Genomic DNA, 72,089 nt, shown 5'->3' on the forward strand with positions numbered 1-72,089 from the left:
GCCTATTTTGACAAAGGAAAAGCACCCGAAAATTCTCAAAGAAAAATCGTAGGCCTCAAGAAATGCTTCCAATGTCAAGGGTATGGTCATTTCATGAAAGATTGTCCAACCAAGAGGGCTCTTAGCACCCTAGAAGTAGTCCATTGGGGAGAGGATAAGATTCTTGTTTGTGAAAATGATGAGAATGATGAGGAACAAAAGGAGGCAGCCGAGGTAGTCTTGCCGGATTCGGGACTTAGTTTGGTTACTTGGAGGGTGATGCACACACAACCACAACCATTAGAACTAGACAAAAGACAACAAATCTTTAGGACTAGGTGTACCATCAAGGGAAGAGTGTGTAATTTGATAATTGATGGGGGGAGTTTTACTAATGTAGCATCGAGTACTTTGATTGAAAAACTCTCATTACCCACAATAAATCATCCTTGTCCATACAAACTAAGGTGGCTCAACAAAGGAGCCGAGGTTAGAGTCGATAAACAATGTTTGGTCTCTTTTTCTATTGGAAAGAATTATGTTGATGAGGTCCTTTGTGATGTCTTACCCATGGATGCTTGTCATTTGTTACTTGGGAGACCTTGGGAATTTGAGAGGGATTCGATTCACCATGGGAAAGAGAACACCTATTCCTTCAAATTTGCTTCAAAAAGAGTCATATTGTCACCATTACCACCCACCATCAAACCTACAACACCACCTTCAATGGTTGAACCTTCTAAGCAAAAACTTTTAATCAATGGGGCTAAAATGTTGCAAGAGTTAGAAGGGGAGGGGGACGTGTATGCTTTAGTGGTTACGGGGTTGGCTAAGGGAGTAGGAGGTGGCGGAGAGGGTCACGGCCAGCAGGCCACGGCCAAGGAGGGAGTGTCGAGGGAGGTTCAAGAGTTACTTGATTCTTATGGGGATGTCTTTCCTAATGAACTTCCGAGTGGGTTACCACCTCTTAGGGGCATTGAGCACCAAATTGATCTCATTCCGGGAGCCTCTTTACCAAACAAAGCAGCCTATAGAAGTGATCCAATAGCCACCAAAGAGTTGCAAAAACAGATTGAGGAGTTAGTGAGTAAAGGATTTGTGAGGGAGTCACTTAGTCCTTGTGCGGTTCCGGCACTACTTGTTCCAAAAAAGGATGGGTCATGGAGAATGTGCACCGATAGCCGAGCCATCAACAACATCACCGTTAAGTATAGGTTCCCCATACCTAGACTTGACGATATCTTGGATGAGCTTAGTGGAGCTCAAGTGTTCTCAAAGATCGATTTAAGGCAAGGTTACCATCAAGTTAGAATCAAAGAAGGGGATGAGTGGAAAACAGCCTTCAAAACCAAACAAGGCTTATATGAGTGGCTTGTCATGCCATTCGGTCTCTCTAATGCTCCGAGTACTTTCATGAGGTTGATGACCGAGGTCCTTAGACCTTATTTGGGCCGATTTGTGGTGGTATACTTTGATGATATTCTGATTTTTAGTCCATCCAAAGAAGAGCATCTCAAGCATCTACAAGTATTGTTTGAAACACTTCGGGAGCACAAGCTTTATGGAAAATTGGAGAAATGTTCATTCATGCAAAAGGAAGTCCAATTCTTGGGTTTCATCATTAGTGATCAAGGGATTCTAGTGGACCAAGAGAAGGTCAAGGCTATTCAATCTTGGCCAAGACCGAGCACCATCACCGAAGTAAGGAGTTTCCATGGCTTAGCTTCCTTTTATAGGAGGTTTATCAAAGATTTTAGCACCATTATGGCTCCTATTACCGAGTGTATGAAGAAAGGGGAGTTCTCTTGGAATGATAGGGCCGAATCAGCCTTCAACAAAGTCAAGGCCTTAATGTGTGAGTCTCCTATTCTTGCATTACCCAATTTCCACAAGTTATTTGAAGTCGAGTGTGATGCTAGCGGAGTTGGAGTTGGGGCCGTGCTACTTCAAGACCACAAACCAGTAGCATAATTTAGTGAGAAGCTCAATGGTGCCAAGCTCAATTACTCAACTTATGATAAAGAATTCTATGCCATTATTCGAGCTTTGAACCATTGGAGTCACTACTTGAAGCCAAAGCCGTTTGTTTTGCATTCCGATCATAAAGCTCTCAAGTATATCAATGGCCAACACAAGCTCAATCATAGGCATGCTAAATGGGTGGAGTTCTTACAATCATTCAATTTTTCAAGCAAGTATATTGAGGGCAAAAACAATGTGGTGGCCGATGCTCTTTCAAGGAGGTTCACCATGTTGAGTTTTATGGAACAAAGGGTATTAGGGTTCGAACACATGAAGGATTTGTACATTGAAGATCCGGATTTCAAAGATGAGTGGCAAACACTCCAAGAGGGCCGAGAATGTGAGGAGGGCAAAAGGAGTAAGTATTCGAGTCAAGGAGGGTTCTTGTTCTTTGGGAATCGATTATGCATACCCAAGGGACCTTATAGAAACTTGTTGGTTAAAGAAGTTCACTCAAATGGCCTTGCCGGTCATTCTGGCATCCAAAAGACATATGATATTCTCCAAGAGCAATTCTTTTGGCCAAAGATGCTTGGGGATGTCCAAAGTGTGATCAAGAGGTGTGCTCCTTGTCATCAAGCCAAGTCTTCCTTCCAAAAGGGTCCCTATACACCCCTACCCGTCCCAAACTAGCCATGTGAGGATGTTAGCATGGATTTTATTATGGCCTTGCTAAGGACACAACGAGGCAAGGATTCCATCATGGTCGTGGTTGATCGATATAGCAAAATGGCTCATTTCATTGCTTGCAAAAAGACCGAGGATGCTTCAAGTGTTGCTAATTTATATCTAAAGGAAGTGGTCAAGCTCCATGGTGTACCCAAGTCAATAGTTTCTGATCGGGATACTAAGTTTATGAGTCACTTTTGGAGGTCCTTATGGAAATTGCTCAAAACAAGGCTTCTTTTTAGCACCTCCCATCATCCTCAAACCGATGGTCAAACCGAGTTTACTAACAAGACCTTGGGCAGAATCTTAAGGGCCACGGTGTGCAAGTCTTTGAAAGATTGGGATCTCAAATTATCACAAGCCGAATTTGCATTTAATCGAGCTCCTTCATCAAGCACCGGGAAATCTCCATTCGAGGTGGTTTATGGCATTAATTCCCTTATGCCTACTGATTTAGCACCTATTAAGAGGAATTCCATCGACTATGATGCCACGAAAAGGGTCCAACAAATGCTCCAAATCCATGCCCAAGTGAAGAAGCAAATTGAGAAAACAAATGAAGGGTATGTGAACCGTGTCAAGAAACCGAGTCATCCAAAGAACTTTGAACCCGGAGATCTTGTTTGGGTTCATTTAAGAAAGGAGAGGTTCCCACAAAAGAGGAAAAACAAACTCATGCCTAGAGCCGATGGTCCTTTCGAAGTTATGGAAAGAATTGGTCCGAGTGCTTACAAAATCAATCTTCCGGGTGAGTATGGTGTCCATGGAACCTTCAACATTGGTGACTTGAGTCCGTTTTATGAAGACCTAGAGGATGGAGATGTTGAGGATTTGGGGGCAAACCCTTTTCAAGAAGGGGAGGTTGAAACGGGAGAGGAGGCCGAGCTAGACTGCGGATTGGGACCTTCGTCCAATTTGAGGTCTAACTCAAATTCGGTCTAAGAAGACATGGTAATATTTGTCACGTCTCAATTCTATAATGAATTTTGAGACTTTTTGCCTAGGGACTTTTATTTAAATAAGGATCCGAGCTAAGATGAAATCACAAGACAAAACCGAGTAACGGGTTTATCGGTTTTCAACAAACGAGCTTAGTTTGCTTCCAATCGGTCCCATCTTTTTAGTAATCACATGAAGACCATCCTAGGACATTTTTCAGCTGCTCAAACCGTCCAAATCAGTCCTAGGAGGCTGTTTTCTTTATTTTGAAGAATTAGCTCAAATGTCGCTTTCAAGGAAGATCCAAAGTGTCACTATCATTCTTACAATTGTGTAAGAGCTTTGGGGGCTGCTCTCAAGGGCTTATACCAGCCGAAATTTGGACTAAGGAAGCCTCCAATTGTGTGTTCCTAGGATATCTCTTATGTCCCTTTCATTGTAAGACCTTGAGAAGACCATTTCGATTGTTCTTGCTTGGTTGATGCTCACGGTTGCCTAGGGTAGATTTTCAGCAACTTTTCTTGTTTTCTCACTTGTTTAATGTTAGCCATTAGATGTAATTTGGATGGTTAAGATTAGAAGGACTTGGGCTATAAATAAACCAAGTTCCCAAGTGTAATAATATTCAGATTTGCATAAGTTATAAACCAAGTAAGAAACATGAGTTTTCTTCATTAAATCTCTTCTTTGCTTTGTGCTTGAAGAGCTCCTTCGTTGTGTGCTTGGAGTTTGGTAGTTTACTTGCTTATGTGCTTTAAACTATCGAGTCTATACCTATTGCTTTGTGTTCGGGTCTAGACATATCAAATTCGTCCCTCAAGGACACGCCTAATCCCACGGTTTGTTCAATGCAAACTTAGGCTCATTTCTTTAGTTTTTCCACTTAAATTATCGAGTTAGAAGTTTCACTCCAGAAGTTCGTTATAAGGAGGAAAGACTGTAATACATCGATATTCTGGTGTTAGAGTACTCGATCGAATAGGGGATACTCGATTGAGTAGGTTATATGTTGATTCTGGAGTACATTCTGTTTTGTGGGTACTCGATCGAGTAAGGGGCACTCGATTGAATACCCCCGGTACTCGATCGAGTGTCGATTTATTTACAGAATTTTATTACGGTTTGATCGTAAAAGATGGGAGAGGTATTTAAAACTAAAACATCAGTTTCATTTCATTTTACTTTATTTCTCAAAAAGGTTCTCATAAACTTCAACGACGTTCACCAACTCTCCATCTTTTATCATCAAATCAAAGCTAGGGTTTTTATCTTTTGGGGATTTTTACATCGTTACGATCGTCAGTAATTGGGTAAGATCTCTATGTTATTCTTTTGTTGATTTACTAAGTTGTTTAAACCCTCATTAGGTGATTTAGGGATTTTGGGGAGTATTTGTTGTACGATAGATTGTAATTGCATTATTGTGTTATAGGCGGACAATTCGTAATGGAGGAATTCTGATTGCTGCGCTAGTGTTTATGGATTATATTTCAGGTAGGGTTTCCCTACTTAGTTAGCTGTATAATTAATTAATTTTTTGTGATTGATTGATTGTTGGCATGTGATCGTTGGTTGGAGTTGATGGAGGTTGGTTGGTTTGTGATGTTGGATGGATGATTGTTATGGAACTATGTCGGGAGATGGTTCCATACCCATGTTTGCCCCTTGTGACTCCCGTCACAAGAGGGATGTGCACATTAATGATCTGGGTTCGCTCGTTGTGATGAGCGGGGATTTGGTGGGCAAGGCTGCGGTCCCCCCACTGGCGGTTTGGGTTACCTGTTCCATCGGTCAACCTGGCAGGGCTTCACACTTTAGTGTGTAGTCAATGATTGGTGATTGTTGGAGTTGGAGATCGACTGATTGTGTTGTTATATTTCTTTCCGTTGCCTATATTGATTTGGTTATACAGTTGACTGACCCCGTTTTATGTTTTCAAAACTGTTGTGATCCATTCGGGGATGGTGAGCAGTTGACTAGCAGGTGATGGATGTTATGATAGCTTGCGGGACACAGACGGGCGGAGTCATCACTGTTGTGTCGATTAGTTGTAGCTGAGTTTAGCTTTATGACTTTCGGATTTGGTTGTTTGGTTTTGGAGTTTAAAGACTTGTACCCTTTTCTTTACAGTTGTTTTAATAAAGTTGTTTCATTCTGGTTTCTATGATGCATACTACCTCGGATAACCGAGATGGTAGCACCCTTATATGCTAAGGTGGTCCTTGGTAAGGCACTTTGGTATATGGGCGTGTTACAAAGTGGTATCAAAGCGATGATTTTGGAACCTAAAACCAATGAACAAAATGAACATAGGGCATCTAATAAAATAAACTCGGGTAGGATTGTTTAGAGCTACCGCAAAGGTTTGCGAGACGTCCTAAAACTGCAATGTTGCCCTTACAACTTTGAACCGGTCACTGCGGGGTGTGTCTCGGGATCGTTACCAGTTTGCGTGCCATTAAGTATATGTTGGATGAAGTATATGGCTGGGTTGGATGGAAGTGGTTGGAGTATATGTTATGTGATGAGGTGTATGACATGGTCATGATGATGTCAATGTTTAGTTTGTTGGTAGTAGCATGTGATTAAGATCATGCATATATATATATATATATATATATATATATATATATATATATATACATATATATATATATATATATATATATACATATATATATATATATATATATATATATATATATATATATATATACATATATATATATATATACATATATATATATACATATATATATATATATATATATATACATATATATATATATATATACATATATATATATATATATATACATATATATATATATATATATATATATAGACACACACACACACACACACACACACACACACACACACACACACACACACACACACATATATATATATATATATATATATATATATATATATATATATATATATATATATATATATATATATATATATATATATATATATAAAAGGCAAGTTCAAATGAGTCCACCTAAAATTGTGAGTCCCTAAGTCCTAATCTAAACCATTAGATCTTCTAAGATTGATGGTTGAGATTTGAAACTTCTAAACAATTTTGGATTGAAACTTTAATGTTTTATAGGTGAAACTTTAATGTGTGAATGTAAATTTAATTCTTTACGATTGTAACTTTAAATTTTTAAAGTCATTTTGTAAATAAAAATAAAAATTTATGTTATACAATGATTTTTTAAATATGTAAATTTGAGTTTTTTTAGTGAATCTTTAATATTTTACGAGTGAAACTTTAATGTTTAAAAGTGTAACTTTAATTTTTTTAGGCCATTTCTAATATAAAAATTTAAATTTAAATTTATGAAATAATGTAATTGTGACTAATATTTATTTAATAAAACTGATTTTTGAGTGAAACTTCAATGTTTCACGAGTGAAACTTTATTGTTTCATGAGTGAAACTTTAATGCTTAAAAATGTAACTTTAATTTTTTTAGGTAATTTCTAATATAAAAATTTGAAATTTTAATGCTTAAAAATGTAACTTTAATTTTTTTAGGCCATTTCTAATATCAAAATTTGAATTTATGTAATAATGTAATTGTGACTAATATTTATTTAATTTCACTTATTTATAAATGAAACATTAACGTTAAACAAGTGAAACTTCAATGATAAGAGTGAAACTTTAATTTTTTTTAGGCCATTTCCAATATAAAAACTGGAATTTATGTAATTTCACCAATTTATGAAGGTAACTTTAATGATATACGATTGTAACTCTAATAGTATACGAGTGAAATTTTAATGTTTAACAAGTCATTTTATATTTTTATATTGTCCATTAGTCTATTTTTTGCATTATTTTGAATTTTGTCGTACACGCCACCAACAACCAACACAGCACCACCACACTCGCCTTTTGCCTCCACCAACAACAACCGGAAAAAGTTAAATCTGGGAAAAAAATAGATCTGAAAAAAAGACCCAATCTCGCCTCCCCTCACCAACCACCACCCTAAACATGCAACAACAACAACAACAACAACAACAACAACAACCACCACCACGCACCATCACCACCTACCATCACGCACCTACCTACCAGCCGCACACCATCACCCACGCACAACGCCACTGTCAGCGTCTCCCCCGCACACACCGACCACAAGCTCCTTTTTTTCTAAATTTGTCCTTATTTTTTGTAGACCTGAAAAGAAAAAAAAACAGAGAGAGAAAGAGAATGATAGGAGAGGCAGCCGTGGCAGAAGAAGGAGGGAGGAGAAGAGGCGGCCGTGGTGGAGGCATTGTTATTGATGGTGGACTAGAGGGGCGGCGGCAGGAAGTGAGGTGGTAGGGGAAGAAAAGGGAGAGGCAGCGGTGGTGGGAGTGAGCCCTTTGTTTTGGTTGTGGTTCTGGGTGACGGGGTGGTGTTGGTGGGTTATCAGAGTTGTGGTGTCCGGTGGATGGCCGAGGAAGGCACGGGGAGATAGGGGGAGGCGATGGTGGTGCGGGGTATTGGCTGAGGGAGGCACAGGAAGAGAGAGGCAGAGGGAGGCTGTGGTGGTCGACGGCAGGGAAGGTGGTGGTAGTTGGGAGAGAGAGAGAGAGAGAGAGAGAGAGAGAGAGAGAGAGAGAGAGAGAGAGAGAGAGAGAGAGAGATGTGTGTGTTTGTGTTAGGATTTGTGAGAGTGACTAAGTGAGTAGGGTTTGGGTGCCTAATTCTAAGGAAGGTGGACTTAGTTGAACCTAATTCTATATATATATATATATATATATATATATATATATATATATATATATATATATATATATATATATATATATATATATTTGATATACATTTTTGAGGAGTATCGAGTTGTTTTAATTGCCTTGTTGTTGTTTAAGTCGTTTGGAAGGAAAATTGAGTAGTTATGTCGTCCGATTATAGATGAGTCGCCTTTAAACTATTATAACTTGAGATGCAAACATGATATTGATGTGATTCTACTTGTAGGTGATATCTTGTTCTTTTACGATTCTAACGATAGGTCACACGCCCAAAACGACCAAGAAACAAGTGAGATATGACTGTTTTACGAAAACTGGACGGCACTGAGAACTGCGTAGGGTACTCCATCGAGTACCCGTACTCGATCGAGTTCACCTCTCTGTACTCCATCGAGTACCCATACTCGATCGAGTAACCCTACTATTTGATTTGGTTGTCTGGTTTTAGAGTTTAAAGACTTGTAACCTTTTCTTTACAGTTGTTTTAATAAAGTTGTTTCATTATGGTTTTTATGATGCATACTACCTCGGGAAACCGAGATGGTAGCACCCTTATATGCTAAGGTGGTCCTTGGTATGGCACTTTGGTATATGGGCTTGAAATTCCCGATCAAGTTTTAATAAAGTTGTTTGTCGAGTGCACTGTACTCGGCCTAGTGTTGACTCGCACTCGTTGGAGTGACTATCTATGGCTTGAAATTCCCGATCAAATTCGAATGATCGTATCCCTGCAAGATAAAGAGAACGTTCGGGCGTCCACCAACTATCAGTGACCCATGCCGAGTTAGTTCATATGTTACCCTACTTACCGACTTTGGCACACTACCTTTATACTCCCAAACAATCTACCAACAATCATCGTTAATCATACTCTAATGATAACACTAGTAAGTCCAAAGCTTACATACAATATCAAGCCAAAGAGCGGGACTATTGTCTTTTATACCAACACGCATTAAAAACTTTTAAAACATGCTACAATACGTAATTCGACTCATCCAACTTCTACATTTCATCATACATGACATGAAAGTTTATAACATGTAAAAAGTCTATCAACAATCACAGCATACATATAACCACATAACATTTCTTATATCGTTCACCCATACTTGTGAGCACCCACGTAGTGACCAACCGAGACAATAGGATCTAGTTTTGAGATGAGGGCACCTACCCATCCAAAGTCGACTTCCTATTATACTCATGTCGGGTTCATTTTATTAGACTCTTTTAAATTCATTTTGGTTCATTGGTTTAGGTTCCAAAATCGTCGCTCTGATACCACTTTATAACACCCCCTTCTTTCCCGACCAAGGTAATCGGGAGATGTTACCGTCTCGGTTTCCCGTGGCAGTGAAATTAGAATTATGATTAAGAAAATCTTTATATAAATAATATGTTTATTGATTTACAAAAGAATGAATGAATATTACAAGTTATCTCTATACATGACTACCAATACTTCTATGCCAACTATAATGCTACTAAACGACTCGACTCCAACTCCGTGTCTCGGCCTATAATCACGTGCTACCAAATGCAACCTATAAAAAACTGCTCCCCATATGATCAGAAATATCATATGGATCAACAAAGGCCACCCCGGAAAGAGGTGACAATTTACACACAACCCAAACATGTTAGTTTCGATAATAAGACATAAAACACAATACGATAGTTAAATATGCAACATGCCAATGACGACCATTATATATGATTAGGCCATCACTAAACCGGTAGCAGAACACACCCAAACATACCCACAACCCGGTGACGGCACCGCAGCACCGCCCACAAAACAGCCGAACCTCAATCCGTGATAAGGTACTCGGGACACACCCGTGGTACCAGGCTCGGAAGCCAACCAGATCCCCTGCCAGATGTCCAACCACACGTGTGCCTCCATACTCAGTCATCAATGTGCACATCCCTCTTGGAGTGGGAAGCTCCTAGAGGCGACCCAGGGGTAAGGCGGTCTTCCAACCGCCTTACGTCTCCTCAACAACCAAGTATCACCACCAACCTCCGACAAACACAATTATCACAACAATGAAATATGCAATACCATTTACAAAACTACGACTCATTATGACGTACACTTCCCAAATATGCTATGAACATCAAATTCTCCATTATCCCGACTCATAGAGTCGCCATAACTCAATATTATGTTCTAATGCATTTCCGACAACATGTGAGTTATAACCATCCTCAAATTCTCTTACATGATACAAGAAGACTCATGCTAAGTAAAATGATGACAAAAGACACATTAGCAATAAAACACATTATAAAAACCGAGTAGGATAAACCTAACTTTTAGCAATCCTCATGAGCTACCTGAATCCAACTCAATTTCGTCTAATGAAACAGTCTCATCCTATAAAAATCAAATAATACTATCACAATACATCCTACACTATTATACAAAACAAAACCCCTTATTATTACCCACTAATTACTCATATTACACATAATAATCACTAAATAATTACCCAAAATAAAACCCCCAAAAGTAACCCCCAAAAGTTAGGGTTCATACTAATTGAAAAAGGATAGATCTCAACTTACAAGGTGAAAGTGACGTGACTCCTATTTACGCATATTTAGTCCCCTAACTAGCCTAGTTCGTCTGCTTTTTAGTTTGGATTAGGGTCGTTTCTTGTCTTTAGCTCCCTATTATGCATATTCTATGAGGTTTAGTGTCCTTTGTAGGAGAGGAGCACTAACCTTGCCCAAACTCAATGAAACGGAGCTAACTTGATAACATCTAACGACCAAGCATGGAAGAGGAGACCAACACTAAAGGCCTAAGTTAATTAAACAAGTAATTGGGCAATGACGAAGGATCCCCACGACCTATGAAGGACCCCCACGAGTTAGGGGGCAACCAAAACAAGAAGAAGAAGAAGAAATGCAGCATAGGACGGCATCCCAAAACTAGCCCGGGCGTCCCCAACCTCAGAACAGGCGTCCCCAAGACAGGACAAGCATCCCTCAATACAGGATGATTGTCTTCACTAACGGAGGTCATGCGTCCCCTTCTAGGACTTGCAAGGCGTTAGACTTTAATTAAGGGGCCTAATTGTCATTTAAGCCCTTAGTTAACCTAATCCTTGTACCACTATATATACCCTCTTTGTAATAAATTGAGGGTTTAGTTCTCTGAGATTAGATTAAGCCCTCTTAGGAGTAGATTAGAGTAAAATTAGCCTTTAAACTTTCCATAATTGCACTTTAATCTTTCCTCAATTATTTCTCAAGCAATCTTAGATCTAGCTTTGTACTTGAAGAATTCTTGGGTTTGTATTGGGGAATTGACAACTCTCCACCATTAATCAAAGGGTTTCTTCTATTGTTCTTCCATGTCCTTTGTTCATCTCAAGTTATTTACATTTGGATCTCTTGGGTATGAATTTGAAGACTAATTGACAAGTCTCCATCTTCATTTAAGGATTCTCCTTTATTTATGTTCACCTTCACTTTTCAAGTTGGTAACTTTCTTAATCTCTCTTTATTTTCTTCTTAATCCTTTGCTTATTATCTTGCTTAATCATCATGTTCACTTGTGTTGTGATGTTTGACATCATTGCTAGCATAATAATCATGATGTGTACTGAGTAGTCTTCTAGCTAGGGTTAGTGGGGCATTAGGGGAGTAATTATGGGATAAATCTTTGCTTAATGAGTTCATATGAATGCTTGCTTATTGTACTTTAAACTTATGCACATATTATGTTTGATGAAATGCTCGATTAACAACCAAGCATGATTCTCATTTCTTTTCAACAAGACTTGTAAGATATAAACTAACTCAAGGCTTGTTAGACCATGCATATAGTTAAATAGGGAGAACAAAGTCGATGTAGGTGTTGTAAAGTTGTGACCAACTCGGCTCTGAGACCTAAGTCTCCCTTGGAATTGTAAGACCTAAGCTAACTCGATTCCAACAATAATAATTGCTTGCATCTATATGACTCATTCATGTGATTTTACCATGATTTTCCTATGAACCCATGACACCCTAGTGCTTTTAATCGATTGTTTACATCTCTATTTACTTGCCTTGTTATCCATTTGTTTACATTTCCATTATATTAGTGTAGTTTACAACTCAAACCAAATCGTGACACTTGCATAAATTGAGATAGATAGGCTAAGAACTCAAAACACACCGTCTCGTGGATTGACCTCAACTTAACCACTTACTAGTTGTTTGTTGAGAATATAAATGTATTTGATTGAGTGAACAACGACTCACTCATCATCAAAATGGCGCCGTTGCCGGGGACGGTGTTTTGTGATTAAGTTCTTGTTTCTTGTCTATTTTAGTTGTGCTCTAACCTTGAGGAACTTGTTTCTCAAATTCGTTCTTACCATTTTATTGTAGTTTCCATGTTTGTAGTTGTATCTTTATCTTAGCTATGATGATGGCCCAAGGCTTGGTACATGGAGTATGTGGTGGATCTTTTGAGTATGACTACAATGGGTGTGGGGAGTTTGAGGAGCAAGTCAACACAAACCTACCTTACAACTCATACAATGAAAGTCCTAACTACTATCCCAACTTTTCTTACCAAAGCCCCCACATCCAATATCCACAACAACCACCCTCCCAAGACCCACTTTACCACCAATTCCAAATGCCGCAATATAACAACTCTCACACCCGCCCACAACAAGAAAATGAGCATGGCTTTGACATTCAAAATGTGGTTCTCCAAATGATAGGAGACCAACAAAATTTCTTCACACAAGTGCTAGAAGAGAGCCAAAATAAGAACAATGTTCTTCAAAGTATTGCTACCCATGGTGAGGAGTTGGCAAATCAAATTGCCCAAATGAAGGCAACCCAAGTAACCAACCCACCAACCACTCCTCACCAATTCTTAATCATTGACCTTCTTATACTCAAATCGATAACCAACTTTACAAACATTGTCCATGAATGCGAATTTGAGAGAGTGACCTTTGATGTGGAAGATGGGAAGTTGGAGGAGCCAACTTCCTTGAGCTCTTGTGAGTATGAAAGTTTGGTATTTGACGAAGAAGATATGAGGTTGAGTAAACCAAATACTCATAGCCTTTGTGAGTATGAGGGTGTGCCATTTAATGTGAACATTGAGGTGATGGAGAAAAAGTTAATGATGAGGAGTGAAGCCCCCATTTACGATTTGTATGGAGAAAGTAATGATGACGGACCTATGGAAGAAGATTATGAGGGATATGAGTCCCACAACAACTCAAAGAATGAGGGAGAGATAGACTTAAATGATGAATGGAGTTGTGGGATTACCATACTCGAGGAACCCATCCTTTAAAGGTTTGAGGATTACTTCAATGAAGAAGAAGAATGTCTCTTCCTTATTGACAATGAGGACCTTATCACACCCACTATGGAGCCCATTATATTTGGAGATGACATTATAGACCTTCTCATGAAAGTCAAATCGTCATACAAAAAATACTTGGTGGAGAAGCTCAAGGATAAAACTAAGCGGGAGCCTATTTCTGAAAACTTGGCACTCACAATCCCAACTCCCAAGCTACCCCATCACCAATGCTATGAGAGTTCGCCTTCTATTCTTGAAGGATTGATTGGTCCAAATATTTTCGTCATCATCAACTTTAAAGATAGGAGCACACAGAACCCCCCCCCCCCCTCCCCCCCATGCCAAGAATCTTGAGTGTGTTGATTGCAAGAGTCGAGAAGGCCATCATGACAACGCAAACAAGAAGGGGAGGGAGTTTAAAGAGAGGTCCCTAATGAATTGGCCCTACTCTATTTTGAAATGGTTCAAAACCTACTCATGCTTACCTGAGGACCATTTCCAAGCTTTTGATCGCCTATTAAGAGCATTAAGCTCCATGGATAATGAAGTTTGTCTAACTTAGTTTGGTGGAGTCCTATCTCAAACCACCATTAGTAATATACTTTTCTAAGCCTTACACCGCATTTCTTGCTAGTGGTAGTTGCATTTTAGATTCGTAACATTACATGTATCCTTTAGTCTTTACATGAGAGTTGTGATGTGGCTCATATTTGAGCACATTTAGTCCCCGAATTAACCTCGTTCCTATGCTTTATAGCACATAATTGGGTCATTTACTGTCTTTAATTTCCCATTTTGCATATTCTTTGGGGTTTTGTCTCCTTGGTAGGAAAGTAGTACTAACCTTGCATTTATGAGGCAAAATGGAGCTAAATGGATCGCACCTAATGACCAAGCATCAAAGAGAGACCGACACTAGAGGCCTAACTAGATAATAAAGTGAAATGGGCAATGATGAAAGGATCCTTGTATCTCCGACATGATCCTTGCGGATTGTTAAGGAGCAAAAGAAGAAAAGTAGTCTGTCTAGGAATCCGAGCGGATCATACACGATCCGGGCGTCTCGGAGCACCATGATCCGGGCGTCTTGTGCCCAAGACGAGCAGCGTGCAGCAGCTGGATCCGAGCGTCTTCCCCAGGATCTGAGCGGATCACAAGTCAGAATAACCCGTGCCTCAGCACGGGACGAGCAGATCAACACGGGACTAGCTAGAGGATCCGCTCATTTCCTTCGGGAGTAGCATTTCCTCAACTTTTCTTAGGGTCTTAATAGTCATTTAAGCCCTTAGTAACCCTAATCCTTGTACCTAATCTTTAGTATAAATACCCCTTTGTACTACCTAGATTAGCATCGAATCTTAATGCTCTCTTAATCCATCCTTAATCTAGTTGTAATCATCTCTAAATACTCTCAAATTAGTCTTACTTTAGTTGTAATACAATTCTTAATATTAATCATATCTTAATGTTTCCTTAATTTCTATATTGTTCTTCCTTCATTTAGGGTAATTAGAAGATTATTTGGGTTTATTTGGAGGATTGACAACCTTCCATCAATCATCAAGTACTTCTATTATTCTTTGCTTTATTATTTGGAATCATCTTCATAAGTATAATTCTCTCTTAACCTTGTTTAATTATTGTTCATTTATTCATCATGTTTTGCCTTGTTAGTATGATTGACAACCTTATTAGCATGCTAAACTTGATCATGAGTGAGTAGTTTCTTATCTAGGGTTAATGGGGAATTAGGGGAAAATAACATGGGGATTGATCTATGCTTAATCTAATATGTTTTCATAATTAAATTGTTTGCTTGTTGTGATTCTAACTTATGCACATGTTATGTTTGATGAAATGCGAGCCTATGAATCCTTGCATTTTTTTACCCATCACCAATCTTTTCAATGAGGCTTGTAAGCTTATACACCAACTTGAGCCTCATTAGACCATGCATATAGTTGAATAGGAAGGATTAAGTCGACTTGTAGGTGTTGTACTGGAGTAAAACTACTAGGACTTGATTTTGGGACAAATAAGACTCGAAAACAAGAACTAACTTGGACAGAATTAGACTCAACAAAGGACTCGATTTGGACACTTAGATGGACTGTTTTAAGGACTAACAAACTATATAAGGACAGATTTAGAAGCTAATAAACGATTCAACCAAAGCAAGGCACGAAGCTTGACTGTTTTGGACGAATATAAGATCCTAATTAGCTTGATAACTTTGAAAGAAAGCAATGGAAATAAGATTGTAACTTAAATGCTTATGAACTAAACATTCAAATAACAATTCCCACAATGACTTAAGGCAACAAAACAGAAACTTTGGGACTGTTTTGACACGAAAACAAGAACAAGTAACCGAGATATGACTTAAACTAGATCACGAAGCAGGTTTAAGCCTTGGAATTAAACTCAAGATCACGAAGCAAGAGCTTAATCCCGCCTCAAACACTAAGTAATGAGGGGTTTTCTGCACTAAGCAAGAACAAAATTGATTGAAAACTTCAGTTTCAAAGTCATTTTAATTCACTCAAAATCTGATTTTTACAATGAGAAAAGAGCTCCTTAAATAGAGTCCTTGTTGCAATCCTAGACATTCATCTAAAGTAGCATCTAAGGGCTCAAAAGAGCCTCATAATACTCCAAGAAAAACGGCTCAAAGCCCTACAAAAATCAGAAAACAAAAGGTTACAAGACAAATGAAAATAAAGAGGATTGTTGGTAATTGTACAAGCTTCCTTTGGCATGCTTCACTTATTTATCTTATAAAGACTTCTTGGGCAGCTGGTGGGGCTCATCCATAAGGAGTATAAGACCCAAAATTGCAGCAGAAGGTCCCTTAAAGCTTGCCTAGACAAAAGAAGAAAGCTTGAAAGCGATGGTTGTGCTTCTCTCCAAAACCGTGCCCATTAGACCACCCGGCTGTTTGTTCTCTTTAGCACCAGATTTAATCCTCTTCAAGACTTAATATCCTAGGCAAAAAGGCTCTAAACTCATCATAGAAGAGTCTTAGGCCGGAAAATGGCATGTGTTCTTAGACGGAATTGGCATTGGACCTCATTTTAAGAGATGGCCCAAAACCGTGGAAAATGGAGCTTGGTGTTGTTGCTATTTTTGCTTCAATCTCTCCCTCTTCAAAAGGACTTGCCCTCAAGTCCTGGAAATCATCATCCTCATTCTCCACATAGCTTGGACTCAAGTCCCCAACATCAAATGTTACATGAATTCCCAAGAGATCAACTTTGTACTTGTTGAACCCAATTTGCTTGATGACTTTGAAAGGACCTTCTTCACTTGCTATGGACTTGTTTTTTCCTTTCTTAAGGACTCTTTGCTTGTTGATTTTAACCCACACAAGTTCCCCGGGCCTGAATATGCGAGCTTGCTTAGGAATCATAGATATTTCCTTGCATTTCATGGCCTTAGTATGGATGGGAGGATCTCTTTCAACTCGTTTCTTGACTCCTTTCCATTCCTCAACAATTGGTTCGAAATCTTGCACTTGGGCAGCCTCATTGTCGTGGCCATTACCATCACTAGCCTTGCACTAGAATTCAAATGAGTTAGTTAAACTTGGATTAGAAAATGAAGTAGGCTCACATTGCAAGCCTTCAAAGAAGCCCTCGGTTTGATCTTTCCATTTGAGTAATGCTTGGACCCTTGGCTCCTTGAATTCATCTTTGGCATGGACAACATGGACAGTCCCCACGCCATCCTCCCCTTGACTCACCTTGTCTTCATTGATCAATAATACTTTCTTTGGTGGTTCAAACATGGAATCGGGTGGTAGGGGTGCTAGCACAACTTTCTTTGAACCAAGCTTGAAAGTGTAGGTGTTGTCTTGACCATTGTGCATTGAATCTTTATCAAACTCCCATGGCCTACCAAGTAGAAGATGGCAAGCACCCATAGGTAGAACATCACAAAGAACCTCATCAACATAGTTCTTGCCCATGGAGAAGGACACTAGGCATTGCTTATCCACCTTAATTTCAGCTCCTTTGTTAAGCCACCTCAACTTGTAAGGATTAGGATGGTCTTGTGTAGGTAAGGAGAGCTTCTCAATGAGAGTATTAGAAGCCACATTGGTACAACTCCCACTATCAATGATAAGGTTACAAACTCTTCTCCCAATGGTGCATCTAGACCTAAAGAGTTGTTGTCTTTGGTCTAATTCCATAGGTTGGGTACTCAATGCTCTCCAAATGACCAAACTCACTCCCTCATCCGGTTCTACAACCATGGTAGCCTCCTCTTGCACCGTTTCTTCCTTACCATCATCACAAACAAGGATCTCATCCTCACCCCAATGAACTACCTCAAATGTGCTAAGGGCTCTCTTGGTTGGACACTCTTTAGCATAGTGACTGAATCCTTGACATTGGTAACATTTTTTCAGAGATGTGGTGCTTTTGGTGGGAATCATGGGTGCCTTGCCTTTGTCAAGAGTAGGTGTTTTGTTTTGAGGGGTTGGTTCATCAACCTTGGTCTCGGTTTGGGTGGAGTAGGGGGCTGTTTTGGCGGCTGTTTTTGTGGTGGCAGCTCTCCCCTTTCCCAATTTCTCAACCCTCAAAGATAGGTTCACGACCTCCTCAAAGGACAACACTTGATGCATTCTTACCTTACTAGCAATCTTAAAATCCAAACCCTCAATAAACCTAGCAATCTTTTGTTCCGGTTGTTCATTGACTTCACATTGCAAGGTTAATTGTTCAAAGTCTCTAAGGTAAGACTCAATGGGTTGTTGGTCTTGTTTAAGTTGAGTAAGTCTAATAAACATGTCTTGAGTGTAGTCTCTAGGAACAAACTTATCCTTAAGTTTCTTTTTCAACTTAGACCATGACTTAATAGCCTCTTTACCATCTCTTCTTCTCTGATTTTTCAAGTTTTCATACCAAAGAGAAGCATAGCCTTTAAATTTCAAGATTGCAACTTTGAAAGATTTGTTATCCGAATAATCTTTAAACTCAAAAACTCTTTCAACGGTTCTAAGCCAATCTAACAAATCCTCGGGGTTTAGACTACCATAAAAATCAGGGATTTCTACCTTTACATCCTTGTTGTGCTCTTGTTGAAAAGCCTCGACCATGGAGTCCTCCGAATCTGAAAATGGCTCCCCTTCTTGGATACCCCGGCCTCCTCTTCCACCCATGTAAGCACGGCCTCTACCTCTGCCCCGTGGTGGTTCTCCTCTTCCTCTTGGTGGTGTTGGAATGTTAGCCATGATAACATTGAAAGAATCCAACAACAAGTCACATTTTTCAGAAAGTTGAGTGACTTGTGTTTCAATTCCGGTAAGCCTCTCCTCACTCATGGTTGATTTTTGTGTTTTTGATGTGGTTAAGGTATAATGAACTCAAAAAGAAAGGCTTTTTGTTGTTAACCAAAGCTCTGATAACCAATTTGGAGTAAAACTACTAGGACTAGATTTTGGGACAAATAAGACTCGAAAACAAGAACTAACTTGGACAGAATTAGACTCAACAAAGGACTCGATTTGGACACTTAGATGGACTGTTTTAAGGACTAACAAACTATATAAGGACAGATTTAGAAGCTAATAAACGATTCAACCAAAGCAAGGCACGAAACTTGACTGTTTTGGACGAATATAAGATCCTAATTAGCTTGATAACTTTGAAAGAAAGCAATGGAAATAATATTGTAACTTAAATGCTTATGAACTAAACATTCAAATAACAATTCCCACAATGACTTAAGGCAACAAAAAGAAACTTTGGGGATTTGTTTTGACACGAAAACAAGAACAAAATGGCGAGATATGACTTAAACTAGATCACGAAGCAGGTTTAAGCCTTGGAATTAAACTCAAGATCACGAAGCAAGAGCTTAATCCCGCCTCAAACACTAAGTAATGAGGGGTTCTCTGCACTAAGCAAGAAGAAAACTGATTGAAAACTTCAGTTTCAAACTCATTTTAATTCACTCAAAATCTGATTTTTACAATGAGAAAAGAGCTCCTTAAATAGAGTCCTTGTTGCAATCCTAGCCATTCATCTAAATTAGCATCTAAGGGCTCAAAAGAGCCTCCTAATACTCCAAGAAAAACGGCTCAAAGCCCTACACAAATCAGAAAACAAAAGGCTACAAGACAAATGAAAATAAAGAGGATTGTTGGTAATTGTACAAGCTTCGTTTGGCATGCTTCACTTATTTATCTTATAAAGACTTCTTGGGCAGCTGGTGGAGCTCGTCCATAAGGAGTATAAGACCCAAAATTGCAGCAAAAGGTCCCTTAAAGCTTGCCTAGACAAAAGAAGAAAGCTTGAAAGCGATGGTTGTGCTTCTCTCCAAAACCGTGCCCATTGGACCAACCGGCTGTTTGTTCTCTTTAGCACCAGATTTAATCCTCTTCAAGACTTAATATCCTAGGCAAAAAGGCTTTAAACTCATCATAGAAGAGTCTTAGGCCGGAAAATGGCATGTGTTCTTAGACGGAATTGGCATTGGACCTCATTTTAAGAGATGGCCCAAAACCGTGGAAAATGGAGCTTGGTGTTGTTGCTATTTTTGCTTCAATCTCTCTCTCTTCAAAAGGACTTGCCCTCAAGTCCTGGAAATCATCATCCTCATTCTCCACATAGCTTGGACTCAAGTCCCCAACATCAAATGTTACATGAATTCCCAAGAGATCAACTTTGTACTTGTTGAACCCAATTTGCTTGATGACTTTGAAAGGACCTTCTTCACTTTCTATGGACTTGTTTTTTCCTTTCTTAAGGACTCTTTGCTTGTTGATTTTAACCCACACAAGGTCCCCGGGCCTGAATATGCGAGCTTGCTTAGGAATCATAGATATTTCCTTGCATTTCATGGCCTTAGTATGGATGGGAGGATCTCTTTCAACTCGTTTCTTGACTCCTTTCCATTCCTCAACAATTGGTTCGAAATCTTGCACTTGGGCAGCCTCATTGTTGTGGCCATTACCATCACTAGCCTTGCACTTGAATTCAAATGAGTTAGTTAAACTTGGATTAGAAAATGAAGTAGGCTCACATTGCAAGCCTTCAAAGAAGCCCTCGGTTTGATCTTTCCATTTGAGTAATGCTTGGACCCTTGGCTCCTTGAATTCATCTTTGGCATGGACAACATGGACAGTCCCCACGCCATCCTCCCCTTGACTCACCTTGTCTTCATTGATCAATAATACTTTCTTGGGTGGTTCAAACATGGAATCGGGTGGTAGGCGTGCTAGCACAACTTTCTTTGAACCAAGCTTGAAAGTGTAGGTGTTGTCTTGACCATTGTGCATTAAATCTTTATCAAACTCCCATGGCCTACCAAGTAGAAGATGGCAAGCATCCATAGGTAGAACATCACAAAGAACCTCATCAACATAGTTCTTGCCCATGGAGAAGGACAATAGGCATTGCTTATCCACCTTAATTTCAGCTCCTTTGTTAAGCCACCTCAACTTGTAAGGATTGGGATGGTCTTGTGTAGGTAAGGAGAGCTTCTCAATGAGAGTATTAGAAGCCACATTGGTACAACTCCCACTATCAATGATAAGGTTACAAACTCTTCCCCCAATGGTGCATCTAGACCTAAAGAGTTGTTGTCTTTGGTCTAATTCCATAGGTTGGGTACTCAATGCTCTCCAAATGACCAAACTCCCTCATCCGGTTCTACAACCATGGCAGCCTCCTCTTGCACAGTTTATTCCTTACCATAATCACAAACAAGGATCTCATCCTCACCCCAATGAACTACCTCAAATGTGCTAAGGGCTCTCTTGGTTGGACACTCTTTAGCATAGTGACCGAATCCTTGACATTGGTAACATTTTTTCAGAGATGTGGTGCTTTTGGTGGGAATCATCGGTGCCTTGCCTTTGTCAAGAGTAGGTGTTTTGTTTTGAGGGGTTGGTTCATCAACCTTGGTCTCGGTTTGGGTGGAGTAGGGGGCTGTTTTGGCGGCTGTTTTTGTGGTGGCAGCTCTCCCCTTTCCCAATTTCTCAACCCTCAAAGATAGGTTCACGACCTCCTCAAAGGACAACACTTGATGCATTCTTACCTTACTAGCAATCTTAAAATCCAAACCCTCAATAAACCTAGCAATCTTTTGTTCCGGTTTTTCATTGACTTCACATTGCAAGGTTAATTGTTCAAAGTCTCTAAGGTAAGACTCAATGGGTTGTTGGTCTTGTTTAAGCTGAGTAAGTCTAATAAACATGTCTTGAGTGTAGTCTCTAGGCACAAACTTATCCTTAAGTTTCTTTTTCAACTTAGACCATGACTTAATAGCCTCTTTACCATCTCTTCTTCTCTGATTTTTCAAGTTTTCATACCAAAGAGAAGCATAGCCTTTAAATTTCAAGATTGCAACTTTGAAAGATTTGTTATCCGAATAATCTTTAAACTCAAAAACTCTTTCAACGGTTCTAAGCCAATCTAACAAATCCTCGGGGTTTAGACTACCATAAAAATCAGGGATTTCTACCTTTACATCCTTGTTGTGCTCTTGTTGAAAAGCCTCGACCATGGAGTCCTCCGAATACGAAAATGGCTCCCCTTCTTGGATACCCCGGCCTCCTCTTCCACCCATGTAAGCACGGCCTCTACCTCTGCCCCGTGGTGGTTCTCCTCTTCCTCTTGGTGGTGTTGGAATGTTAGCCATGATAACATTGAAAGAATCCAACAACAAGTCACATTTTTCAGAAAGTTGAGTGACTTGTGTTTCAATTCCGATAAGCCTCTCCTCACTCATGGTTGATTTTTGTGTTTTTGATGTGGTTAAGGTATAATGAACTCAAAAAGAAAGGCTTTTTGTTGTTAACCAAAGCTCTGATAACCAATTTGGAGTAAAACTACTAGGACTTGATTTTGGGACAAATAAGACTCGAAAACAAGAACTAACTTGGACAGAATTAGACTCAACAAAGGACTCAATTTGGACACTTAGATGGACTGTTTTAAGGACTAACAAACTATATAAGGACAGATTTAGAAGCTAATAAACGATTCAACCAAAGCAAGGCACGAAACAGCCTGTTTTGGACGAATATAAGATCCTAATAAGCTTGATAACTTTGAAAGAAAGCAATGGAAATAATATTGTAACTTAAATGCTTATGAACTAAACATTCAAATAACAATTCCCACAATGACTTAAGGCAACAAAACAGAAACTTTGGGACTGTTTTGACACGAAAACAAGAACAAGTAACCGAGATATGACTTAAACTAGATCACGAAGCAGGTTTATGCCTTGGAATTAAACTCAAGATCACGAAGCAAGAGCTTAATCCCGCCTCAAACACTAAGTAATGAGGGGTTTTCTGCACTAAGCAAGAAGAAAATTGATTGAAAACTTTAGTTTCAAACTCATTTTAATTCACTCAAAATCTGATTTTTACAATGAGAAAAGAGCTCCTTAAATAGAGTCCTTGTTGCAATCCTAGCCATTCATCTAAATTAGCATCTAAGGGCTCAAAAGAGCCTCCTAATACTCCAAGAAAAACGGCTCAAAGCCCTACACAAATCAGAAAACAAAAGGCTACAAGACAAATGAAAATAAAGAGGATTGTTGGTAATTGTACAAGCTTCGTTTGGCATGCTTCACTTATTTATCTTATAAAGACTTCTTGGGCAGCTGGTGGAGCTCGTCCATAAGGAGTATAAGACCCAAAATTGCAGCAAAAGGTCCCTTAAAGCTTGCCTAGACAAAAGAAGAAAGCTTGAAAGCGATGGTTGTGCTTCTCTCCAAAACTGTGCCCATTGGACCACCCGGCTGTTTGTTCTCTTTAGCACCAGATTTAATCCTCTTCAAGACTTAATATCCTAGGCAAAAAGGCTCTAAACTCATCATAGAAGAGTCTTAGGCCGGAAAATGGCATGTGTTCTTAGACGGAATTGGCATTGGACCTCATTTTAAGAGATGGCCCAAAACCGTGGAAAATGGAGCTTGGTGTTGTTGCTATTTTTGCTTCAATCTCTCTCTCTTCAAAAGGACTTGCCCTCAAGTCCTGGAAATCATCATCCTCATTCTCCACATAGCTTGGACTCAAGTCCCCAACATCAAATGTTACATGAATTCCCAAGAGATCAACTTTGTACTTGTTAAACCCAATTTGCTTGATGACTTTGAAAGGACCTTCTTCACTTGCTATGGACTTGTTTTTTCCTTTCTTAAGGACTCTTTGCTTGTTGATTTTAACCCACACAAGGTCCCCGGGCCTGAATATGCGAGCTTGCTTAGGAATCATAGATATTTCCTTGCATTTCATGGCCTTAGTATGGATGGGAGGATCTCTTTCAACTCGTTTCTTGACTCCTTTCCATTCCTCAACAATTGGTTCGAAATCTTGCACTTGGGCAGCCTCATTGTTGTGGCCATTACCATCACTAGCCTTGCACTTGAATTCAAATGAGTTAGTTAAACTTGGATTAGAAAATGAAGTAGGCTCACATTGCAAGCCTTCAAAGAAGCCCTCGGTTTGATCTTTCCATTTGAGTAATGCTTGGACCCTTGGCTCCTTGAATTCATCTTTGGCATGGACAACATGGACAGTCCCCACGCCATCCTCCCCTTGACTCACCTTGTCTTCATTGATCAATAATACTTTCTTGGGTGGTTCAAACATGGAATCGGGTGGTAGGGGTGCTAGCACAACTTTCTTTGAACCAAGCTTGAAAGTGTAGGTGTTGTCTTGACCATTGTGCATTGAATCTTTATCAAACTCCCATGGCCTACCAAGTAGAAGATGGCAAGCATCCATAGGTAGAACATCACAAAGAACCTCATCAACATAGTTCTTGCCCATGGAGAAGGACACTAGGCATTGCTTATCCACCTTAATTTCAGCTCCTTTGTTAAGCCACCTCAACTTGTAAGGATTAGGATGGTCTTGTGTAGGTAAGGAGAGCTTCTCAATGAGAGTATTAGAAGCCACATTGGTACAACTCCCACTATCAATGATAAGGTTACAAACTCTTCTCCCAATGGTGCATCTAGACCTAAAGAGTTGTTGTCTTTGGTCTAATTCCATAGGTTGTGTACTCAATGCTCTCCAAATGACCAAACTCACTCCCTCATCCGGTTCTACAACCATGGCAGCCTCCTCTTGCACCGTTTATTCCTTACCATCATCACAAACAAGGATCTCATCCTCACCCCAATGAACTACCTCAAATGTGCTAAGGGCTCTCTTGGTTGGACACTCTTTAGCATAGTGACCGAATCCTTGACATTGGTAACATTTTTTCAGAGATGTGGTGCTTTTGGTGGGAATCATGGGTGCCTTGCCATTGTCAAGAGTAGGTGTTTTGTTTTGAGGGGTTGGTTCATCAACCTTGGTCTCGGTTTGGGTGGAGTAGGGGCTGTTTTGGCATTTGTTTTTGTGGTGGCGACTCTCCCCTTTCCCAATTTCTCAACCCTCAAAGATAGGTTCACGGCCTCCTCAAAGGACAACACTTGATGCATTCTTACCTTACTAGCAATCTTAAAATCCAAACCCTCAATAAACCTAGCAATCTTTTGTTCGGGTTGTTCATTGACTTCACATTGCAAGGTTAATTGTTCAAAGTCTCTAAGGTAAGACTCAATGGGTTGTTGGTCTTGTTTAAGCTGAGTAAGTCTAATAAACATGTCTTGAGTGTAGTCTCTAGGCACAAACTTATCCTTAAGTTTCTTTTTCAACTTAGACCATGACTTAATAGCCTCTTTACCATCTCTTCTTCTCTGATTTTTCAAGTTTTCATACCAAAGAGAAGCATAGCCTTTAAATTTCAAGATTGCAACTTTGAAAGATTTGTTATCCGAATAATCTTTAAACTCAAAAACTCTTTCAACGGTTCTAAGCCAATCTAACAAATCCTCGGGGTTTAGACTACCATAAAAATCAGGGATTTCTACCTTTACATCCTTGTTGTGCTCTTGTTGAAAAGCCTCGACTATGGAGTCCTCCGAATCTGAAAATGGCTCCCCTTCTTGGATACCCCGGCCTCCTCTTCCACCCATGTAAGCACGGCCTCTACCTCTGCCCCGTGGTGGTTCTCCTCTTCCTCTTGGTGGTGTTGGAATGTTAGCCATGATAGCATTGAAAGAATCCAACAACAAGTCACATTTTTCAGAAAGTTGAGTGACTTGTGTTTCAATTCCGGTAAGCCTCTCCTCACTCATGGTTGATTTTTGTGTTTTTGATGTGGTTAAGGTATAATGAACTCAAAAAGAAAGGCTTTTTGTTGTTAACCAAAGCTCTGATAACCAATTTGGAGTAAAACTACTAGGACTAGATTTTGGGACAAATAAGACTCGAAAACAAGAACTAACTTGGACAGAATTAGACTCAACAAAGGACTCGATTTGGACACTTAGATGGACTGTTTTAAGGACTAACAAACTATATAAGGACAGATTTAGAAGCTAATAAACGATTCAACCAAAGCAAGGCATGAAACAGCCTGTTTTGGACGAATATAAGATCCTAATTAGCTTGATAACTTTGAAAGAAAGCAATGGAAATAAGATTGTAACTTAAATACTTATGAACTAAACATTCAAATAACAATTCCCACAATGACTTAAGGCAACAAAACAGAAACTTTGGGACTGTTTTGACACGAAAACAAGAACAAGAAACCGAGATATGACTTAAACTAGATCACGACGCAGGTTTAAGCCTTGGAATTAAACACAAGATCACGAAGCAAGAGCTTAATCCCGCCTCAAACACTAAGTAATGAGGGGTTTTCTGCACTAAGCAAGAAGAAATTGATTGAAAACTTCAGTTTCAAACTCATTTTAATTCACTCAAAATCTGATTTTTACAATGAGAAAAGAGCTCCTTAAAGAGTCCTTGTTGCAATCCTAGCCATTCATCTAAAGTAGCATCTAAGGGCTCAAAACAGCCTCCTAATACTCCAAGAAAAACGGCTCAAAGCCCTACATAAATCATAAAACAAAAGGCTACAAGACAAATGAAAATAAAGAGGATTGTTGGTAATTATACAAGCTTCCTTTGGCATGCTTCACTTATTTATCTTATAAAGACTTCTTGGGCAGCTGGTGGGGCTCGTCCATAAGGAGTATAAGACCCAAAATTGCAGCAAAAGGTCCCTTAAAGCTTGCCTAGACAAAAGAAGAAAGCTTGAAAGCGATGGTTGTGCTTCTCTCCAAAACCGTGCCCATTGGACCACCCGGCTGTTTGTTCTCTTTAGCACCAGATTTAATCCTCTTCAAGACTTAATATCCTAGGCAAAAAGGCTCTAAACTCATCATAGAAGAGTCTTAGGCCGGAAAATGGCATATGTTCTTAGACGGAATTGGCATTGGACGTCATTTTAAGAGATGGCCCAAAACCGTGGAAAATGGAGCTTGGTGTTGTTGCTATTTTTGCTTCATGTACAATCTAATCGGTTCGGCTCCGGGACCCAAACCTTCTTAGGGATTGTAAGCTTATACACCAACTCGATCCCTTCACAACAACAAGTGCTTGCTATATAATTGAGAACATGTTTGTATGATCAACTCCCATGAATCCCCTATGAACCCATGACACCCTAGTGCCTTTAATCAATTGTTTACAACCCCTCTATTTGCTTTACTTTGTTTTTATTCATCTTGTTGATTAGTTTAGTTTATCTCCTACATCAACCCAAATTGTGACACCCTAAGACACAACTTTACTTGCCTCTTTGCTAAAGAGTAGTTTGTGACGTTATAAATATTGTTTTGGTTAGTAGCTTTTGACGTCGAGTTTAAACCGGACCAAAAATGGCGCCGTTGCCGGGGACCGTGTTAAATTGATTTGATTTTCGTTAATTGTTTTTAGTTGTGTCTTTCTTCACCTTGGGGAAGTCAATCTCCTCAAGGTTGTTCTAATTGTTTTCGAGTTGTTTAATATTTTGCATGACTAGGAGATCACAAGGTAATCCATTACCTATTGATCTTGAAATTGAAAGAACCTTAACTAACAATAGAAGAGTTGTTAGAGGTACTTCAAGAGTTGTAGGTATTGGAGAGATTATGGACATTCAACCAAATAACATTGAGTTTACCAAACCTTTTGCAAGAGAAGGAGAGGACAACCCAATACAAAATCCACCACAAAATCAACCCACAATGCCTAAATTTTCATCACATTCCGTACCAACCGAGGAGAACCTACCAAATGGTACTCCTACACCACCACATTTAACCGGTAATTTCATTGCCAAATCCGCATTCATACAACTAGTTGTGAGAAGTCAATTTGGAGGGATGCCTAGTGAAGACCCTCATTCACATATGGAGACTTTTTGTGACTATTGTGATGCGATTTCTCAAACCGGAGTTACTCAAGATCAAATCCGATGGGTATTATTTCCTTTTTCTTTGATTGGTACTGCAAAGCAATGGTTGAAGAGCCTAGACAAGGCTACCCTTGGTATTGACTCATGGAAGAAGTTGGCACTTGCCTTCTACAAGAAATTCTATCCTCCGGAGAAGACCAATATGTTGAGAGCGCAAATCACCGGGTTCAAACAAAGGGATGAGGAATCATTGTATGAAGCATGGGAGAGATTTAAGGACACTTGTCGTTCTTGTCCACACAATGGACTTAGCGAGTGGTTCCTTGTGCAACAATTTTGTAATGGTCTATATGAAGACTCCCATAACATTCTCACTATGGGATCAAATGGTATGTTTACCGAAGTTGATGACAATCAAATTTTTTTGGTAGAATGTAAAATTCTCATTAAGCTCAATAATCAAACAAGTTACAAGACCCATCATATCAGTAGAATACATAGCTCTTCAATACAACCAAAACTCACTACAAATCTCTCACATTAGCACATAAGAAGGTTCCTAGCTTCTAGCCAGGGACGACTTTTGAGTAACTTTGCTTCTGATTGAATCACTTGCAATCTGAACTTTACCATACTTTGAACCTGCTGCAATACTCTATGTGGTCTAGGAATGCACCCATCATGTTTTGCAGAATTCCTACATACCCATATGTTGTAAATCAAACTCGTAATACCGGCCATGACAACTTGTTTCTTCAACAAGCTCCTGAACTTCCAATGCAGCATATCCTCCAAGGAAAAGCTGGTCCAGTTAAGTATCAGCTAAATACTCACCAACTGCAAGCATTACTTGCTAAAATGACAGTCAAAAAATAAGTGGTCCTGAGATTCTGGGCCTGCAGCACAAATGCAAAACAGGCCATCAGAAACAACCCCAAATCTGAGAAGCCGCTACTTAGTAAGCAGCCTATTCTTAGCAAAGAGCCAAGAGATGAAGTTAACTTTAGGTAGGCATAGACGATTCCAAACAAACGGCTGCCAAGGCAACTGCACTCCAGCAGACATCAAGCAATCATAAGTCTGCTGAATAGTGAAAGGCTTCTGAACCCAGTGATGGACGTTTATAACCAATTTCAGTTTATCCTTGACCTTGCAGATTTGGCGCCACACCCAACTGAAGTTAACAGAAGGAGAATAAGTCACAATATAGTAGGCCTCGAAAGGCCACTAGAGGAGGAAAGCATGAGGTAGATTCCATCACACAATTGGGTGCTCAACTAAGTGCTCATATTGACACCATCAATTTGAAGTTTGAGAAGGCCATGGCTAAGCTTGATGAAGCTTCCAAATCACTCAAACAACATGTTAATGCCATGGTGGCATCATCCTCAATTCCAAATGGAGTATGTGAGAGTTGTGGAACTTTGGGACATGAGCAAAGTGAATGTAGGGGAACAAGTGAATGCTTTCCAAGCATACAAGAGTGGCACCCCTTATTCCAACTATTACAATGAGAATACCAAATTCTATCCAAACCTTTCATACAAGAGCCAAAATGTTCAAAACACTCAACCAACATACACCCCACCTCCAATGATAAATCAAGCTCAAAGACCCTTTTATAACCAAAGCCAAGGTTATCAAAATCAACCCTCTTACAATCAATCCAATGACCAAGGCTTTGATGTTCAAAAAGCGGTCCTCCAAATGCAAAGGAATCAACAAGAATTTTTCACCCAAATGCAAAAAGATAGCCAAGCCAAAGACATCACCATCAACAACATACTAGTCCACGTCAAGATGCTAGAAACTCAAATGACTCAATTAGTATCTTCTAGCTCTCAAAGTCAAAAGGGGCAATTACCACCTCAAAGTAATCCCCCAAGACATGAGTCGGTTAGTGCCATCCATTTGAGGAGTGGTACAAGGTATGAAGGGACAAAGAAGCCAATTGATGAAGACATGGTGGATTCTAGTGACAAGCAAAGAGTTGTGGAGAACTCTAAAGAAGAAGAACCCACCACCAAAGAGGTTTCAAAGAAGAAGAATGAAGAGAAGGCTAAGGAAAAAGAGCCTATTGTGACTAGACTTCCATTCCCAAGTCATCAAGCTAAGCCTAAGTTTGATGAACAACTTGGAAAGTTCATGGAGATTGTGAAGAACTAAGAAGTTCCAATCCCATTCACGGAATTGATCAATCATGTTCTGGCCTATGCAAAGTACATGAACGATATTCTTACCAAGAATAAATCCATCCGGAAGCTAGAGACTATTGCCTTAACCAAAGTGAGTAGTGATATTCTTCAAGGAAGTTCACCTCCAAAACTCAAAGATCCGGGAAGCTTCTATATTCCATGCACCATTGGCAACACTACAATCAACAAAGCATTATGCAACCTTGGAGCAAGTGTAAGTGTCATGCCATACTCAGTATGCAAGAGGCTAGGAATGGGAGAGCTCAAGTGCACTAACATTATTACTCTTCAAATGGCAGATCAATCAACAAAGATACCTTTAGGGGTATGGGAGGATGTGCCCGTGAGAATTGGCAAATTCTTCATCCCGGTAGACTTTGTCATTGTAGACATGGAGGAGGATTCCAACATTCCTATCATCCTAGGAAGACCTTACTTGCACACCGCGGGAGCGGTAATTGATGTGAAATATGGAGAACTTACATTTGAAGTGGGAGATGAGACAATCACTTTCAGGCTTGACAAAACAATGAGAGCTCCCCGACTACATGAGCCATGCTTCATGGTCGATCATTATAGCCGAGAAAGAGATAGGAAGAAGTTGGCATCTCAATACAAAGACCAAGATATGGGTAAAGAATCACCACTCATATGGAAGAAGAAAGTGGATAATCCTCAAGATGCTCTATCCAGAGAGAAAGGAAATTTCAACAACAATGAGAGCTTGAATAGCTCACCACCAATCATGACCAGTAAGGAATAAGGCCTCATTGGCCATAACAACAAGAAAGACGAGTCGCTTTCATCAACTCATGACATCATTAAGAAGCAAGCTAGTGAAATTTGTGGTCTATGGGATGACGAATTTGAAGGATTAGTCAATCCCTACATTGGCAATGCTATGACCTTAGACCAAGGCTTTGTTGATCACTGTCATCACGTTGACATGGCTCAGCATCATGAAGAACACAATGTGGAAAGGTTTATTAAAGATATTTATAATGAGAATGAACAAGCCTTTGACTACTTCTACAAGGTGTTGAGCAACATCAACAACACCTTGGCTAGCCTCCTTGACATCTCATTCAAGAGTGAGAGTTTGGTGGAGTCCTCCCTAAGCCACCATTTGTAAATATTCTAACCCTTAACTTGTATTTTACTTCTTGTATTGCATTTTTGTCAATTTTGGATTTGCGATTTTATACTTTGATCAAGATTTTTATCATGAGAGAAAGTGAGGGAGGTATTTTAATATATTTTGATGTGTAGTGTTTGATCTAGTGTGGGGATAGCAATTTCCTAGGCTAACCGAGCCTTCATAGTGCACCCAAACCAATGAACAAAGGAATGAAGAAAGAATGATATGGGAAATGAATATCCCCACGGGTGGATCCGAGCATCCCAGGAGGGAATCCGCTCGAGCTGGCTCTAATCCGAGCGTCCTGAAATTGAAAAGTTTAGTCTGTTTAAAAATCTGGGCAGATTACACAGAAGACGCCCGTCCCAGTTCTAAAGACGCTCGTCTTGGCAAGGATCTGCGTGTCCTGGCTTGTGCAAAAACTTAAAGTTCACACTGTCTATGAATCCGAGCGTCCCCAAGTGAAGACGAGCGTCCCCTGCAGAAATCCGCTCTTCTCCAAGACGCTCGTCTCCTGCTGCTAATTTCCTATAACACGGGATTCAAATCCTTCTTCCCCAATTCATTTCTTTCTTATACAAACACAAACACACACCCTTCTCCCTCAAAACCCTTAATCCCCTCATCAACAAAACACAAATTCCTCAACCAAATTCACCCAAATCAAAACAAAACTTCCTCAAATCACAATTAAACTACTCCTTTATCAACAAGAAGGCATCCAAACAACAAATTCCTCACACATTGAGTTGATTTTCTAGGGTTTCAAGACAAATTCGAAAATCCTAAATCGATTGGGAATTGATTGAAACTTGAGGAAACAAGGAGCATTCAAGCTTAATATTGGTTTGTTGATACAATTTTGACAAGGATAATAACATGGCAAGAACAAAAGGTGGAAACAAGGCACACAAAACCTCAAATCTTTCCAAAAGGCAACAAGCTCTTCTAACTTCAAAGGCTATAGTAATGCATCAACCAATGGTGGAAATTCAAGAATTTACTACTCCTATGGTGGAAGCTACACCTACTCCGGTCATTGAACAATTGCAAGATTATCCGGAGGTAACTTTCATAAACGATTCTCATAGGAAAGCATTTGTATCCCTTACTAAGAGGACTATTTTGCCTACCAAATTCATATGCCAAGATGCCTTAGACAAATTGAGTGTTCTTGAAAGAACTAGGAATTTCTTCGAGTCCATGAAATTTCCTACCCTCTTTGAAATGCAAGAATTAACTTACCCTACCCTTACCATGGAGTTTGTAAGCTCCTTGAAGGTGACTAAGGTAGAGGGTCACAAATTTGTTGGAATTCCGTCTAGAAAACAAGAGTAGAAAGATGACTTTGGATGAGTTTGGCAAGGTGTTTGGTCTTAAAGACCATTCTCCTTATGTGAAGAAGCCTTTGAAATACGATACCGCACCCCTATGGAAAGTAATAACCGGGCGAAAATTTGAGTCTTTCCATGAGTGCCATGTTCTTTATGTCCACCATCCGTGGAGTGAAACCTCTCACTCGACAATTTAAGCGGAAAAAGAAAAAGAAATGAGCCTAAGTTTGCATGAAACAAACCCTTATTTAGGCGTGTCCTTAGAGGACGATTTGGATATGACTAGACCCGAACACAAAGCAATAGGACTAGCCTCGATAACTCAAAGCACACAGCAAATGAATTACCAACCCCAAGCACAAAGCAATGGAGCTCTTCAAGCACAAAGCAAAGAAGAGATTTTTGTGAAGAAAACACTTGGTTTCTTTCTCAGTTTTTTTTTAACTCAATCAAATCTGAATATTACACTTGGGAACTTGGTTTACTTATAGCCCAAGTCCTTCTAATCTTAACCATCCAAATTACATCTAATGGCTAACATTTAAACAAGCAAGAAAACAAGGAAAAGTTGTCTCCACAAGGAAACATGCAAGAAAACAAGGAAAAGTTGTCTCCACAAGGAAACATGCAAGAAAACAAGGAAAGTTGTCTCCACAAGGAAACATGCAAGAAAACAAGGAAAAGTTGCTGAAAAGTAAAGAAAAAAGCAAGAAAACAAGCAAGAAAACAAGGAAAAGTTGCTGAAATTCTTCAAAATAAAGAAAGCAGCCTCCTAGGACTGTTTTGGTCGGTCCAAGCAGCTGGATTTCTTCCTAGGATGGTCTTCATTTGATTAATAAAAAGATGGGACCGATTGGAAGCAAACTAAGCTCGATTGTTGAAAACCGATAAACTCGTTACTCGGTTTTGTCTTGCGAATTCATCTCAGCTTGGATCCTTATTAAAATAAAAGTCCCTAGGCAAAAAGTCTCTAAACTCATCATAGAAGGGTCTAGAGTCATAAAATAGCACATCTTGTTAGACGTATTTGGAGTTGGACCTTGAATTGTGATGATGTCCAAAACCGGGCTTGATAGCATTCTCAGGAAACCAGGCGCATCTTGTAAAGGGCATATCTCATAGCTCACAATGAATTTAAGGGCTCATGATAGCTGACTGGAAAGCTAAATGAGTTAGCTTTCATATCCAAAAGGAATCAACCTTAATCATTGAGTAAATCTTGAGTTATTGAACGTTTAGTGCACGTAGGTCATGGGCTGTCCAGTAATGCGCAGTCTGTTTGCATCCGCCATATCTCAAGATATAAAATAGCTATGATGGTAATTCCAAATCCCTGATTTATATAAGAGCTTAAGCTTTCCAATGGCATAGGAATCATATGACTTGAACCGTTAGAACTTGAGATATACAGATTGGAAGTCAGGCCTGCTGGAATAATACTTCAAAAAGCGATGAAACACTTTCAATTGTTAACCATTCCTTGGACTGTTTCTTTTGGCCTTAAAATGAATCAAAATGAAACAATTTTGTTTCAAACTCCCTTTCTTGAAAAGAATTTGTCCTCAAATTCTCGACATTGTCATCTTCAACCTCTTCACAATAAGAACACACACACCTCAAGAGATGGATTATCATGATTTCCTCCCGGATCATAGACCAGAATTGTGTATGGCAAGAGAGGTGTTGTTACTCTCTTGTCACCAAAGTTCTTGGACAAATCAGGCTTTAAGGACGTTTGAGGTTGCTCCTTACTCGGTTGGCATGATCCCAAGATGTAGCTTTTTAAGCAAGAACCATGGTTGATGTAGGAGGTCGGATTTGGTACACTCAAGTTTGGAACAACCCAATACTCTCTTTTTGCTTTACCCTTGCTTGAATCCGAACAAGTTCCACCATTGAACATGATCATGGACTGTCCAAACTCCATGGTTTGAAGGCTAAGTAGTCCTTGATTAACAATCACTTCTCTAGACCCCAAATCAGTAGCTTGGTCATTGATGGTCACATGGGAGAGGATATGGCTATTCTCCTTCTCACTAGTAGACTTATGTGTTGGGTTGAAGGGGGTTTTAGTTTCAAAACATGGACTCTCAAATGTAGCACTACATGGGTTAATCATCTCATCACAAATGCTAATGACTTTTGGCTCAAGGGATTTAGACTTAGGAAAAGTAATGTTCAAGCTTGGCACAACTCCTTGGTCTAAACTCTCATTTTTCCCATCTGTTTTGTCTACCTCTAAACTAACCCCTTTAGCTAAGACCTCATGGTTTTTAGGCCTTGCTAAGCCCTCCTCAACATACAAAGCCAACCCAAGCAATTCTCCATATGAATGCACCATTTCTAAGTTAATTTTTCGAGCAATTTCAGATTTTAAGCCAAGAAAAAATCTGATTTTTTTGAAAGGATTAACTTCATTGACACACACAAAATGTAGTTCCTCAAATAATCTAGCATACTCATGAACACTCAAGGAATTTTGTTTAAGGGTTTTAAGTTTAGTCCATAATTCATTCATGGTAGAGCAAGGTAGAAACTTTAGTCTCATGTTCTTTTCAAGTTTAAACCAAGACCTAATTTTACCCTTCCCTTTCACCATCCTTGCAAAATTAAGAGCATTATACCAAAACAAAGCACTACCCTTTAAACAAGACACAACTACCTCAAGCTTCCTTTCCTCCGAAAAATACTTTCCCTTAAAATAGCATTCAACCTCATATAACCAAGACACAAAGGCCCTACTGTTTTCACCATTAAAAGAAAGAAGTAATGGTGTTTTACCTTTGTCTCTAAGGGTGGGAGAGGACATAGGACAGTCACGGACCAAGTGGTGCTCTCCACGGCTTAAATCTGGTGGTTTTGGCTCCCTCGGAACACCATGACAACCGGTTGCACTCCTTTTAGGCACATCACCTTTAAGCCTTCTTATTTGGGCTTGTAACTTCACCTTAGTTTCTTGTAAGGACTTGGAAGTGGAACCAAGGTCACAAGGCTCAATCTTTGAGCATGGAACATAAGGAACATACTTCATTGCTACTGATTTTCCAATGGGAAAACCGAGTGACAACACTTTAAGAAAGACAGATTTTTTTTTTTTTTTTTTTTGAACAACAAACCAAAGTTTTGATAAACTCTCTTCACTCTTGGGTTTGTTTTTGTGTTTTTGTTGTAGTTAGGATAGATGAACACTCAACCAAAGGATTATCCAACCCAAGACTAACACAAGATGGAATTGTGTTATGACCAAAGCTCTGATTACCAAGTTGGAGTGAAACCTCTCACTCGACAATTTAAGCGGAAAAAGAAAAAGAAATGAGCCTAAGTTTGCATGAAACAAACCCTTATTTAGGCGTGTCCTTAGAGGACGATTTGGATATGACTAGACCCGAACACAAAGCAATAGGACTAGCCTCGATAACTCAAAGCACACAGCAAATGAATTACCAACCCCAAGCACAAAGCAATGGAGCTCTTCAAGCACAAAGCAAAGAAGAGATTTTTGTGAAGAAAACACTTGGTTTCTTTCTCAGTTTTTTTTTAACTCAATCAAATCTGAATATTACACTTGGGAACTTGGTTTACTTATAGCCCAAGTCCTTCTAATCTTAACCATCCAAATTACATCTAATGGCTAACATTTAAACAAGCAAGAAAACAAGGAAAAGTTGTCTCCACAAGGAAACATGCAAGAAAACAAGGAAAAGTTGTCTCCACAAGGAAACATGCAAGAAAACAAGGAAAGTTGTCTCCACAAGGAAACATGCAAGAAAACAAGGAAAAGTTCTTTGAAAAGTAAAGAAAAAGCAAGAAAACAAGCAAGAAAACAAGGAAAAGTTGCTGAAATTCTTCAAAATAAAGAAAGCAGCCTCCTAGGACTGTTTTGGTCGGTCCAAGCAGCTGGATTTCTTCCTAGGATGGTCTTCATTTGATTAATAAAAAGATGGGACCGATTGGAAGCAAACTAAGCTCGATTGTTGAAAACCGATAAACTCGTTACTCGGTTTTGTCTTGCGAATTCATCTCAGCTTGGATCCTTATTAAAATAAAAGTCCCTAGGCAAAAAGTCTCTAAACTCATCATAGAAGGGTCTAGAGTCATAAAATAGCACATCTTGTTAGACGTATTTGGAGTTGGACCTTGAATTGTGATGATGTCCAAAACCGGGCTTGATAGCATTCTCAGGAAACCAGGCGCATCTTGTAAAGGGCATATCTCATAGCTCACAATGAATTTAAGGGCTCATGATAGCTGACTGGAAAGCTAAATGAGTTAGCTTTCATATCCAAAAGTAATCAACCTTAATCATTGAGTAAATCTTGAGTTATTGAACGTTTAGTGCACGTAGGTCATGGGCTGTCCAGTAATGCGCAGTCTGTTTGCATCCGCCATATCTCAAGATATAAAATAGCTATGATGGTAATTCCAAATCCCTGATTTATATAAGAGCTTAAGCTTTCCAATGGCATAGGAATCATATGACTTGAACCGTTAGAACTTGAGATATACAGATTGGAAGTCAGGCCTGCTGGAATAATACTTCAAAAAGCGATGAAACACTTTCAATTGTTAACCATTCCTTGGACTGTTTCTTTTGGCCTTAAAATGAATCAAAATGAAACAATTTTGTTTCAATCCGGGTATAAGGGTAGGGCACAAGTTTGTAGGTAACACTTTAATTGCAAGAAAAGGCACCAACCACTTTACCGAGCTCGACTTTGTCTACCTTGAATCCACCATGAATGTCAACTAAAACTTCACCAAGGAATACAACATACTTCAACTCTTACTTGAACGGTGGCTTAAAATTGACCATGGTAAAGATGGAGCGGCTTTTATTGTGAATGGAGGATTATTAACATGGTTAGCCAAATAACTTAACCCGGATTTCAACAAAGATAAGACATATAAACCGGTTGAAGGAGGCAACCTTCTTGATTTGGCCACTATGATCAACAAGTTCCATTGGGTTAAGAATGATAATCTTGACAACAAGTAAGAGTGGCTCACTAAAGAAGCTAAGTCCTTCATCTTGCCTAACAAGATATGCCACATCAATGTCCGAAGTCCAAGCTACCTTCTACCCGTCTCCGATGAAGCCGAAATGATTATGAAGCAACATAGGGAATCGCATGCCAAGCCCTCCTCCTCCTCTATTGTGACTCCACCATATCCATTTGCCTACCGTGAATTCACACAAATTGGCATTAATATTGTGGTAGGCAACAACTACTTGACCCAATTGATGCAACATATGCATAAAGAAGCTCATGAAGACCGGGTCAATGCTTACCGGGCTCAATATCCGCCCCTCCTACACTTAACTAGGCAAGGATTACTTGATCCTTCATGTCCTTTGCCTAGTTGGGCGGATAGGGAATTATTCTTTCCGGGTGCTCCTAGAGATGCCACCGTGGATAGTCAAGTTACTAAGGGGAAGGAGATTGTTGAGAGCGGGGAAGGTAGTGACTCTTGCCATGAGGAAGAAGAGGAAGAAGTGCAAGGTTCAAGTAATGATGAAAATGGTGAAGCCCCCGGGTCCATGGATGTAGATGATGATGATGATAATGAGGATGATGATAGCAATGATAGTGATGAGGATGTCGCCATGAACAACAATTGAGGATTGACAAGCTTTTTGGAGGATGCCACATATCCCATTGTGAGTTTCCTACACCTCCTCTAGCTTTATTTATTTCTCTTGTTTTCAAAAAATTTTATCTTGATCAATTGTTTTGAGTCCTAGCAACACTTAGAGGACTCCCACCTCGGCTCCATTGAGGTGTCTTATATTGTTCCCACTTGTACAATCCAAAATGACAATTAATTTTATGCATTGCATACTTATGCATGAACTCCCCCATCTTTACACTAGAAATAGTGTCTTACTTGGTTTAGGGAAGTTCAAGCACAAGCATTGGGAGTTAATCTAAATTAGCTCTCCAACCAATAAAATCATGCATCATATAGTGTAGTATAGATTGCATCACTTGAATATATGTCACGTAGCTTGCATATTAGTGTAGAAATCATGCATTCTCATTTAGCTTGCATAATTTCCTATCGTATTGGCCATTGAGGACAATGTCCATACTAGTGTGGGGATGGAAAATTCTAACTTGACTTTTAAAACCAAAAATGATAAAAATTGAAAAAATTTTAAAAATACAAAAATATATTCTTTTATTTCACAAAAACACAAAAACCATAAAAAAATTGAAAAATTTTGAAAAACCCAAAAACATGTTCATTCCTTTATAGTGTAGAATTGTATATATTTTGTATATACTTGCTTGTGTTTGTTTGTCCTTCTATCACATTGATTGACTACGCCACATCCGAGACATGAGGATTATGAAGACCGCATGGTATGATCTTTCCAATCTCCTTTTTCCTCTCTATGTTAATGACTATGTGGCTTTATTTTTATTGATGCGGTACAAACCAATGTGATTCTAGGAGTTGCATTTAGTTTATATGGCATACTAGTTGGTAGAAGCATATGCATTAGGTTGTATAAATGTTAGTTGCATCATGGCATGTAGTTGCATTTTAGAAAATTTTTGTGAAAACATCCATTTGGGAAGCTTGACAAGTGTATATAAGGCCCTTGTAGATACTTTTTCTTCTTAAGCCTTTGCTCATTAGAATGCTTGTAAAACACCCTAGGATGTGTTATGCTAGTATCCTTTGACCCATGGATTAAGGCCTAGTCAATAGTACCTTGTGGTGTGATAACTCCTTGGCTACCGTTTATTCCAAGGTGACCCTTGAAACCATGCAAACATCTTCCACATTCTACCACATTTTGTCAACAAAAAGGGAATGGGCACAAAAATTATCAAAATTTGAGTTCAAACATTGAAATGAAAAACAAGAAGTTTGCAATTTGCATCAACGGAAAGAGGAGTACAAAAATAAGAACTCCTATGCTTCAAATATAAGTACCCTCGCTTCAAATAGGGTGACATTGAAAATGGCCAAAAGAAAATGCAAAAAGTTGAAACTTGTCAAGTATTGAAACGCCAAACATCAAAGAAATGGCAAAAAGAAAGGGTTCTCAAATGTCAAATGCCACAAGAAATTGGGGGGAATAACAAAATCAAAAGCAAACTCCCACATGAAACTCAAAACCTATTGATCCCTTTTTCCATCGAATCCACTTTTGTGCATGGTAGAGAGGGGACGACCCTTCTTCTTGTCTAGGAAAGAAGGGGAATTCCACGATCCTCCAGTGTTTCTAACACCATAGGGAGTCTACTCTTGACGAAAGCATTTAACGATTGAGGACAAAAGTACCCAAGCTTGACTCGATTTGGAGGTGATTTATTGGTATCCTTCTAGGCTTAGTAGTTTGAAGAAACCATATCTATGACGGAGTGTGTACCCTTAAATTGCTTCCCTTATAGATAATTTCCGTCACTTAGATGAGGAAAGTGGCTATTCATTTTTGTAGATGCATCCATTACTTGCTTTTGTGTGCTTAATGCTTGGATGTGTCGCCATTTTGGCAAGCCCCACCGTGCCTTGCAAGAAGGCATCTTACCACATGGTTGTCTTGTTGTGAGTTGAAGGGGCAGAGTGAGACCCGCTAATTGTCTCATATCGGCTATATTAGTAGGTTAGTTTAAATAAAGGTCCTAGTTTTAGTCACCTCTTTACTCAGGACGAGCAAAGGTTCGGTTTGGGTATGTTTGATATGACTCATATTTGAGCACATTTAGTCCCCGAACTAACCTCGTTCCTATGCTTTATAGCGCATAATTGGGTCATTTACTATCTTTAGTTTCCCGTTTTGCATATTCTTTGAGGTTTTGTCTCCTTGGTAGGAAAGGAATGCTAACCTTGCATTTATGAGGCAAAATGGAGCTAAATGGATCGCACCTAATGACCAAGCATCAAAGAGAGACCGACACTAGAGGCCTAAGTAGATAATAAAGTGAAATGGGCAATGATGAAAGGATCCTTGCATCCCCGACATGATCCTTGTGGATTGTTAAGGAGAAAAAGAAGAAAAGTAGTTTGTCCAGGAATCCAAGCGGATCATACATGATCCGGGCATCTCTGAGCACCATGATTCGGGCGTCTTGTGCCCAAGACGAGCGGCTTGCAGCAGCTGGATCCGAGCGTCTTCCCCAGGATCCGAGCGGATCACAAATCAGAACAACCCTTGCCTCATCACGGTACGAGCAGATCAACATGAGACTAGCTAGAGGATCCCCTCATTTCCTTCGGGAGTAGCATTTTCTCAAATTTTCTTAGGGTCTTAATAGTCATTTAAGCCCTTAGTATCCCTAATCCTTGTACCTAATCTTTAGTATAAATACCCCTTTGTACTACCTAGATTAGCATCGAATCTTAATGCTCTCTTAATCCATCCTTAATCTAGTTGTCATCATCTCTAAATACTCTCAAATTAGTCTTAATTTAGTTGTAATACAATTCTCAATATTAATCATATCTTAATGTTTCCTTAATTTCTATATTGTTCTTCCTTATTTGGGTTTATTTGGAGGATTGACAACATTCCATCAATCATCAAGTACTTCTATTATTCTTTGCTTTATTATTTGGAATCATCTTCATAGGTATAACTCTCTCTTAACCTTGTTTAATTATTGTTCATTTATTCATCATGTTTTGCCTTGTTAGTATGATTGACAACCTTATTAGCATGCTAAACTTGATCATAAGTGAGTAGTTTCTTAGCTAGGGTTAATGGGGAATTAGGGGAAAATAACATGGGGATTTATCTATGCTTAATCTAATATGTTTTCATAATTAAATTGCTTGTTTGTTGTGATTCTAACTTATGCACATGTTATGTTTGATGAAATGCGAGCCTATGAATCCTTGCATTTTTTTACCCATCACCAATCTTTTTAATGAGGCTTGTAAGCTTATACACCAACTCGAGCCTCATTAGACCATGCATATAGTTGAATAGGAAAGATTAAGTCGACTTGTAGGTGTTTTAAAATCTAATCGGTTCGGCTCCGGGACCCAAACCTTCTTAGGGATTGTAAGCTTATACACCAACTCGATCCCTTCACAACAATATGTGCTTGCTTTATAATTGAGAACATGTTTGTATGATCAACTCCCATGAATCCCCTATGAACCCATGACACCCTAGTGCCTTTAAGCAATTGATTACAACCCCTCTATTTGCTTTACTTTGTTTTTATTCATCTTGTTGATTACTTTAGTTTATCTCCTACATCAACCCAAATTGTGACACCCTAAGACACAACCATTTGCAATTGAGAATCCTACATCAATACCCGTCCCTTGGGATCCGACCTTTACTTGCCTCTTTGCTAAAGAGTAGTTTGTGAAGTTATAAATATTGTTTTGGTTGGTAGCTTTTGACGACGAATTTAAACCGGACCAAGTTGTGAGGGAGAGTTATTATCTACTTTTTCGGCCATTTTTCAGGAAAGAGCACGATGATAAAGAAGGGATCACAAAGGGAGCAAGGGAAAGGCTTAATCTAAGCGTCATTTTCGACAAAAGCAGTGGGAGGACGCTCGATCGAAAGGGAGGACTCACGACCCATAGCTGGGAAGGAAACAAAGAGAAAGAACTTTGTATCGAAGGACGCTCGACCAAACCCCAGGACGCCCGTCCCATATTGAGGGACGCTCGAGCCGACTCCAGGACGCACGGGTCACACTGGAATAGTATGGGGCTAAACCTCAGCCCGCTCGAACTGAACCCCAGCCCGCTCGAACTAGCCTATTTCTTTGATAATTCCGCCCCTTACCAACCCCTCTCCCATACCTTATCATTCACACAACCACATCTCATCATCCTTTCCACAACCACCATATAAAACCCATCACAAAAGCATAAATCCAAGGCATAAAGAAGGAAAAAGGTCTATCCTTCAATCTGATGCAGGAGCATGCTCGGAACAAGCAAATGAGATCCTTATTAGTCGAAATGTGACTCAACTAGTAAAAGGATTTGAGCTTGGATCGAGTAATGTGTTGATGCTAAAATGGGACGGTGTTGGAGCTGCATAAACACGGCTCTGGGGCTGCATATCACGGCTCCTAGGATGATTAGGATACACGGTTTCCTAAATCGTGTAGGAATAATAAATTAGTTTAATTACTATTTCTAATAAAGTTAGGAAAGCTAGATTTTCCTAATCCTAGTTTGATTAGAATACCCTAAAATCTGATTGTATTCTAATATTAGTATTTAATAACTTTCCTAGTTAGTTTAGGAAAAGGGAATAACTTTCCTAGTTAGTTTAGGGAAAGGAAAGATAGCTTGATTTGCAAGCTAGGGTTTGGGTCGAATTATGACCTCGTTTAGAAGTATATTAGAGCCGTGTGTAATCAGAAACACACATCGAATTTCCAGCAATAAATTTGTTTACGTTTGTGAGCATTATTCTGATTAGGTTTGCGAGCTTAATCTTTAGATCTTCCTTGCGAGGTTGATTGCGTGAATCTGCGTTTGATACCTTGCGAGGTTAGGACTAGGAATTTACCATACTATCCGGTTACCTCCATAAACACGAAATAATCAGTCCAAACAAATCAATTTCCGCTGCAAATTTACTAGTTATAACGACATACACAAGCACAGATTTAACAAACTCAAACGAACAGTTCCACGATCTGTTCATTCTCGTTTTTCCGTGTAGTTTTACATCAAATTGGTTACCAGAGCTAAGTTCAGATTTATTCCTTAATAGATCTGTCTTGAGACGTTGCTAATCATGGTTAAAGACGGTGATGAGGGTCCGAAAACATGGGAAGATGGTCATAACGAGCTGAAGTTAGAGATGGCTCAGATGGCTTATGTGTTAAAAAATATAGCAAGCATGTTAAAGGCTAAAGAGAAGAAAAAAGAATCGGACACTCCATCCGAATCTGAAGAAGAGGACGAGCAGCCAAAGAGGAAGTCAAAAAATAAGAACGATGATGATCGGGGTTTAAAACTCGATATTCCTGACTTTGATGGCGAGATGGATCCGGAAAAATTTCTGGATTGGGTAAGACAAGCTGAGAGGGTTTTCGAGTATAAAGAGTATGATGACAAGAAGCAATTTAAAGTTGCAATCTTGAAACTTACAAAGTATGCATCTTTATGGTACGAAAATCTGAAAAAGCAGAGGAAAAAGGAAGGCAAAGACAAGATCGAATCTTGGATAAAATTAAAGAAGCACCTGATGAGACGATTCCTGCCAAGGGATTATGAACAAGATAACTACTTAAAGCTCCAATCTTTAGAGCAAGGAAGCATGTCGGTGACTGAATATATCAAAGAATTCGAGAAGATGTCAATTGTGTGTGATCTTGAGGAGAAAGAAGAGCTAAGGGTGGCGAGATTCATCAAGGGCCTAACACCCGCTATTTCAACGAAGGTAGAAATCCAGAATTACGATAGATTTAGCGATGTTTGCAGATTGGCGTTGAAATTTGAGAACCATGATAAGGCACGAAAACCTTATACTTATTCCAAGGGACAACGTTCGGGAACAAACTCGTATTCCAGGCCAGCTCCTAGCAAGGCTAAAGAAACCCCGAAAGAAGAACCCAAGGACAAAGGAAAGGGTGTTGCCGAGCCAAAAGGGAGTTCTTTGAGGCGTTGTTTCAAGTGTCAAGGCTATGGTCATATAGCAAACGAATGTCCTCAGAAACGAGCCCTAACAGCTCAAGAATTGTATGATATGATCCTTGTATTTGTCACGCCAGAAGAGGAAACAGTTCAAGAGAATGTTGAAACTGATGGTGAAGGAAAAGTCTATGATTTGGATCCGTTGAGTGAAGAGGAGTGTTTAGTGCTGCGTAATTTGCATATGGAAACGGGTTCAGATGAGAATGAACAACGAGAACAAATCTTCCACACTCGGTGCAAGGTAAACCGTAAAATTTGCAATCTTATTATTGATAGTGGTTCATGTGCTAATGTAGTAGCGAGGGACCTTGTTGATGAACTGAAATTGCAAACTAAAGACCGAGTTAAACCATATAAATTACACTGGCTGAATGGGGAGAATGGGATTCAAGTTAAGAAACAGGCCTTAGTTTCATTGAGTTTAGGACCCTATACTGATGAGGTATGGTGCGATATAATTCCTATGAATGCATGCCACATTCTGTTGGGTAGGCCTTGGCAATTCGATAGAAAGGTTGAACATGACGGGAGATCCAATGTGTACAGCGTGATGAAGGGTAATGTGAGATATAATCTGAAACCTATGTCACCTAATAAGATTAAAGAGTCTAAAACAAAGAAGGGGAGTATGTTTATGGAGGCTCGGGAGGTTGAGGAGGCTTTAGCTCGTGGAGAACGAACTTATGTGCCGCTGGTTCGTGAATTGGGGTCCGTTGGTGTGTGTGATGACCGTGGGGTACAGGGGCTGTTAGAAGAGTTCCGGGATGTGTTTCCGGATGAATTGCCGAATGGGTTGCCTCCCTTACGTGGTATTGAACACCAAATAGACCTGATTCCAGGGGCGGCATTGCCTAATAAGCCGGCCTATCGTTGTAATCCAGAGGAAGCAAAGGAGTTACAGAGACAAGTCCAAGAATTGATAGATAGGGGATATGTTCAAGAGAGCTTAAGTCCGCGTGCGGTGCCTACGTTATTAGTACCAAAAAAGGAAGGGACTTGGCGAATGTGCATTGATAGTAGAGCGGTGAATAACATTACAATCAAATATCGCTTTCCTATGCCAAGACTTGATGATATGCTTGACGAACTTTCTGGTTCAAGTGTCTTTTCTAAACTGGATTTGAGGAGTGGTTACCATCAAATGAGGATTCGAGAAGGGGATGAATGGAAGACCGCGTTTAAAACGAAGCAGGGGTTATATGAATGGCTTGTGATGCCGTTTGGACTGTGCAATGCTCCTAGTTCGTTTATGAGGTTGATGAATGAAGTGTTAAGGCCGTTCCTTAACAAATTTGTGGTGGTCTATCTTGACGACATCCTAATTTATAGCAAAGATGAAGAGTCGCACAAACAACATATGCGAGCTGTGTTTGAAGTTTTGCGAGATCAGAAGCTCTATGGTAAGTTAGAAAAATGTACTTTCATGGTCTCAAGTGTTGTCTTTCTTGGTTATATTGTGGGTAAAGACGGAGTAAGTATGGACCCATCCAAGGTCGATGCTATTCAAGCCTGGCCAGTTCCGAAATCAACTACAGAGGTGCGAAGCTTTCATCGTTTAGCATCATTTTATAGACGATTCATCCAGGGTTTTAGCTCGATTATGGCTCCAATTACAGAGTTAACCAAGAAAGGAGAGTTCGTGTGGACTAGCAGGGCCCAAAAGGCATTTGAGGAAGTAAAACGCAAGCTATGTTCCGGACCTGTTTTAGCACTACCTGATTTTAATAAATTGTTTGAAGTCGAGTGTGATGCAAGTGGTGTTGGGATTGGTGCCGTGTTAATACAAGAAAAGAGGCCTATTGCATATTTCAGCGAGAAATTAAACGGTGCAAGGTTGAACTATTCAACCTACGACAAGGAGTTTTATGCAATCGTGAGAGCATTGGACCATTGGAGTCATTATCTGCGTCCGAAGCCGTTTATTTTACATTCTGATCACGAGGCTCTTAAACACATCCATGGGCAGCAAAAGTTAAATCAAAGACATGCTAAATGGGTAGAATTCTTGCAATCATTCACGTTTTCTTCAAAGTACAAGACGGGAAGTTCTAATATCGTGGCTGATGCATTATCACGAAGGTATTCATTGTTGATTGAGTTGGATGCAAGGATTCTTGGTTTCAAACATATCAAGGGACTGTACAAATCTGATCCAGAATTCTCAAAGGAAATTATTGATCTAACAGGTTTGTATACTGTTCAAGATGGCTATCTCTTCAAAGGTAATCGGCTATGCATTCCAAATGGGTTGATTAGGGAGTTATTGGTACGAGAAGCTCATGGCGGGGCTATTGCTGGACACTTTGGAGTTAACAAGATGAGTGACATCCTAAGTGAACACTTCTACTGGCCGAGAATGAATAAGGACGTGCAAGAAATTGTGGCAAAATGCGTGGTATGTCAAAAGGCTAAGAGCACGTTCAACAAAGGTTTGTATACACCCCTGCCCGTACCTGTGCAACCGTGGAACGAGGTAAGCATGGATTTTATCCTTGGTTTGCCGAGAACTCAGAGGGGTAAGGACTCAATTATGGTGGTAGTTGATCGATTCTCGAAGATGACGCATTTTATTCCGTGTCATAAGACTGATGATGCAACTAAAGTGGCTGATTTGTACTATAAAGAGATCGTTCGATTACATGGAATACCTCTTACTATTGTTTCAGATCGAGATGTGAAGTTTCTTAGTTACTTCTGGAAAACGTTATGGCGTTTGATGGGGACTAAGCTTCTTTTCAGTACATCACACCATCCACAAACAGATGGTCAGACCGAGGTAACCAACCGTACTCTAGGGAGTCTATTGCGAGGATTGGTTAGTAAAAGCACAAAGGATTGGGATATCAAATTGGCGCATGCTGAATTCGCTTATAATCGTACACCATCAATGACGACAGGACGAGCTCCATTCGAGGTTGTCTATGGCGTGAATCCATATCTGCCAATCGATTTAGTGCCCATTCCAAAGAAAGATGTGTTAAGTTTTGAAGCCAAAGAAAGGCAAGCAGCATTTCTCCGAGTATGTGAACAAGTTCGAGCTCAAATTGAGAAGGCAAATGCTAAATACAAAGAGAAGGCTAATAAACATAGTAAGCAGCCTGTTTTCAAGGAAGGTGATCTTGTGTGGTTACATTTAAGGAAGGAACGATTTCCGTCCAAAAGGAAGAATAAGTTGATGCCGCGAGCGGATGGTCCGTTCAAGATCCTCGAATGTTATGGTTCTAATGCATACAAGCTGGAGTTGCCGAGTGAATATGGTGGGGTGAGTGCGACATTCAATGTAGGCGACCTGTCACCGTATCTAGTAGACGAGGATTTGAGGGCAAATTCTCAAAAAGAAGGAGAGAATGATGCAGGAGCATGCTCGGAACAAGCAAATGAGATCCTTATTAGTCGAAATGTGACTCAACTAGTAAAAGGATTTGAGCTTGGATCGAGTAATGTGTTGATGCTAAAATGGGACGGTGTTGGAGCTGCATAAACACGGCTCTGGGGCTGCATATCACGGCTCCTAGGATGATTAGGATACACGGTTTCCTAAATCGTGTAGGAATAATAAATTAGTTTAATTACTATTTCTAATAAAGTTAGGAAAGCTAGATTTTCCTAATCCTAGTTTGATTAGAATACCCTAAAATCTGATTGTATTCTAATATTAGTATTTTAATAACTTTCCTAGTTTGTTTAGGAAAAGGGAATAACTTTCCTAGTGAGTTTAGGGAAAGGAAAGATAGCTTGATTTGCAAGCTAGGGTTTGGGTCGAATTATGACCTCGTTTAGGAGTATATTAGAGCCGTGTGTAATCAGAAACACACATCGAATTTCCAGCAATAAATTTGTTTACGTTTGTGACCATTATTCTGATTAGGTTTGCGAGCTTAATCTTTAGATCTTCCTTGCGAGGTTGATTGCGTGAATCTGCGTTTGATACCTTGCGAGGTTAGGACTAGGAATTCACCATACTATCCGGTTACCTCCATAATCACGAAATAATCAGTCCAAACAAATCAATTTCCGCTGCAAATTTACTAGTTATAACGACATACACAAGCACAGATTTAACAAACTCAAACGAACAGTTCCACGATCTGTTCATTCTCGTTTTTCCGTGTAGTTTTACATCACAATCATTGATCAAGTTCCAACTAAACACATCAAGCAAGAATGTTTACAAGGAGCAAAAGCAAGAGGACCGGTGAGTCGGGATTCAAACGCCGAAAGGGAACTACCTCAACCGCCTCACGAGAGGCAAGGGTCCAAGAAGACAGAGTACTACCGGGTGTTGAACAACTTGAGCATTTTCTGGAAGTAGAGCTCATCGACGATGTGCACCGTCAAAGATTCGTGGAATTACTAGGTAAGAGTTACGAACCTACTCAATTCATTGATCTTGATGTGTTGCAAATACTTGGTATAAAGCAACAAATGGAGTCCTTATTCCATGGCTTGGGTTTTGAGAGGTTGTTTTACGCTCATGAAGACACTTACCTAAGCCTTACATTATAATTTCTATGTAGCCTCCATATTGTTACCAATCGGAGACGAGAAGTCGCTATGGATTTTCGCCTTTACAATATGTCTCATACAATGACCTTAGAATGCTTTTCGGAGATCCTTGGTCTTGAGGTCCCAATAAATAATACCGACAAACCTTCCTACCTTAATATTGCCAACCTTTGGAGGGCCATCTCTGGAAGAAACTTTAATTCTTTCAAGCAATGCTACACTTTTTCTATTCAACACCTCGTGATTCGAATTAGCGAATGATTCATAGCCAGGACTGTTTTTGGAAGGGTAGAGCAAGACAAATGCACCCTCCTTGACTTGACATTTCTTGAGTCTTACTTGAATATGCCAGGGACAAGACCCTTCAACTTCAATACGCCTATTGAGATGCTTACGAGGTTTAATGATTTTGCAAAAGGGGTTTCTCAAATCAAAACCTTTGTGATGGGAGGGCTAGTAACAATATTAGCCAATGAACTTTGCCTCGGATTCAACTATGATGGAAGTTATGCAAAACTCCGGGGACATACTTTATTTGATGAACAAACCATATTTCACCACCACCGGTGGTGCGGTTATAATGCGGCTGGGAGTGTAGAATGGTACACTAGGGGATGCTCACCACTTGTGCTCATGGGGTGGAATATACTAACCACCGAACCCCGTTTGAGCCGATACTCGCAAAGGTCAAGTTACCTTCTACCTATTGAGATTTATGACTAGCCACCACCGCGGGAAGAAGTACCTCACCAACCTCCTCAAATGCGGGAATGGGTTGATGCATCACAACAACAAGGTGGACAACCAGCTTATGTGCCCATACCACCTTACCCCACCGCACATGTATAATTCACCCCCCTAAGATTCAATAGCCCCAACAATGATTAAATTAACGACACTCATGCAACGAGTTGACCTTGGAGTGCACGACGGACGGGTCGACAATTACTTGGTCCAATACCCTTCTTACTACAACATGGCACAACAACGGTAAATTAACCCTAGAGGCCCTCATCCATCATGGGCTCAACCGTATCTCTTGTTCCCTAATTATGGTAACCAAGGAGGGGAATTTGACGGCCAAAGTGAGGGATACCGTAACCAAGGAGGAGGTTATGAAGACCAAGAAGGGCATAGCGGACATGGAAGATATGATGATGATGATGACAGATACAATAGCTAGAAACACTTAGCCATGCCATCTCCATTGTATGATACCTCTTCTCTCCCTCACATGTATATTTACATTGCATTACATTTTAGATTAGATTGCATTGTAATATATCTCACATGTCCCATATAGTTAATTCATGTAGTTAAACTTGCATTCATGCATAGTCACTAATGACCAAACCTATTCCTTTCTACACTAGAAATAGTGCTTAAATTGGTTTGGGGAGGTTTAATCATAGGTGACCTAAGCTTAAATTAGCTTCCAACTTAATAGAAAACATGCATACTAGTGTAGTTTATATTGCATTCATTTGTTATATATGTCATATAGAATTGCATTTACTTAGAGCATGTATTCACTCATATCATTGCATTTGCATTTGTACTTCAATTTCCATAAATCCAAAAATACAAAAACATGTATTTCCTTTTTATTCCTACTCCTACATGTACATTGAGGACAATGTCCAAAATAAAGTGGGGGATGGGAATTTATATCCCAAAATACACTAAAATTGAAAAATCTCGAAAAATCCCAAAAATATGTTCTTTAATTTCATAAAAACAAAATCCATAAAAATTTGAAAATTACAAAAATCAAAAACATGTTCTTTAATTTAGTAGTGTAGAATTGTATATACTTGTGTTTTTGTTCTCTTCTCACATAGATACGATACTAAATTTGAGGCATTAGCAAGAGAATGTGAAGACCGCTTGGTATGATAGCTCTAATCCCTATTTCCCTTCCATCTCTTTTCATTATTCATATGAGGAGGATGGGCCTACATGTCATAGAGGATGTTGTGTATTTTGTTGATGTGGTTTGTGTACCTATGAGTTGTTAGGAGTTGCATCTAGATTACATGGCATACTAGTTGGTAGAAGCATTTGCATTTATATATATGTATATATATATATATATAGAATTAGGATCACATGAGTCCACCCTAACTTTTTGAGTCCCCTGAGTCCACTTATGTATCACACGCTCTACACAAAAATATCACGATTTTTTTTTTTATGAATAAAAAAAAAGTTTTTTTTTTTTTTTTTTTTTTAAAGATGTGATATTGTTTAGTATAACCTGTGATATTGTATCTGAGTCTGTGAGTCCAGTAAACGAGTATCACAAGTTATACAAAACAATATCACACCTTACGATAAACAATACCACTGATTGTATTAAACAATATCACGGGTTATACTATACAATATCACATCACTGAACCTAACTCCGCCTCTCACTCCGCCTTTCACCATCTTCATTGTCAGTCATCTTGTCCGCCATTATAATCTGCCATTATCTGTCTCTCCTCTGTTAGATAGCTCAACCATGTGTACTAAAGAATCGCGCTTAGCTCTGATGATGCATTATATGTAAAGACAGGAATAATCACCGGTAAAACTGCATACATCCGACCTTCCTTACCTTGCCATCCTTTTAATGTGCAGAGGTAGTGCTGTTGTGAGTTCTATTACTTTATATTAAGAACGTGAATTTTTACAAGGTCAGCGCAAGGGTAAGATACTACTAAGATCACATACATCCGAGTAATCGACTACATTACCTCGTAAGGATGTGAATTATACTAGTGAACTCATGGATGCTCTTGTTATTATGAGATTTTTTACTGTGTTAAGAATGTGAATTTGAACATTGAGGGCATACTATTTGAATGGATTTCACAGCCAATAAGTCAACTAAATTTACTTAAAAACAATATATGGCAAGCTTGGATGTCTCTTTTTGTGATTCAATCTTGGGATTGTGCACACACTTTCAATCACCCACTCTTTGATGTAAAGTTTCTGTTTACGCATGACTTACCGTTAGTTTACCTGACTTAGTTCTATCGTGGTGTAGAATTGCGACGTTGGTGAACGAGAACTTGGTGCTTTAAAGGCTGTGATAAAATGTGTCGGGTCCTATTATTAATGCCTAAAAAATACTCAGATATATTGCTGAGAATAGTAAAACAAATCAATACTGTTGAATTTGATTTTGAACGAGGTAGACGAGTACCTAACAGTCAAGACCCAACAGCTTATTCTAGCATTCAAAAGAAAAGATTAATATCTATATACGAACTACTTTAAAATATTCTAACTCATGTGTGCACCATCGTGATATTCTTGTGTATAACATGTGATACATAAGTGGACTCATGGGACTCAAAAATATAGGTGGACTCACCGGATCTTGCCTCTATATATATATATATATATATATATATATATATATATATATATATATATATAGGTTGCATCATGGCATATAGTTGCATTTAGAAAAGTTTTCTAAAATGCGTAATTGAGAAAATTGACAAGTGTGCATAGGCCATTGTAGAAACTCTTTCTACTTAACACTTTGTTCACTAGAATAGTCTTAAACCACCGTTTTTAGTGTCATTCTAGTATCATTTGACCCATGCAAAAGAGCCTAATCAAGAGTACCTTATGGTGTGATAACTCCTTGGCTACCATTTATTCCAAGGTTACCCTCAATGCCATACAACCGTTCTTTCATTTTTACCATCTATCATTTCTTTAACCAAAGGGGAATGGGCACAAAATCATCAAATTGAGTCCAAGTTCCAAAATCAAATTCAAATTTTTGCAATTGCATCAATGAAATGAGGAGCAAAAATAGACTCATATGCTTTTATAGAAGTACCCTTGCTACAAATGGGGTTACTCTCAAAATGTTCAAAAATGCAAAGTTGAAAATTGCCAAGTCAAAAATGCCAAATCATCAAAAATGGCAAAAGAAATATTCTTAAAATGTCAAATGTTACAAAAATGGGGATGAAACAACTCAAATACAAACTACTATCATGAAACTCATATACTTTGAAACCCTTTTATTCGTTGATGGTCCTATATTTGTTGCATAGTGGAGAGGGGACGACCCTTTCTTTTGTCTAGGCAAGAGGGGGAATTCCGCGATCCTATGGTGTTTCTAACACCATAAGGACCCTACTATTGACGAAAACATCTAGTAATTAAGGACGACCGTAACCTAGTCCAACACTACTAGGAGGTGATTTACTTCTATCCTTTTAGACTTAGTAGTTTGTAAAACTAGTATCTATGACGGAGTATGTGCCCTTAGATTATTTTTCTTTTAGTGCTTCCGCCACTTAGATAAGGAAAGTGGCTATTCTCTTGTAGATGCATCCATTACTTGTTTTGTGTGCTTAATGCTTGGATGCGTCGCCATTTTGGCAAGCCTCACCTTGCCTTGCAAGAAGGCATGCTACCTCATAGATGTCTTGTTGTGAGTTGAAGGGGCGGAGTGAGACCCCGCTAATTGTCTCACAATGGCTATGTTAGTAGTATTAGTTCAAATAAGGGTCATAGTCTTAGTCACCTCTTTACTCGGAACAAGCAAAGGTTCGGTTTGGGGATATTTAATGTGACTCCTATTTACGCACATTTGTTCCCTAACTAGCCTAATTCCTATGCTTTTTAGTGTGTATTAGGGTCATTTCTTGTCTTTAGCTCCCTATTATGCATATTCTATGAGGTTTGGTGTCCTTTGTAGGAGAGGAGCACTAACCTTGCCCAAACGGAGTGAAACGGAGCTAAATTCATAACATCCAACGACCAAGAATCGAAGAGGAGACCAACACTAAAGGCCTAAGTCAATAAAACAAGTAATTGGGCAATGGCGAAGGATCCCCATGACCTATGAAGGACACCCACGAGTTAGAGGGAAGCTAAAATAAGAAAAAGAAGAAATGCAGCATAGGACAAGCGTCCCAAAACTAGCCCTGGCGTTCCCAAGCTTAGAACGGGCGTCCCCAAGCCAGGTCAAGCGTCCCTCAATACAGGATGATTGGCTTCATGAAGGGAGGTCGTGCGTCCCCTTCTAGGACTTGCAAGACGTTGGACTTCAATTAAGGGGCCTAATCGTCATTTAAGCTCTTATTTAACCTAATCCTTGTACCACTATATATACCCTATTTATAATAAATTGAGGCTTAAGTTCCCTAAGATTAGATTAAGCCCTCTTAGGAGTAGATTAGAGTAGAATTAGCCTTTAATCTTGCCATAATTGCACTTTAATCTTTCCTCAATTATTTCTCAAACAATCTTAGATCTAGCTTTGTACTTGAAGAATTCTTGGGTTTGTATTGGGGAATTGACAATTCTCCACCATTAATCAAAGGGTTTCTTCTATTGTTCTTCTATTTCCTTTGTTCATCTCAAGTTATTTACATTTGGATCTCTTGGGTATGTATTTGAAGACTAAGTGACAAGTCTCCATCTTTATTCAATGATTCTCCTTTATTTATGTTCACCTTCACTTTCCAAGTTGGTAACTTTCTTAATCTATCTTTATTTACTTCTAATCCTTTGCTTATTATCTTACTTAATCATCATGTTCACTTGTGTTGTGATGTTTGACATCATTGCTAGCATAATAATCATGATGTGTAGTGAGTAGTCTTCTAGCTAGGGTTAGTGAGGAATAGATTAAGGGAGTAATTATGGGATAAATCTATGCTTAATGAGTTCATATGAATGCTTGTTTATTATACTTTTAACTTATGCACATGTTATGTTTGATGAAATGCTTGATTGACAACCTAGCATGATTCTCTTTTTTTTTTCAACAAGACTTGTAAGATATAAACTAACTCAAGGCTTGTTAGACCATGCATATAGTTGAATAGGGAGAACCAAGTCGATGTTGATGTTACAAAGTTGTGACCAACTCGGCTCCGAGACCTAATTCTCCCTAGGAATTGTAAGCCATAAGCTACCTCGATTCCAACAATAATAATTGCTTGCATCTATATAACTCCCACATGTGATTTTACCATGATTTCCTTATGAACCCATGACACCCTAGTGCTTTTAATCGATTGTTTACATCTCTATTTACTTGCCTTGTTATCCATTTATTTACATTTCCATTATAGTAGTGTAGTTTACAACTCAAACCAAATTGTGACACTTGCATAAATTGAGATAGATAGGCTAAGAACTAAAAACACACCGTCCCGTGGATCGGCCTCGACTTAACCACTTACTAGTTGTTTGTTGACAATATAAATGTGTTTGATTGAGTGAACAACGACTTGCTCACCATCATAAAGGAAGGAAGGATAACGTGAGCAATCCGCTAAACCAAGCTTGAATCTCATAAAAAGGTGTTTCTGAGGGTTTTAGAGAGAAGGGAGAGGATTTGAAGTAATAAGGAAGAAGGATGAAATAATTTAGGTTAAGGGAAATAAGATCCAACTTAGTTTTTATCGCGTGTACTGTTCAGCTGCACCTGGTCCACTCGGTCGACTGGAACTTACTCGGTCCACTAAATGCTCTACTCGGTCCATTGCAGTTTCACTAGGTCTAGTCTAGGTCCTACTTGGTCTACTGTATGACTATATTTTACTCCCGAGTAGTCTCTCATCAAGTCCGATGGTTTCTCTCACGCATCACGAGTTTTTTAATGGGTCCCACAATATCCGGGTATTACAGTAGCCCTCCATTGGCTATGTAAGTCATCTTTTCTTCGCCAGGTTATAACTCAATCTATCGCTCCAACATCAATTGGATGGCATTATACATTGACTTGTAAGAACCATGTACATTCAAATGAGATTCTAGATATACAAGGTCAATCTTGGAAAAGGTGCAAGCTTCTTTCCTAGCAATGATCATTTTGGAAATAAACCTATGCCAATATCATATTCCCGGGAAATGGACATAAAGAGATGAACATTCCTTGTATGCGGTAAATGTGCTACCGGTAAGAGCTTTCCAAATGGGTTTGACATGAAACTTGCGTGATTTCTTGAACAATTTTCTCAGAGGTTTAATTACATGCACCTTACCAAATTCCGACATGGTCATTTTTTTAGACACATTGTAACACCCCAATACTCCAAGTGCCTTACCAGGACCACTTAAGGCATGGAAGTTCTACCATCTCGGTTACCCGAGGCAATGTATATCAAATAGACAATAACGAAACATACTTTAATAAATGAGTTTAAAGTGATACAACTCCAAAATCCAAAACTGATAAAGTAAAATACAAATGTTCTCAAACTGTCAAACCAACTAAACAAGATATAAAAATGTTCGACACAGGGGAAGACTTCTAAGACTGCTCGTGATGACTCAACCCAGGTATCCCATGCGCATCAACTCATACCTGCTCAATAACTGCTCACCATCCCCGAATGGATCACCACAGTGTTTAAAACCATTAAACGGGGTCAGTACTGATTACACAAAACAAGCAGCTGCAACAAAACAACATTACAAACCAATCCAATCCACCAACTCCGTCACATCACCACACACCTGACTACACACTAAAGTGTGTAGTCCTGCCAGAATACTCATTGCAACAAGTATTCCACACCGCCAGTGGGGGACCGCAGCCGCTCCCACCTAAGCCCCGCTCATCACATCCGAGCGATAAACCCATGCTCCTTAATGTGCACATCCCTTCTATGGTGGGTTCCACAGAAGGCGAATCAAGGGCGTGAAGCCACTCCCGCCAGTGACTCCACTCAGCCGAGGACGCACCTCGCAAACCATAGACAATTATACAACAATCACATTATACTATCAACAATCACCAATTCCAAATCCAATGCCAATATGATATACAACAAAGACAACAACAACAAACAACCACCAACACATCATGTAATTAATACTGAGTAGGGAAACCCTACCTAGAATAGCAATCACACGAGACCGTCTAGCAGCTAATCAAACCTTCTCCTCTACGAATCCTCTTCCTATAACATGTATACATACAATTACTGCCAACACATCATAATACTCCCAAATCCCCCAAATCTACCCAATTAGGGTTTAAGCAAACTCAACGAAATACTATAAAAATTATACAAGAAGCTTACCCTTGACGCAACGATCACAACGGTATAACGAACGAGACAATCCGACGATCCTAGCCTTGGGATTTGCTAATAATGCGAGAGATGCAAACAACGTAACTTTTAATGTTGTCTTCAAAGGTTTTAGGATGATAAAAGTGTTTAGGGAACAATGACAAAAGCTTTTATATTAATCTCGCATTATTAACAAAACCCGGCTAAACAACCCCGTAAACTACACTTACTCGATCGAGTAAGTCACTTACTCGATCGAGTGCCCCTTACTCGATTGAGTGTCACTCTTACTCGATCGAGTACCCATCAGGTCAGCTACTGTTTTGCGTAAAAAGATAATTACTTGTCAGAGTAAGTCCCACTTGATAGAGTACCCATAGACCTAGAAAACCGTAGTATTATAGTCTTCCCTCCTAAAAAGAACTTCTCCCCGAAGTTCAACCCATAGACAAAAACAAAACACTGTGATTTACACGCCGACACAACAACATAACCAAAACTAAAAACAAAACTCCCAACCAACACTCAAACTGACTCCAAACAACTACTAATTGTACTAAAACCAACATAAAACACACAAAAACCTTATGATACCATCTCCTACCCCCCCCCCCCCCCCCCTAAATGAAACATGGTTACGTCCCCGTAACCACACATACCTGAACAAAAAGAGATGGATACCGCTCTCTCATAGCCTCCTCCGCCTCCCAAGTAGCTTCCTCAACCTCATGGTTAGACCAAAGAACCTTAAGCAACACTGTTTCCCCATGTCTAGTTTTCCGAACCTTACGATCAAGAATCTTTTTTGGCACCTCAAGATAAGAGAAGGTATCATCCAACTCGATGTTCTCTACATCTAACACATGTGAAGGGTCACTCACATACTTCCGTAAATGAGACACATGAAACACATTATGCACCATATCCAAAGCAGCTGGTAAATCTAACCGGTAAGCAACCTTACCCACACGATCCAAAATCTCATATGGTCTGATAAACTTCTGGCTCAGCTTCCCTTTCTTACCAAATCTAATGACCCCACACATAGGAGACACTTTCAAAAGAACCTTGTCCCCAACCTGAAACTCTATGTCACGACGATGTAAATATGCATAACTCTTTTGTCGATCCTGGGCCGCTTTCATCTTTGCCTGATCAGCTAAACCTGTTCTACAATCTCCTGTACCATCTGCGGTCCTAAAACCACTGTCTCAGCTCTATCATCCCAGCAAATCAGACTCCTGCACCTCCTCCCATACAAAGCCTCAAAAGGTGTCATGCTAATACTCGTGTGATAGCTGTTGTTATAAGAAAACTCAATCAGATCCAATCTCTCCTCCTAGCTACCACCAAAATCCATAACACAAGCTCGCAACATATCCTCTCTGTCTGGCCATCTGTCGCAGGATGAAATGCAATACTCATCTTTAAAGTAGTTCCCATCAACTCCCGCAACTCTTTCCAAAACCGCGATATGAACCTCGCATCTCTATCTGACACTATATCCTTAGGCACCTCGTGCAAACGAACCACATGCTTCCTATAAGCCAAAGCTAACTCTATCTTGGTCCAATTATCTTTCATCGGCACGAAGTGAGCTGACTTGGTCAAATAATCAACTATAACATATATCATGTTATTACCTTGTTGACTCTTCAGCAAACCCACTATAAAATCCATACAGATGGACTCCCATTTCCACTCAGGTACCTCAAGAGACTGAATCTTACCTTGTGGTCATCGCTGCTCTCCCTTAACCCTCTGACATGTCAAACAACGAGCCACAAACTCAGCTGTTTCCTTCTTCATCCTAGGCCACCAGAAAGTCTTCTTCAAATCTTAATATAACTTGTCACTGCTGGGATGTACCGAATATGGCGTGCAATGAGCCTCTGTCATGATCATCTTTCTCAATTCCTCATCATTGGGTACACACCACCTACCATCGAATCGCACACTGCCATCTGTATGAATAGAGAATCTAGACACTGTCCCTTTCTCCACTCCAGCTCTCCACTCCTCAATCTTAGGATCCAAGGCCTGTTTCCTGGGAATATCATCATAAAGGTCTGGCTCCACTGTCAGGTCCCCTCTAGCATCCCCTTTCTATATCATATGTATGCCCATGTTCCCCACCTCGTCTCTCAACTTCATCAAAGACAAAGCTGTGCAAAGAGAATGCACACTCTTCCTGCTCAGCGCATATGCAACCACGTTAGCCTTCCCTTCATGGTATATAATATCCATGTCATAATTCCCAATCAGATCTATCCACCTCCTCTGTCTCATGTTCAACTCTTTTTGAGTGAAGATGTACTTGAGACTCTTGTGATCTGAAAACACCTTAAAGGTCACCCCATAAAGATAGTGCCTCCAAATCTTGAGAGCAAACACAACTGCACCCAACTCCGGATCATGTGTCGGATATTTCTCCATATAAGGCTTCAATTGCCTAGAAGCATAGGCAATCACTTTCCCGTTCTGCATCAACACACATCCCACACCATTCTTTGAGGCATTTGTATATACCTCAAAGTTCTCACACCCTTTAGGTAATGCCAAGATTGGAGCTGTGGTCAAACGCTCTTTTAATGTTTGGAACGCCGTCTCACAACTTTCATCCCAACGAAACCTGTTCTCTTTCCTCATCAAAGTTGTCATAGGTCTGGCTATTTTGGAAAAGTCTTTCACAAACCGTCGATAGTACCCTGCCAAAATCAAGAAACTCTTAATCTCTGCCATATTCTTCTGTGCTTCCTACCGAGTAACTACCTCTATCTTTGCAGGATCCACAGCAACACCCTTCTTTGAAATCACATGCCCCAGAAAAGCAACTTCCTCTAGCCAAAACTCACACTTAGACAACTTTGCATACAGCTGATTGTCTCGCAAAGTCTACAACACCAACCTCAAATGCTGCTCATACTCCTCCTTAATCTTATAATAGACTAAAGACACGATTTATCAAATCCATAAACACTGCAGGTGCATTAGACAACCCAAACGGCATCACAACATACTCCTAGTGACTATACCTCGATGTAAAAGCTATCTTCGATATGTCCTCCTCCCGAATCTTCACCTAATGATAACCCGACCTCAAATCAATCTTAGAAAAGACTGCTGTTCCGTTCAACTGGCCAAACAAATCATCTATCTTTGGTAAATGATACTTGTTCTTCACGGTAACCCCGTTCAGCTATCTGTAATCAATGCATAGCCTCAAACTCCCATCTTTATTTTTCACAAACAAGACAGGTGCTCCCCACGGTCATACACTAGGTCTAATGTATCCCCTCTCAATCAAATCATCTACCTGTTTCTTCAAATCCTTAGGGCCCATGCGGTACGGGGCCTTAGATATTGGTCCCATCCCTGGTTTCAGCTCCACACTGAAATCTATCTCCTTCTTCGGTGGCAAACCTAGTACGGGGCCTTGACTCCAGAACCTGACCAGAATGCATTCATACATGTACTCGATCGAACTGACCCCACTCGATCGAGTGCCCAAAAACAGACTACTGCCCAGAAACGAAAAACAACCCACTCGATCGAGTCACACCTACTCGATCGAGTCACTCACCTACTCGATCGAGTCCCCCCTCCCCCCCCCCCTCCTCGATCGAGTCATGCTGACTCGTATACAACTCGTATGCGTATCTTAACAATACCAACCAACTAAGATTATATGCAAAACGACAAACGACAAACATACACACTTGTTATATATATTCATATCACAAAAACATCCTACTCCACATGTTTCTAACAATGCCACATTATAAAACATTCATCATACAATCTCGCTACTCAATCAACAACATATGTACTCATATCATCATCATCTTTCACCACACATCTCCTATCCTCTGCATGCATTCATCCACCAATTCACAATCTATATAAACATGCATCATACTTAGACAAACACATAACGTTCCCATGACACACCCCATTGTGACCGGTTCAAAGTTGTAGGGCAAGATCGCGACTCTAGGATGTCTCCCAAGTCTTTGCATTAGCTCCTAACAATTCCTACCCGGGTTCATTTTATTTTGACTCCCTATGTTCATTGGGTTCATTAGTTACAGGTTCCAAAATCGTTGCTCTAATACCACTTTCTAACACCCTCATACTCCAAGTGCCTTACCAGGACCACTTAGGGCATGGAAGTGCTACCATCTCGGTTACCCGAGGCAATGTATATCAAATAGATAATAATGAAACATAATTTAATAAATGAGTTTAAAGTGATACAACTCCAAAATCCGAAAGTGATAAAGTAAAATACAAATGTTCTCAACCTGTCAAACCAACTAAACAAGATATAAAAATGTTAGACACAGCGGAAGACTTCTAAGACTGCTCGTGATGACTCAACCCAGCTATCCCATGCGCATCAACTCATACCTGCTTAATAACTGCTCACCATCCCCGAATGGATCACCACAGTTTTTAAAACAATTAAACGGGGTCAGTACTGATTACACAAAACATGCAGCTGCAATAAAACAACATTACAAACCAATCCAATCCAACAACTCCATCACATCACCACACACTTGACTACACACTAAAGAGTGTAGTCCTGTCAGAATACTCATCGCAACAAGTATTCAACACCGCCAGTGGGGGCCCGCAACCGTTCCCACCTAAGCCCCGCTCATCCCATCCGAACGATAAACTCATGTTCCTTACTGTGCACATCCCTTCTATGGCGGGTTCTACAGAAGGCGAATCAAAGGCGTGAAGCCACTCCCGCAATTGACTCCACTCAGCCGATGATGCACCTCGCAAACCACAAATAATTATACAACAATCACATTATACTATTAACAATCACCAATTCCAAATCCAATGCCAATATGATATACAACAACAACAAACAACCACCAACACATCATGTAATCAATACTGAGTAGGGAAACCCTACCTGGAATAGCAATAACACGAGACCGTCTAGCAGCTAATCAGAACTTCTCATCTACGAATCCTCCTCATATAACATGTATACATACAATTACTACCAACACATCATAATACTCCCAAATTCCCAAAATCTACCCAATTAGGGTTTAACCAAACTAAACGAAATACTATAAAAATTATACAAGAAGCTTACCCTTGACACAACGATCACAACGGTATAACGAACGAGACAATCCGACGATCCTAGCCTTGGGATTTGCTAATAATGCGAGAGATGCAAACAACGTAACTTTTAATCTTCTCTTGAAAGGTTTTAGGATGATAAAAGTGTTTAGGAAACAATGACGGAAGCTTTTATGTTAATCTCACGTTATTAATAAAACCCTGCTAAACAACCCTGTAAACCACACTTACTTGATCGATTAAGTCACTTACTCGATCGAGTGCCCCTTACTCGATCGAGTGACACTCTTACTCGATCGAGTACCCATCAGGTCAACTACTATTTTGCGTAAAAAGATACATACTGAACAGAGTAAGTCCCACTCGATAGAGTACCCATAGACCTAGAAAACCGTAGTATTACACACATTCTCATGACAGAATTTATCATAATTCCCTATATTCAACTTTATAAGACTTCAAGGAGCTTATAAACTAAATGGTGAGGGAAGCGTATGTGTTTTCATATATATCAATGAAGGTCGACAAATCCATGAACTCAAAAAATTATCTCGTGTCTTCATGAATTATGAGTTGTCGTAGGGTATTATGACAAACGAATTTAGTAGCTATGACCTTTTTATTGAGTAGAGAAGTAAACACTTTCTTATGATATTCGTCAAGAAATGTTACCTCCGAATAGGCATCCAATTATTCAATTCCAAAATTGAAACCGCTTCTACTACTTCTTCAACAAGACTTACCTTTGTTGCTAGCACATTTTGTATATTTGACAAATTTTGAGTTCTACTTTTTACCTTTGTACTTGCCATAGATGAGCACTCCTTCAAATATTTGAACTTTCTTCCAATTCTTGATCAATTAAGAACCAATTATCCCTTCTTGTACTTGACAATCCTTTCTTGCTCCAAAATTCAAGCTTTAATCCAATATGGAATTTTTGACATACCCAGACCCTAGAATTGGGTGGGTTGATCAAATGTTGGGTTATTTTGATAAATTTGGGGCTAGAAATTAGTTAAGGGGTGTTTCTAATTTGGAGAAATTAGGTTTATGATGATCTGTTTGATGATTTTGAGTGGGTAAATGATGTTTTGAAACTTGGGTTTTGGGTGTTCTAAAGGGAGAATGGTGTTTGTGTTTAAGAAAGAAGAATAGAAATGGGAAAGGAAAGGAAGGATCCCGTGTTTTGAAGTCGTGGGAGAGGCTCATATCACCCGACTTACTATCTGTCTCGGGAGAGATGATGGGCAGGGATCAGCTTAAGCGGCCAAGTGGAGCTACTTGGCATCTGCCTTGCTCGACTTGGCTTCGAAGTCGCTCGACTTGGATTTCGTCCCGGGCGACTTGGCGGGCAGGATGATTCCTTTTGCTCCTCTTTGCCCTAGCTCTCACTACCTAGTCTCAACTCCTGCGGGGTTGTTTCTTAGCTCTTCCTTTTCCTTCTTTTTGATCCTTCTAGCACGGGGTTTGGCTTCCATAGAGGTGTTTAACCTTGGCAAATACATCCCCACACTTGATTTCTATCCTTTGAACATAATTAGAACAAAATTAGTAACCCTTTTTCGTTTGCTCTCATGCAAAAAGAGTTAAATGAATATACTATAATGAATGCAAAGAAATAAATTAAATGCAAAGTCAAGGATCAGAATATTTATAAATGGTAGTTTAGGGAGGACTCCACCAAACTCTTATCCTTTTTTAAGCGAGTCAAGGTGGTCGGTCAAGGACGTTGTTGATGTTGCTCAATGTCCTGAAGAAGTAATCAAAGGCTTGCTCACACTTAATGTAGAGGTCCCAAGTGGACTTAGGTTCTTTGTCGAATTCATTACTTTAGTGTGACACCCCGCGATAAAGCGGAAAGTAAACTACTGAATATATGCGAAAAATGTGAAGTTTTTAAAACTTTTATTTAGTAGATAGAGTTTAGCATGGGGGAGTCACTAACATTCGACAGAAGGAAAAGCGGAAATAAAAACAAGGGTCCATACAAATAAAACGGTCAAAAGTGGGGAAAATATATCCCTCGAATGACATAAAGAAATAGGTGAGTCTAAGCGGTGAATAAGAAATCTAAAAGTCCGGGGTACTCGCTAGCTCACACGTCAAACCCCATATAAGCATCTTCACAACCTGTCATTCATGTAAACATGAACGCCACAGTCAGTGGGGAGTAACTCAAGGTTCTCCGAGCCACAAAATGTCGAAATGCAAGTAACAAACACTTAATTAAACATATTAATCATGCATCATATATGAATAATAAAGAACAAGAGATATAATGAATAATCAAGATGAGATAGGCATATTACTTTCTTAATGGAATAGGCATGGTAGGTTAGAATGAATATGCAATCGAGGGTGTAGAACAACCAAGTCAACCAACACATATTGACCGACTCATCAAGTGTAAGACATATACCTAGTATGAACTCACAAGACAAACCATCTAGACTCCAACCTCTTGGTAGGACGACGATCATAATACGGTCCTAGTCTAAACCTGGATCCAGACTCTCAGGATGGACGTCACCCGATTCGACAAACGATATACCAATCGTATCCAAGACTCGAAACATGGCACACACTCGTAACCAAAGGTCGAGTAACCTCTAATCGGAAATATGGCACACACCCGTAACCAAAGGTCCGAAGAAAGGCGGAAGGATATCCTAATTCGGAAACATGGCACACACTCGTAACCAAAGGCCCGAAAGAGGAAAGATAACCCAATCCGGAAACATGGCACACACTTGTAACCAAAGGTCCGAAAGAGGTAAATAAGGAATGTCAAGTAGTCACACAATGTAAAACGTCACACTTGAGTCAAAATAAGAGTAAGAATGATCACACAAACATCATATGACACGGGACCGTTAATGTCACATTCATACTCATGGCTTGCATCTCACCATGAGTACGGATGGGAACATCAATCCCGACGATCATATCGCAACTAGAGGGCTTATAACTCACCCCTAGTATCCGATAGGACCAAGACTCTCACAACAGATAGTACAAGGCATTATTAAGAATGCGACCCTTCGTAAGTAACTATTTATAATAAATATCTCATACTTGTCTTATATTAATAATTATTCCATTTTATAATTTAACATGCCGGTTAAACAAAATAAATAAAATGTAACAAGTAGTAATGAACAATTTACGTTATGTGAAAATTTACGGAATGCAAACAAAGTTCAACACAAGAGGCAAGATGGGCCCAAACATTTAGTAATGATGAGCCCACAAACATTCAGAAATTTGGGTCCAAAAAAAGGAATGAAGAGGTGAGTCCAAAAGTTTTCATGGTTTGAGCCCAAGCATTGAATGTTGGTGAGTCCAACATCAGTAATCACAAAATAAGGAAACAGGAGGGCATGGCATCAAAATCTCGACAACACAAAGAATTACAAAAAAATGAGAAAAAGGAGGACATGGCATCAGTAAGCTCGGCACACATAGTAAGATAGTGAGGTGAGCAAGTGGAATCAGTACAGTTCGTTCATTCCCCCGACCCCTGTACCTGCACAATCAGCCCTAAGTTAATTTGTTTGAAGAAATCGACGGGAAGCGAGGAATGCACGGTTCTCGTACTCGAACTCCATTTGTGATCCAAAATCGAGTATACATGTGACGGCATTAGCATGAAGACACAAGCAAGAAAGCGTTTTCGAGGGGCCGTTTAGTCCGTCCCAAAACAGGGCTCGAGAACAGCAGAGTCACAGTTTTGGGCTGCACTTAGCAGCTCTACCATGGCACCGTTTTAAGACGGAAGAAGAATCTGTGTTGAGGACGGTATAATCATACAAAGGCGTAAACAAATCCATCATTTTAAGCATGAGTGAACTCAGAAAATCCAGCAGATACACAAACACAGTTCACACAGCAAGAAACAAGTCACACCCTATTTTCGAAACTCTAAACTGGGTAAACAAGAGAAAGGGGCACGCAGCAACACAACCACCATGGAAGTTTACCACATGTACTTCAAAGAACACTTCTATACACGAGAAATCATTCAAAGGTTTAAACTTTTACTATAACTACAGAAAAGTCGAGTAGAAAAGGCGAGTTTCCCGACGTTTGTCGAGTAACCTATCACCGTTACCTTAACTTTCTTCAATCTTCAAGGGAATGGTCTATTATGAACGAGTTGCCTTCTGGGTCCTCAAAGTCTTCACCTAAAAACCGTAATAACAGCCGAGTTAGCTTAAAAACGTCACATTTATGGGACGGGTCGAGACGGGAACTCCACAAGGCTAAGCCTTTCTTACCTTAAAACATGAAGGAAGAGATAAGGAGAAGAATGGTACAAGAATTATTGAGTTTGGTCGAAAATTGAGCGAGAAATCTAGGATTTTAGGACCGCCATTAATGGGTTTTTTGTGAGCTTGTTCTGGTTTGTCGTTCTTCAGCTGCGGGATTGTTTTTGGCAGGGGTTATATGCATTCACAGGGTATTTCTAAAAGAGTAGGGAGTGTTGGCAGGGTGGGATTGGTCAGAGAGTGTGAGGGAGAGTGAATCTATTATTATTATATTAGTTGGGTGCCAAAATTGAGGGGCGTGTTGTCGACCCGGGATAGGTCGAGAGTAGATAAGTTTAGCCTCACATGTTAGCATGTGAAGGTTCTTTGCTAGACGGAAATTCGTCTTAAATCTACTATAATTTAAGACGGAACTTTATTATTATTATCGCTATTATTATTACTATCCGACTAAAACCCGTATTTTTATATAAATTAAGCTTTAAATATTACTTTTATAAAAATCTTGTTTAAAAATAAATCTAATTAAATTAAATAATTCAAAAATATAAAATAACGTAATTAAATGGTTAAATAAATTTTAAATGTCAAAAGGAGAAATTCGCAGGTGTTACAATCACCCCATCTTTTAAAAAGTTTCGTCCTCGAAACTTGAAAGTAGAAATGAAAGGTTATAAAAATAAAAATAAAAATAATACTGAACTTTTAAAATTGGTAACCAAAATATTAAAAGGTTACAAATAGGAAGAAATAAAAATTCTTTCAAAGTTTCAAATAAAATTTTCGACAGAACCAGATTCTCATCAAAGGAACGAAAGTGTTCTCGTTACGTATTCAAGAACATCACATTCCAAATCAAAGATAAGGTAGAAAGGCAAATCATTTGTGTAAATCGAAAATTAAAATTGTAACACCCCCATACTCCAAGTGCCTTACCAGGACCACTCAGGTATAAAGATGTTACCATCTCGGTTACCCGAGGCATGATAATCATAAGACAATGAAGAAAAATACTTTATTAAACAAGTTAAGTGATTACATAACAAAACCAACTGTAAGCAAAATACAACTGCTCTCAAACTATAAACCAACAGAAAGGAACTGTCCTAACAAACACAGCGGAAGACTAAAGACTCTGATATGTGATGACTCCATCCCCGCCTAGATCCCACGCGTATCCAAGATATACCACAAGCAACCGCTCACCACCCCGAATGGATCACCACAGTTTTTAAAACAATTAAACGGGGTCAGTACTAATCACACAATTTATATACATATCAACAATCCGATAAACCGACAGCTCACACCGTCACACATACAATCACACCAATCCCAACAATCTCAATCACCTACTGTCCACTGGACCAGCCCTGCCAGTGGGGGACCGCAGCCGTACCCACCAAATCCCCGCTCCACATAGTGAGCGATAACCTTGTCCATTAATGTGCACATCCCTTCTGTGGCGGGTTCCACAGAAGGCGAAACTAGGGCGTGAAGCCACTCCCGCAAGTGACCCCACTCGGCCCCGAGGCCACGCCGCGAACCATCAACAACGATTACAACCACAATCACAATACAATTACTATATCAAACAACTAAACACAATACATCAACCAATATCCCATTATGGGACTAATACTGAGTAGGAAATCCTACCTGGTAAGCACACAATCAGACGGTCTCTACTGCTGAGTCACAAAGCTTCCTCTATGAACCCTCCTCCTATCATACAACATATAGAGGCTACCAAATCACATACTACACATACACCCCCAAATCTCTAAATTAGGGTTTAACCAAATCAAAGGAAAGACAATAAAAAGGGTACATAGATCTTACCATCGACGCAAGGAACTCAACGGTATAACCAACGACGCGAACTGACCTTCCAAACTCCGGGGATTGCTAATTATGCGATTAGAATGAAGAACTTGCTTGCTTTCTCTCTTAAACAGTAATTTAGGTTTTGCAAAAGTGATTTAGAACAATGACGACAAAGCTTATATACCTTAATCGCATAATTAACAAAACCCGATAAAACTCCCCCGTAAAAACCAGGCTACTCGATCGAGTAGCTAAGGTACTCGATCGAGTGCCCCCTTACTCGATCGAGTACCCACGTTACTCGATCGAGTACCCAACAGGTCAGAAACTATTTTAAAACGCAACTCACCCTTACTCGACAGAGTAAGGCCTACTCGATAGAGTACCCAAAGATTTATAAATACGGAGTATTACAGTCTTCCCTCCTTAAAAAGAACTTCGTCCCCGAAGTTCAACCCATACATAAAAACAACCATACTGACTCGACCAAGACACCACAACTTAGCTAAGGACTCAAGAACTCGACCGAACATAGAACATGAACTCTTAACACCCACTCCACCAACTATGTTTACTTCCACAACATGACTCACTATGTCGTATCTACCACATATATATCTCTCACGACACCAACTCCATACATAACCAACTACCCTCCTCTAATGCTGCTAGCTCCATAATATCATCAACTATCAAATCCAATACCAAGACACTCATAGACATCAAACGGAATGTTACATTCTACCACCCTTAAAAAGGAACTTCGTCCTCGAAGTTTTCTCACACTCGTAACCTCATCATCCAACTGTCAACACTAGTGAAATATTCTCACACTCCTAAACATCACGCTACTACAAGCACGGTCATGACCTTTAATAAAATCACCCACAACACGAATCGATCTTATATTCTACATCAAGACTCAACTTCCGAATATATTATCATATGTACAACCATCAAAATCTGTTTTATCGCATCCTACTCCTCTTAAGACAAATGTTACGTCCTCGTAACTCACTAATACCCAAACCATAACTATATCTCATTACCCTCTGTACCACCACATATCAAAGATAACCGTCTATAAACCAAACACTCACCATTCTTATATCCAAGGCTCCCATACATAAAGATTTCTCATTTCTCAACTCATTCGGCATAGCACCTAACCTATACCATAAACTCGTAGCAAATCACCATACCCACTCTTCATTATTACTGCCAAACAACATACCTCTCTATGTAAGGCACTTATCTCCCAGAAGCGTAACTCACGATCCGTACTCGTTACGTACACGCACACTAGATCCTCAAGTTCTTTCTTTCATTAACGTAAAACTCATACACAACTTAACATGACACTAATTCCCCAAACACCCTACACTCACTGTCTCAACAAAAGATTATGAACTATCTGCCGCTTTCAGATCATTACAACACATGTTCCACGAATCATTTTCCATTACCATGTCTACCGATGTCTCATCTGAAAACAAGATCAAAATTATCAGAACAACCTCTCACAATCAGTGTCCCATCAATGTAATATCACTATAACATGACAACAACGAAAACATATACAACTCTATTTCATATCATATTCTACCTCATTCCCAACTTAACCTGGTAAAGAAAACATCAATCAACAGATAACCGTCTATCTCGCACAAATCGAAACTCGCAGGAGCAAAGATCAAACAAAACAACAATCTATGTATAATGGTATGTACTTTTGAAACTCGAATCATAATCATCCCGCCTACTCCACCACAACCGGTGACGGCATCACAACACCGCCACCAACAGCCACACCGTAGTGCGAAAATACCCACATCACAAAGACTATGTACCGTGCCCGGATCACCACCCGAGGCACCACAACCACACCGATAGACATCACAATTGCATACAATTCCCATAAATACCGACTCAAAGATAACTTCTCAGACAAGAAAAAAAACTTACTCAAATCGACTTTATTAAATCACCACGCAACATATTATATGGATAAACAGATAAGCATCTCATGAACATCATTTCTACCATTTCACGGAATACACATGTGTTATCAATACACATAAAATTATAACTAGCCATGTCAAATCAATCAGATTATTACCTTTTTGGATATCATTCAATTAAATTACCGTGTCCAACATATATATTACCGAACATTCATAAAACAACTTTATAATTATCACACCATACCACTTCTTGTGAGGTCAGAACCTCACACTAACATTTACACATAACATAAACCCGTAATCACAACCAACTAGTCAATCCTGACCACGTAAGTTACCACTCGATAAAGGTTACCTGTCGCCCGAGTTTAACTCATATGCCCCTCACAACATATTCCCCCATTCGCACAACCATCACATCCTGCCAAATATAACCATACCTTTACTATTCAACTATTAGCATCCGCCTCATCTAACCACATCTTATACCCTCTCTTAATCATACACAACAATCAGGTCCCTACCAAATCAACCTCTTTAGAATTGCTACCTTTCTAATATACCATCACTCTTAACCACTAGTGACAACACCACAATGCCACCACTGCTCGTATATCAACCTCTTACACTCATATCAACATAACATGGTTTTTCTCCTATTTTTGGTTAAAATTCCAAATAACGAACATCAAACCCATCCACAAAATTATCTCAACATTATTCCCAATACCATCTTATTTGTATTGTCATCCAACTCTCCACCAAATATCTCGTATCGTGCCAATACTCCACCAACTTCTTACTCCCTTAATTCCTCGAAACTCATTATCAATCATGTTGTCCTGAAACTCCTATATAACCTTTAGCTAACATCCTCGTGATACTATCACACATTTCGATGATTCCTTACCTTTATATCACATAACTCCAGGGAACATTTTCCTCACTTACTTTTATCCTTCTTTCCTCTTTACACTCAATAATACCAATTAATAGTCCAACTCCTTATTCCTTCTAGCTAACTCTTTAGAAATCCAGTTACCCCTTCATTGCTCCAAAACTCAAATTCCATTATTTTCTACCGACATTATCTCACTCTTTCTTACCATGGATCTTCTCTTATTATGCTATCACTAACACTTGCCATTAATCTATCCATAGAATCAACGTTTAATGTTCAAACCATTGCATCTCCCTTTTTACATCTCTAGAAATCAGAATTCATTTAATACCGTTAATTACCCAAGGAAATCACACAGTAGTTTCATCTTTTAATAAACCAATCCTCCCAAACTCACTCACTGTCTACAAATACACCTCGTGACATGTCTCCACAAAGTTCACTATATATTACTCTTCTCAACCCCTTTAAACGAACTTTCACTACATATATCCATAACCCACACGACTCCTAACCATTTCCCTCCATAATTCTTTACACATCTCAAGCTGCCACTATTCACATCCTTACTTTCAATCTTTTATTCTCACGTTCATTATACTCACATCATCCCTTGCCCATATTCACTTACTTTTACATTACTCAACACACAATCATATCACTCATCCCGTCTCGCAAAACGTGCGCCATGCCTCAATAAAGTATAGCAATCCTCCTTTTCTTTTTCCACCGTCTATCATAATCACATATAACTCATGTCCTCCCCACCGAACTCATACTCATCATAAGTGCCACTCTTTACATCATAAGATTGGGTAACTTACGCTTCAGGACCAACACATACGTAAAACAGTGCATAAAGAAGTAATACAACACCTTTGAATTAAACATAATATGCAACGAATGTCAAAAGATAAACATATGACCCGAAACACGCATATGACCTGCACAGACCCAACTCGATCGAGTACGTAACCTACTCGATCGAAAGTTGAGGCTACTCGATCGAGTGCCCAACATGCTCGATCGAGTGCCCCGACCTTAACCCAAACAGACCTTCGATCTCGATTTACTCGACCGAGTAGCCCGGCTACTCGATCGAGTGACCCCATACTCGATCGAGTGCCCGAGGTACTTGATCGAGTGCCCAAAAACACGATTCTGGTCAAAATAACGACAAT

The 72,089-nt window shown here is 39.5% G+C and overlaps 1 protein-coding gene and 1 non-coding gene across 2 annotated transcripts in view; one reads left to right on the forward strand and one right to left on the reverse strand.

Moving 5' to 3' along the window:
• The window catches only part of LOC141629974 (uncharacterized), a 2,199-nt gene extending 249 nt beyond the window's left edge, over window positions 1–1,950 (forward strand). The window contains exon 1 of the mRNA XM_074442881.1: window positions 1–1,950. This exon is cut by the window's left edge and continues 249 nt beyond it. Coding sequence (XP_074298982.1) covers window positions 1–1,950 — 1,950 coding nt within the window.
• Window positions 1,951–28,177: 26,227 nt separating this feature from the next.
• Window positions 28,178–28,284, reverse strand: LOC141636772 (small nucleolar RNA R71). Its single transcript, XR_012541358.1, has one exon. It is a non-coding gene; the product is annotated as a small nucleolar RNA R71 (small nucleolar RNA).
• Window positions 28,285–72,089: the final 43,805 nt, after the last annotated feature.

The sequence above is a fragment of the Silene latifolia genome, chromosome Y (genome assembly GCF_048544455.1).
Source record: "Silene latifolia isolate original U9 population chromosome Y, ASM4854445v1, whole genome shotgun sequence".
NCBI classification, from domain to species: domain Eukaryota; kingdom Viridiplantae; phylum Streptophyta; class Magnoliopsida; order Caryophyllales; family Caryophyllaceae; genus Silene; species Silene latifolia.